The sequence below is a fragment of the Mytilus galloprovincialis genome, chromosome 5 (assembly GCF_965363235.1).
Source record: "Mytilus galloprovincialis chromosome 5, xbMytGall1.hap1.1, whole genome shotgun sequence".
Lineage (NCBI taxonomy): Eukaryota > Metazoa > Mollusca > Bivalvia > Mytilida > Mytilidae > Mytilus > Mytilus galloprovincialis.
In genome coordinates, this window is record NC_134842.1 from 67,189,396 (window position 1) to 67,261,484 (window position 72,089).

The 72,089-nt window shown below is 31.3% G+C and overlaps 1 protein-coding gene and 1 long non-coding RNA gene across 2 annotated transcripts; one reads left to right on the forward strand and one right to left on the reverse strand.

Annotated features, from left to right (window-relative positions):
• The first annotated feature begins 8,977 nt into the window (after window positions 1–8,977).
• Window positions 8,978–56,585, forward strand: LOC143076280 (uncharacterized). Its single transcript, XM_076252012.1, has 8 exons — window positions 8,978–9,099; window positions 15,503–15,605; window positions 17,507–17,644; window positions 19,225–19,551; window positions 35,810–36,121; window positions 36,904–36,939; window positions 43,420–43,464; window positions 49,105–56,585. Exons 2-8 carry the CDS (start codon window positions 15,506–15,508, stop codon window positions 51,855–51,857), a joined length of 3,711 nt encoding a protein of 1,236 aa, XP_076108127.1. The 5' UTR covers window positions 8,978–9,099; window positions 15,503–15,505; the 3' UTR covers window positions 51,858–56,585.
• On the reverse strand, window positions 25,381–28,315 carry LOC143076279 (uncharacterized). Its single transcript, XR_012978595.1, has 2 exons — window positions 27,835–28,315; window positions 25,381–25,588 (listed from the first exon to the last, which is right to left on the reverse strand). It is a non-coding gene; the product is annotated as an uncharacterized LOC143076279 (long non-coding RNA).
• Window positions 56,586–72,089: the final 15,504 nt, after the last annotated feature.

Here is a 72,089-nt window from a genome sequence, read left to right on the forward strand (position 1 = left end):
GTTTGTTTATGTAATTTATACTTGTTTGTCGTTTTTTATTTAGATTAGACCGTTGGTTTTCCCGTTTGAATGGTTTTACACTAGTAATTTTGGGGCCCTTTATAGCTTTTTGTTCGGTGTGAGCCAATGCTCCGTGTTGAAGGCCGTACATTGACCTATAATGGTTTACTTTTATAAATTGTTATTTGGATGGAGAGTTGTCTCATTGGCACTCACACCACATCTTCTTATATCTTTTTACCACGAATTTGAATTACACGGTCATGTCAGTACTAGAATCTATGACAAAAGAGACGATTTCAATTTAGAAATTATCAATTCAACCCCCAACCCATCTTAGTAGCAATATATCAACTACACCTGCATATGGGCTTTACATTTCCCAACTTATTCCGTATTCAAGAGCTTGCATCTCTTACGTAATCTTTGTAAAACGTCACCAGTGTCTCAGCAGAAAGTTGCTGAATCAGGGATATGTCAAAAAACGTCTCGTCATTTTTATAAATAAAAAAAAAGTTCATCAGAAGGTACCAAGTCCATGTTGATAAATATTCCGTATCAACTTCACAAATAATGCACGATGGTCTTGAAGTATAGATTATGGGGACTTACATTGTTTATCTTAATGACGTGTTATATTATTCTTTTATTTGTCTTTGTGAATATTACTTGTACTGTATAGTCTGTTTCTATTGATATCCATTTGACGTGGCTTGGTACTTGTACATTCTGTCATAGTTCTATGATAATTCTCGTATTCTCGTCTTTCATTTTTACTACCTAATGTGCTTTGTCTATATACCTTTTGGTGTTTCTTATATACATATGACGTGGGTCTGAACTTATGAGTTATTGTAAAAAATATTTGTATTCATGTCTTTCATTTTTGCTAATGTGATTCGTCTGTTTGCCTTTTTGTTTTTCTTTGATACATATATGACGTGGCTCTGTACTTAAACATCCCGTCATTGTGTTATTGAACATTGGTAAATCTGTGTTTTCTTGTTTTTGCTAATGAGCTTGGTCTGCATGCCATTCTGTGCTTCTTTGTTACATATTATAACACAATGTTGATTGCTGAACCCCTAATTTTGAAATTTTTACCTATGTCTTGTTTATTTTCTTCACACATCGTTGTCAATATGGTAGAATTTGATGCGACTGTCATACAAGTGAAAGGTTAAGCACCATTTTCTACATGAGAAAATGCCTGTACCAAATCAGGCATATGACAGTTGTTATCCATTCGTTTGATGTGTTTGGGCTTTTGATTTTGACATTGGATTAGGGACTTTCCTTTAGAATTTTCCTCGGAGTTCAGTATTTTTGGGGTTTTACTTTTTATTGGTAAAATCATGGATTGAATATTTGGGTTTTTTATTCAGGAATAAGATTATGACACGTGATACGTTTATTCGTGTCATTAACAAGAAAATTCTCTTTCTCCGTTTCAGAAAAGTTTATCCTTCACCTATTTTGATAAATTAAAAAACATATACACAATTTTTAACTGACATTATAGGAAGAGCTTTTGTATTTTTAAAACATCTCCTGTGATGTAGTTTACTTGTCAATGTGTTTATTTCGAAAGTACAGCTAATATAAAACTTTTAATTCTTTAATAAATATGTCTCATATTTTTTTCAGTTCGATTAATGCGTGACTGTCATCTGTTTAAAAGCTTTGCTTGTTAGACATTTATTTGCCATGTTTTCAAAATATAAATTTGGTAGGTAATCAAATTATGAAATCCGAGAAATTCGTATCTAGAAGAAAACGTGATATCCTGGGACATCTCGTTATTGACAAAGACAATAACAATCAAAACCAAGGAGTAAACAAAGACTCAAAAAACCAAAGGACATTTACATCAACAGTTATCAATAATAAATAAGAAACAACACGAACTCCACTAAAAACCGATACAATATCACTAGTTTAACTACCTGGCATGTGCTTTCTTAGATAAGAGAGGTAAGAATTCACAAATAAAATGATGCAACACAACTACGCTTATAGTTCGTATCAACATATGTGACCGTGACTGAGAAAATGGGTCCAGATGAGATCAATCATCTTTTCATTTTTTTGCATTTTTTCAATGCAACTAATGTGCTTACCATGAATACAAAATTTTATGATGATATCTTAACTGGTTTCGAAAATACAGCACATTCTAATAATGAATGCATTTGGGTACATAAATTTAAAAAAAAAAAAAAAAAAAAAAAATCTGACTCTTTTTTTCTTTGGCACTTTGAATGTATTAAATGAGTCCAACCTCAAAATTGCCATGCTAAGTAAATATGTGGTTTCTATGGAAACAAAAAAAATATATGATTTTTCAGTTTTTTAGCTTTTGTCTTATATTTCACAAAAGTCATACTGTTTTGTTTTGTGTTGTTTCTATGGTATTGTACTATTTCATATCATTACCCCACATCTGTTATTAAATAAATGAAAATGTGTGTTGCCTTCCCAAGGCTAGAGCTAGTAGTGCAGTGGTTGACGTTTGTACACGTATGTCATATATTTTATGCCTCTGTGTCTTATATGTACAGTGCATAGTCGCATTTGTCATTCATTCATATGAATTTTCAGATTGAGTTATTTTGGGAGAAAAACGAGAAAAAAGGTGCAAAATTTGAAGTCAGGTTATACTTCAGGTTTGTGTTTTCTGTATACCTTGAACATACATATACTTCGAATAAAGTGTATTTTCTATCTGATATCAGAATTATATGGATCATTATGTAAAAAAAACCAATGAATAATAATTGCAACTAACCCATTAATGCAATTTCAAATTTAATATGATAAGAACTGATTGTCTCTATGAATACTTATAAAAACAACATTAAGAGGATTTTAAGACGGGTACTTTGTTGAACTTATGAAAGTTAATGATTTGACATTTTTAAGTTTAGAGGTGATTCATGTTTTTTTGTTCATTTTAAAAGAACTTTAAATGTATTGTTAATGCTGTAAAGTGATATTATGTTTTTGTATAAAATCGCGACATCAGTATCATATACTCGACCTTGATAAATGTAAATTACAGGTGTTTAATGTTTAATGACGCACTTAATAATTGTTTTGGTCACAATTTAGAACGTTAGCACGGGTGACATATTTTCACATTTAATTTGAAATATAAATTCGGTGTTCTATTAATATAAGTTGCATCTTTGTTAAAAAATTCTCAGATTAAGAATGGTCATGGTATAACAAAATCACACGTATTTTCAATTCATGCTCTGTATCAGCATTGTATAACCCTTCCAAATCAAAATAAAAAAAACAAAACAAAACAAAAATAAACAAAAAATAAACAAAAATAGTCTTTATCTTTAAACGGAATGCTCAAATCATCAAAAAGAAAACAAGTTTATTTAGCTAACCATTAATCCTGATTCAACCCACCATGTTTTTCTTTAAATGTCCTGTCGTTTGCACTCTTTTTTGTTGCACTTCAGTGTTTCTGTTGTTTCTTTATTTTTTCTCTTGCAGTTGATGTGTTTCCCTCGGTTTTAGATTGTCATCCGAATTTGTTTTCTCTCAATCGATTTATGATTTTTGATCAGTAGTATAGTACTGTTGCCTTTATCTAACAATAAATATTCCTTTACACCTTGTGTAAAAATATACAACTATGTAAAAATTATTCCCTTCTCAGTGACACTATGAAGACAATTTTAATCAAACGTAAAAGGTGCTTTGCTGTATCACTGCATGCGCTGCTTATCCATGTCATCCTAGATAACTTTTCGAAATAAAATACCCAACATATTTGAAACAGTTGCCTAAATGTTTTCTTGGAACGTAGCATAATATATTTATTATTAATTCAAAAATCATAAATCAAATACCTTATGCTTTAATAAAAAAAACATGTTTCTAGGATAATGTACACCAAGCATGTTAACGACCACCATAGGAGAGCTAAAAGTGCGAGACTTAACTCACTTTGATAGTTGTCTCACCGTGGATCGTACCTCATCTCTTTGTGTACATACTGGAATCATTAAATTTAAAGACTGAGATAGTTTGTTTTTTTGTTGTTGGGGACAATGCATTTACAGAGCAAGAATTGCAAATAAGTGTGATTTATTTTTACCCATTACCAGTCTGAATATGAGAATGTTATTTAGGCTAACTGTTTTATTTAACAAAGATGTCATTTAACAGAACACGGGATTTCTATTTTAAGTTAAATGTGAAAATGTGTCAGCTATGCTAATGTTCTGAATTCTGATCGAAATATTTATCAAATTCGTCATTTCATACAACACATCTGCAAACTATTTACCAAGGACGAATATATTATACTGGTGGCGTGATTATATACAAAAACATAATATCACTTTACAGCATTAACAATACAATATATTTATAGTTTCTCTAAATGGACAAAAACATTAATCACCATCAACCTTAAACATGTCAAATCATTAACTTTGATAAGTTTAGCAAAATACAAAACTGCAAATCGTCTTCAGGTAGCTTAGATGTCTTCGTCCATCTTAAATTTTGAAATAAAAGATACCAATCGGTCCAAATCTTATAAAGTAATTAATATTAAATACTTTTTATTCTTATTAAGAACATAAAAAATATTCCTTTTTTCGACTTTGTCAGTATTAGGAGAAAACTCAGATAAAGTAACTTTCATTATATAATGTGTTGTGTGAATTTAACTATTGTATTATATAGCGAGAAAAAGAGTCCGGTGACCCCATTTTGTTCATTTTCTTAACTGAAAGCATGTTAAAGGAGATATATTTTCATAGTTTATCAAACTTATATGGTGTAGTTTTCTTTTTATCAATAAAGGTAGGTTTTCTAGGTATATTCTATACAAAATCAAAGTAATTTTGCACAACCTTGATTTTGATAAAAAAAAAAACGGTGATCCATACTATTTGATAACTCGTTTGTATGTATGTTGGCATTTGTTTTTGTAGAAGTTCAGTGTTTCTGTTGTTTCTGCTGTTCCGTTATTTCTCTTATTATTGATGTATTCCCATCAGTATTTGGTTTGTTATCCAGATTTGTTTCAGTTAAATCGGTTTATGACCATTGAACAGCGGTATACTACTGCCTTTATACAATACATTTTGACACAAATTATTAAAAAGATCTACGGAATTTAATTTATATCCCCCGTTTTATCTTAATGTTGTATGTTTCCTGATTTTAAGTAGTTATAGAGACATTATGTTCTTATAACATGTATTTTACATTTGTAAGTGTTTTGATTTTGGTTGGTTGCGTTTATTATCTTTTGAGAAAAGAGAGGTATACGATTTGTCGTTCAATATGCAAGACAGTTTAATTGAGTTTTCCTCTTGTTTGAAAACGTTTTATGATATATTATTCTCTATTAGCTATTACCTTATGGAACTCTTTTTTTTTTCTTTTTTTCTTTTGTTCTTTTGTTCTTTTTTTCTTTACTTCCATACTAGTATGTGACAATATCTTACTGGTTAATTGCTTAACTCGCAAACACGTTATTTGAATCATGAAGAAGAAAAAAAACCGAGATAGAGATAGGTCTTGAAAATACATGTAAATAGTTAACGCTTAACATAACATACACCGACTCCGTCATCATCGCTCAGATTTTCACTTTGGGAACTTTCTATTTGGGCAAAATACAATTCGTCGACAATATGTAGCTCTTCAATAAACTCATCGTCTTGTTTGTCTGTTATTCCCAATGGAATACTTGAGCAAACCGATACAAATCTAGCTTGAATCATGACGATGACATTTCACTTCCAAATTCGATTTCGGAAAGGGAAGTAATTATTTGGGATAAGGCTAAAATACGGAATCAGGTTAAAAATAGATATTGCGGACTTTAATTTAAATAGATAATAACGATAATCGCACACGTAGTAAGCATATATCACGATATAATAAGTAAAGCTACATTGTTTTTAGTCAGCAATAAATTAATTCGCAGGTGCTCGTCGACGTTAACTGTAATTTGCAACGTCATAGCCAAAATTACGTTAAATACCGTATCTGGGCCCATTTTGTCAGACGTCGTCACATATGTGTTTTGAGTATTATGTGTTACCTCGCTATGAATACACAGATATACATGTATCAAACATGGTTTCCTCGGTTCTTTTTCTATCGGATCATAATATCTGTTAATATATTTATTTCTGTATCCATACATACAGTGATTACAATTTAGGCTTGGCTGAGAATAACTTCAGAATTCAGAACCTCTCCTGTTCTCAAAAATTCTATTTGTGATTCGTCTTTCCAATTATCTAAGTAATGGCATGTACAACTGAAGAACAAACATATAAAATAAGTCCTCAGTCAAAATAAATGTTCCTATTACGTAGCCATTGGAACCACGACAAATATAATGCAATGTGTAAGAAATATAAATGAACCAACTGAAACAATAGAATTATAAAAAAAATGGACGAGGCATGTTCCTTGTTGTCAGTAAAGAAATAATGTATTCACCATGTCAGGGACGTTTACCCTACACTTCTTTGTGTCTTTTCGTTAAAGAAACTTGGTTATTTTCAAATATAATCGTTCTGCTTATCAGGTTCATCATTTTAAAAAAGTAAAACAAGTAAGTATCTTTATGGTAGATAAAACGTATACAAAAACATTTGTGTCGTGTTGCCTTTAATTTGAGAAGCGCCTGCCAAGCACCTCTTAAAAGTACAATATCTAAATTCATGTTCACTGATAAGATTCTAAATCTCATATGTTATTGAAACATACAAAACGTTTCTTCAAATTACAAAATGTCATAAAAAGAATTTACAATACATCAACTCTGTATCAACATTGCGTGTTTATTTTAGAAAAGACGTCATTTAAATAACCTAATAGATGATCCTTGAAGAATTTCGTAGATCATATGACATGATGTAAACATAGATATGAATATTTGTGTGTGTCTGTATGATTTCTTGGTATAGATTAAAAAAATATGTAAATCAATGTTTAATATATATTTGAAATGTTTTTGTTGACACAATCCCATAGGTTGTATTGTTAATATTGTTCTCAATGTTGCCATTGTAGTCTACTTAGGTCGTGTCTAGCCCATCCCAGTGAAGGATTGAATTAAAGTTCACATAAAAATAACATCACATGAGTACAGGTTTAACATGCAAACGAAAAATACCTCATAGTTGTTTTTGATCGTATTTCGTAACGCGTTGAGCATATAAAACATAATATCGATATTTTATACACACATTATGGTCATGTATTGATTATTTATCAATGTCTCGATTCAGTAAACTTCGGCAACAAACACGAACGTTAACAAATTTAAGATAACCAATGAACAAATTTGCACAAAAGGAAGACTTTTTATCGATAATACGTAATAGGTACGTATTAGATGTAAACACATTATACGTATGTTCATTGCACAGCCCCGGTCACAACAGATCGTACGACTTTTTGTCGTGGAAGATATATGAAAACGTTGTGGCACTGTCGTGCAAAATGTAAAAAATATATTTCGAGTGGTCACATCAGCTACGACATGTTCACGATTTGTCCACGACAGAGAAAAAAGAATTGTTATTGTACTGTCGCAGGTAAGTCGCAAGTTGTTCGTACGACAATCGTTAGTTGTTTGAGGGTAATGTCCAGGTTTTTATGGAATGGAATGCGCGTGTTACTGTCGTGCCAATGTCGTACGACTGTACATGTCGTGCCACTATCTTGACATATGCCAGGTTCCATCCGCGTGAATAAAGGCAACAGTAGTATACCGCTGTTAAAAACTCGTAAATCGATGGACAAAAAACAAAATTGGGATAACAAACTAAAACTGTGGGAAACGCATTAAATATAACAGGAGAACAACGACACAACATTAAAATGTAACACACACAGAAACGGACTTAGCATTAGACAAAATCCGATGAGAATAACAAATATAACATAAAAACCAAATACATGAATTTGGGATAGAAAAGTACCGTGACACGTCTTATAGTAATGTTAATTCACACTCAAATATAAGAGAAAACAAACGACACAACGTTAAAATGTAACACACACTGAAACGCACTAAAATATAACAATGGTTATCTTCCTGACTGGTGGGTTGAACCTGAAACAGGAATCCAACGAAATCACCGGTAAAATTCCTGCTCCAACTTTTGCATCAGTGTATACTATACTGCCAAAACATCAGGCGCCGTTCGATCTATGGTATAACCCCCAACGTCGGACGTTTCGCTGGTTCCTTTACTGTTCACTGCGTGCATCGTACGAAATTTGGTAATCGTGAGATAAACGTGCGAAAGTATCACCAGTGTCTTGCAACAGTCGTAGGATTGTTGTACGACATACCTTCAACAGTCGTACCATTGTTATATTAAAATGATTTATGTTGGTACCACGATAATGTGTTTATCGCACGACAGCCACCAGACAGTGACACGACAAAAAAATCATAGAGCAAAAAAAAAGATGCATGTCCAATTTTCATCCCATGACATAGGACAGCGCCACGATGCTCAAATTATCTTGCGACTGTCGAACCAAGATCACAACTCACCCGCGATTTGACCAATTTTAACGTCGTGGCGCTGCATAGATGTGTCGTTTGTACGTTGTGTAGGTTTATATATATATTATCAATATACATGCTTGAATTTTGAGGTAAACAACAATTTCTTATGTAAGCAAATAGTTTTTGAAATGTCCAGGATCAGGAGAAAGCTAAAGAGTACTACCTCTTTAGTAAATAAATCTTAACAAAAAACTTTAAAAAAAAAACATTGATATAATGTCCATAGATAACCTTTAAAAGCGTTGTTAAAAGGAAGTCTATAATTATGAAATATCTTCACGACCGATAGAGATCGTAATACGTTAAATGCAACAGAGCGATTAACGTAACAATATTTCTTTGCTTTATTATATTCAGGCCTTTAAATTACTTGTAAACATCCTATTTAGCACAACCGAACAATTCGGTTGTAAAGTTAATTTTATGTAACCCTTTCGAAATATTGAATGTGTGAAATGATTATTGAGATGGGATAAACAAATACATTTTGTTATTGATACTTTATACTGAATAAGCAGGTAAGTATTTTAATATAAGGTGTTATCAATATGACGTGTAAAACTCAAATTTTGTATAAAACATTATTTGTATTTCAGTAGTTACAAAGTAAATGTGTGGTTAAAACACGGAAGGTTGCAATCTATATTTTACTTTAACTGTGTAAAATATTTTTGTCAGACGATTTAGATTCTTGGAGAATTACAGACCATTCCTTATTTAAAAATAAATGACGACATATTGCATGCTCGATCGTCAAGTTAAAAAGTGTATTTTTAATGTTAAATGCTAAATGTTTTATTTCTAATTGATATTTCAGTTGTAATGGTTTAAATGAAAGCTTGTCGGATTTATGATTTAAAACATTAATAATAAACCAGATTTACATCTATTTTGATCAGGTTAAAATGTATTCATGGTATTTAAGTCCCATTTTGGGTTTATTTGTGTGCGTAAAGTGTCAGAAAAACACATTTCAAATGATGTTTTTCCGATTTTCGGATCGCCTACATATCTGCAAAAGGGACTTTTTAAGAACGTTTATAATTACTCTAACGAAAAATCGTAGCTTCTTTGTCATTGTATGTAACATATTATCTACAAACTCAATCATGTCCATCCTGTTACCGCTACTTAAATTATCTGTTAAATTGTTCTCCCTATGTATATCGAATTAGTCAATGTTGATTTCAAAAGTGCAAAGTAATCTTTACATTTAAAATGCCACGTTTCTTGAACGACAGTGTAGAGAAAAGAAATTTCAAGACATTTAGTGAAAAAAAATAGAGGTTCCTTTTATCATGTCTATGCTGTTACCAACAATTTTGATTAATTACACCAACAATATACTTGTAAAAAGTGCAATAACGTATTAGGAACCAAATTCACTCAGAAATCCATAATCACTTCACCAAAGGGAGTAGTCATTTCACAACAGAATTCAAAAATGAAGAAATTTGTCTATCCTGTTACTAGGGTTGCTATGGTTACAGTAACAGAATAGAAAATTTTAGACAGAAACGTCGTAAAATTTTTATCTTAAAATATAGTTGCAAAACGAATGAAATATTTCGTTGTTTGAACTCATCTTAAGGTTATAACGTCTTAATCTTCCTAATTTATCATTTGCATGTGCAATACTGATATCGGTAACAGTATAGACAAAACGGTAACAGGATAGACTTTTATATAGTGAAATATCATAAACGTACGTTCCTGTTACCAATGAAATAAAGAGAAAAGTAAACTAACTTATGAGGGATTTACTTGATGTAGGGTTTATTTGACAGAGAGAAAAAAATGCCGAACAATATGAATTGCTATCTTAGACTTTCATTACTGGTGGTAATTTTTACAACCATTGAAAACCAATTTTTAGAGACGTTTTTCAGTACAACCTGGAAAATTGGCAAATAATCTATTATTTTACAGAATGAATATATATAGGAGTTTACTCTCTTGGAAACCATCTAATTGGCTACGTAAAACAAGCTTAAAATTTAAACTAAACTTGATAACCTAAATTTTCTTTTGAAAATGGTAACAGGAGAGACAAAATATTGTACCACCTATCAAAAAATGTTTTAATAATATTCTTGTATGACATTATTAAGATTGCATCTTTTCATATGTTGTTCTTTAAGTACTGTTTGTTTTGATTTGCCTATATAGAGGGTTGTTTGAATAAGTAACTTTTAATAATTTTTTCAATTACAAAATCGACATTTTTTTTATTTTTTAAATGAACCATCTATCAATACAGGTAAATATTAGAAACACACTAATGACATGACTTAACGTCATTCAATGCCATATGCATTTAAAGAATTTAAATGACACCCTATTTTCGTGGAAATCTAAAAATCTTTACTTGTAAGTGTAATTGGTATGTCGTTTGTTCATGTGTTACATATTTGTTTTTCGTTCATTTTTACATAAATAAGGCCGTTAGTTTTCTCGTTTGAATTGTTTTACATTGTAATTTCGGGGCCTTTTATAGCTGACAACGCGGTATGGCCTTTGCTTATTGTTGAAGGCCGTATGGTCACATGTAATTGTTTATTTCTGTGTCACAGATGTTGCCTTACATCATTTGTTCAAGAGGAGATTCTGAAAATCACTAATCCGTCTCTCTGGTTTAAACATAAAAAAAGACTTAATACTGGATACACAATCTTCAGAAATATTCTTATTAAAAAAATATATATAGCCGGGTCGTCAAAATATTTGATAAAACATATTTCTTTAGTTATGTCCACAATTCTTTCTACAGTAAAATATTGCCTTCAGAAATACTTTGATAAGATATGATTAACCAGTAATTTGAATACTTGTCTTTCAATTTTACAGTAATGGCAAACCTTTTTATGTGGCTATATTTTACATTTCTATTTCCCTAGATTAACTGATTATATTACTTATTAGTCTTTGAATTGTCTTTGTAAAGAAATGGGAATCGTAGATACAAATTCCTAATTTTAAGGTAATAATATATCCATACAGCGAGTGCTGTTTTTTTAGCGACCACATGTGTGTTGTAGGATTGATATGATAATATACCGTCGGTATTCCAATGAGTACTGTTTGTGCAACTCTTTTAGCCGACTTGTTTTTGTATCAAATGCCACCAAGTCATCAAAAGTCATATGAAACGAGTGACTGGTGAAAAATAATTGTTATCCAATTCTTGAACCAATGCATGTATATGTCATAAAGTTAGTCTTATGTGCACAATTTTATCATTTATTAGGCATCCATATCATATAATCGTCTAAAAAAAATATTTCGGTCTTTTATTATGTGAAAATATTGCAGGTAATTAATAGTCGTGTTTTGAAACCGTAGTCTACCAATTGTAACCTTAGTTGGTAAACAATCCGAAAAGAAGCATGGATCTGAGCACGTGTATAACATGTACAATAAGATAATAACTTATTTCAATGATAGATCTATGCGTATTACGATCACTAGATTTTTATGATAAAGGTCACGCTGAGTTCATTGCATACGGCAAACATATCGCGAAGTGTTAGCTGCATGCATCTTCTAAATTTGGACAAATAATATTATTTTCTTGAGAAAAAAGTATATGTGCATAAGTTTTATAAAGAAAACTAGCCGTTTATTTATAAAAAAAAACCAAACATATGCATCATTTTTTAATTTGAAGTTTCAGATGACTTTAAGGTTTGTTTATTGCCTACACAATGCGTCGCAACATTTTTTTAAGGTAATAGTAAAATGAAAACTAAAGTGTCATTTCTCTTAACATAATATTATTATAGTAAGATAACACAATTCTTAAAGGGAAAATTCGCGATTTTTTACATGTAGTTTAAATATGTTCATGATGATATAAAATACATATTCACAAAGTTTTATCGCTATATGTGCAGTTATACAGAAGAAAATCAATAGTTAATAAAATAAATATTGACTACTTCCTGTAGGTCGTGACGTTTGTTTCTTCTGGTATTGCATGACGGGATTTAGAATACAATCACTTAAAGTCTTGGTCTTATATCATACTTTAACGTAATCGTAAGCGCGTCGATGACTAATGTTATATCCAACTACCATCCGATGATACGAAATTAAACGAAAAAACATTCAACTGTTTACACTCATGAGCTATATTTTCTGTACTTTACCGTTTATTATTCGATTTATTTTTGTAGACAGCAAAACAAATGATTTGCATTACTTTTTTTGTTTTAATATATTAAGACATTTAAAGACTGTTAAGACAATATATAGGTGTACGCTTATTGACCTTTTACTATCTACAATATGACTATGTTTATACGATGTGTGTATTATTTTCTGGCAATATTTGTGGAAGGCTTGTAAAAAGGTAAAATGTTATTTGCAGATCGGTAGTTAGCCGGGCCTCTAGGTCACACCGTAGCAGGTGTGACTGTCTATTCAGATCGATCAGTGGATAAGACAGGAGGTCGCGTTTAGTAAACAAATTTAAAATACATTTCCAAGGTGTTGATAATTACAAATGAATCGCCGTGGAATTATTTAATTATATTTGGTGCTATTATGTATTTGAATTCAATTAGTTAATAAACTAAAAAATGAACAAATTTTGGTTAAGGTCAGGAAACTAAATTGAGTGGTCAGAATGAAATTATATACACTCTTATCATTTATTTATGTCTCATAAAAAAGCATTTTAATTGTCCTTAATAGGCAAAGAATGTACGGGAACACTTAAATTTAGATATTTAAAAGCCATGACCAAATGAAAGGTGTACCTTTTATACTTCTAGTGTGTGGCATTATATCTTAGTTTGGTCGGAAGGGTTACTTTTATAAATAATATAGATTATCTGATATCATTTGGATAATGGAAGGAGCTATACTATAAAAACACATTAATTTATTACCAATATACTCGAGATCAAAGGTTGTTGATTTTGCCGATCAAATAATCTTTTACTTACACATTTTTTTCTCTTTTGATTAGGGCGTGCTTGCTTTATATGACAGGTTTTTTTCAGTTCTCTTATCTTGTTAGACGAAAGCAATCCTGCACAGTATATTCTGCATTTGTATAGTCCGAAGATTACCAATTGATATTCTATTTGATTTTCACATGTTAAATGATTGAACAATTATAAAAAACATTTATTTCGAAATTGTACTGATTAGAAATAACGACTAAATCTTATAGTAAACTGAAGAATAGGTGCTGAAATATAAATAGTAAAATTGAAATTAGATAACATGGGGAAAAGGCCTAGACCTATACCCATTTCTTATAACCACTCTTAAATTGTTACAAGTCATGGAGAGTTACTGTCCGACCTTAAATTCATATGTACTTCTATTTCCGAATTGTCACAGCTTCGATTTTGTACAATCTGAACAATAATCTGGAAGTAGTTCTGAAAATAATACTGGTGGATATTTTTAATTAAATTTTGAGAAAAAAAGAAGCTAAAAGATAAGTGCAACTGCGGAAAATTTTATAAAACTTACCAGTGCACACCTGGTTAACTCGCGATCACGCACATGATTCGTGTACCGCGTTCATTGTGTATTACACAAGCCTGCCAGGAAGTCGACCGTTAGAATACCCGAATGTGTAAATTTACCCAGGTAATTATGAAGCCATGATGATTACCTGAGACACATTTTTTAACATTGGTCAAGTAAGGTAAAAACCCAAAATAAACTAGAAAGGAGTTAATAATTCTTCCACAAAAAGTATCTCCAAACTTGTTTTCACTTAACTGAGACTACTATAACATTATTATAGCAGAATCGGTAACTATATAATACTTGCTACTATATCTCAGAGCATAAATGTAAACTTAACGAGGAGTTAAAACCGATGTACGATCTTCTTTTATTAACAGCTCTTAAACCTGACGTAAGCATTGTACGCAAATATGTAATCCACTAAATAATTTATGATGTCTTGTTAAATATTTTTTGAAATATTCCTATCAATTTTAGTAAACATAAGTTGATTTTAAGATCTTAGAAACTATGAAAGCTTCTTCTTTTACTTGGTCAGGTAAAACATCCATCAAATTGACAAGTTATATTAACACTGATTAATGGACATGTCATGCTGGGTACTAGGACTTTGTGGTAATTAGATTTCCGTGGTCATTAATTTTCAAGATGGCTACTTGCCGAGATTTGATAATCGGTTTTCAAAATCGATTAACTCACATATCTTATAGACGAATAAACCTTCAATATTTTTGGAATATGCTTATTTTATAAGAATGAACAAAATATCATTTTTTTTATTTTATTTTTGCGAATTTTCCCTTTAATAAGTAACACTACATCTCAGACCGTGACATAATACGAAAACCTGTGCAATCTGATGATTAGCTTCGAATTTAAACAAAAACATATGTATTATTTGTCACTATTGAAGTATTATCCTCGTCGATTTTAAATGTCGTTTTATGACACGAATGTTCACGATACAAATATTTCATTGAATAAACCACAAAAGAACAATTGTACTGTCTGATCAAAAATCAGCTTTACATTTATCATTCAGACAATAAACGAGATTTTAAACATTTAAACATAATACGAATCTAAATAACACAAATACAGAATAAAAAAATTTCAGTATGCTTAATGATCCTTAATATTTCAATTACACCAACTTTCTAAATTAGCTCCTTATACATGCGTTGTCGGTTTTTTTTTGATTTATGAGTTTGACTGTCCCTGTGGTATCTTTCGTCCCTTTTTTACAATTGTAGAAAAAAATAATGTTAAAAACGTTCTTGCAATTTTACTTTAACATAATTTTATAGTGTGTATCTTTTTAATAGCAAACGCAAGCAATTCACAGAAGTTAACGAGACTTGTTAAATTTTGTTTGAAAGCATGATACATGAATATAATTATTTTGCATATGTTTAATATTGTGTTCTTCAGGGTATGGCAACAAATCAACCTAAGAATTTGTTAGAACGGCAGCTGCATTGTGTTCTAGAAAGATCAAGCCTTCTTCAGTATTATGAGAGATTCATCAAACATGGTATGCATATTAATTAAAAAACGTTTTGTCCTTTATAATAAATTTCGTTAAGTTACACATGAACATAATAGTTATACAATATAGTTATCAAAGGTACCAGGATTATAATTTAATACGCCAGACGCGAGTTTCGTCTACATAAGACTCATCCGCGACGCTCAGATTAAAAAGGTTATAAAGCCATACAAGTACAAAGTAAAAGAGCATTGTTGACCCGAAATTCCTAACAGTACCATAGTATTTTTCAATTTTAAGGGAAAATTGAATACATAGGCAAGGACATATACTGATTTAATAGACAATCATTAAAATATTAATTTAAAAACCATATACTAATTTTAAAAAGTTTTGATATGTGATCAGGATACAATCAATGTCATAGATATATTATTGTCTCTGTCGTATACCATTGTTATCCTGGTTTATATAATGATTAAATTGGTAAAAGTCTTTATAGTAACAGCCTTTTATGTGTATTGAATACTCTCCCTTTTCTTTTTCTTTGCAAATCTGTATTTTTCCCTATCGGATGCGATCGATTTCCTTTGTCCTAAACTGATTTTTGCACTGACGACAAAAACGTTTCTTTGGTAACATCGGTGGTAATTTTATTGTGTATTCCACAAGTTAGCTCACCATTGTGGATACTTATACTTTCTGAATATGTACAATTAAGGGTTTTTATTTCAATCCTAAGTTGAAACTATGTATTAAAACACAAGCTGTATATTCTTGTCAATGAGATAAATACTTCATATGTATTGCGTCTCGAAAGTTGCAACACGAAGATGAAATATATGTATCTTTATTTTCTGTGAACTTTGTATTTTTAAGCAACACACTGATAAAAAAAAAGAAGAAACAGTGTGCAGTGTACATTAAGTAGGAGGAAAATAAAAATTTCTATTCTTATAAGCATTAAGTTTTATATTATATATTTATAGGTTCGATCATATCTTAAAAGTTTTTATTCTTTTCTTTTTCTTTATTTTAAAGATATTGTTGCATGAAGCATCACATCTGGTGTAGTAAGAGTTAAAACCGAAAATTTTGTTTAAATAAATCAAAAATGTTACCAGTGAAAAACTTTAAAAGCAAATAGTTACATGTATTTAACTTTTAACAGAATAAAAACTTGCTTAAGGTAGCACAATACAAAGATTTTTTTACTTCCAATCACCAACCTTTGAAATGCTGTAACTTTCTTATGAATGCATAGAAAATAATAAAAGAGGTATATATAGATAGATAAAAGTTTAATCTTTTAAATGAATGCAATATTTTTATTATGCAATCATTATATAATCAATTATTATGTAATTAGTGGCAAAATCTGGATAAGGTCACTTGAATGAATTTAGCTCCATCATCTCTTTAACTATACAGAAAATTTTAACGAAATCTTAATCAACACATCATGGGCTTCAAAAGGGTGTCTCAGATTGTCTCTATTGTATTCCATTCTCTCATAAATCTCTAATTAGTGTAAACATCCTAACCACATAAAAGAAGATAATGTTTAATTAGGTGTAAAATTTGTTCTATACATTCTATCTGAAATCTGAGACACCCTTTTGTAGATAATGGCCATAGGAACAACATATAATAAAATCAACCCTCTAGGGATACCTATGCAGAAGCTAATTTCATTTGAAAGTGGAAATTTGGTGAAAAATATTTTAGACACAGTTAACATTATAATTGGTTACATAATTGTTGCATAATACTAACAATTGCATTTATTTGAAAGAGTAATCTGTTAGCTATCCAAAACTACCACTTTTATAAATTTTCAAGCATTATTAAGAAAGGTACAGCATTTTAAAACTTGGGAGTTGGAGTTATAAAATCTTTGTATTGTGCTACCTTAATCGACCATTATATATTAAAATTTGTTTCAGGAGAGTGCGATGTACTGACGTTATCTAAAGCAGGAGATGGAAAATTTAAAGACGTTATGAAGACAGTTGGAATGGCAAAGAACTCGAGTCATGTTCACCAGTTTAAAGACACTCTTCTTGAATGGGCAAAAGATCCAGGTGAATCATAAGTTTATTTCCTTGCAATATTATGTAGCGAAATAAGGGCGGTGGTGCTTATTTACAGAATAAAAATTTAGGTGTTGGAAATAAATTATTTATCCTGTTTTGTACCGATGTGTGCAGAAGTTATCCTTATTATCCCTCTGTTTCAGACTTTCTTTCCAATGTTTTATAACTTTTAGTGAATAAAACATACTTGGACGGAAATTAAATCAAACATATCTGAAATATTTCTGAAAAACAAACTCACACAAATATAGAAATATCTCTACTACTAATAAATTCCCTTGTTAAATGTATATAAGCATGTACTACGGCTGACCTCGTATTATGCGATATTGCTATCAATAAGCAGATGACTCTAACTAAATTTATAACTCCGTGTTTGAATATAAAACCACAATTTTAACTTTGACAGAGTGGTGCCCTTTATATATATTCCTTAATGAAATTTGAAAGTTCACATAAACAGTAAAGACACATGAATATAACACTCTGAATAAAAGAAGTGATTTGTTTCTTTCTATGATTATTATTTTCAATTGTGCTTGTTTAGAATTGTTCAGAAGTTTCTTACATTTTAACTTTCTTTACTTGATTTGCCTCTTATACATAACGAACAGTACTAAGAGACTAACCTTTTGCGTAATAAAATCATTTCAAAAGGAGACAAACCTACATTTTTGGAAAGTTGTATAACATTATATAATAAATATTAAATGACGATATGATTAGAATAACCTCAACTGACAATAGCCCATAACATAACATAAACTGAAGCTGCTATAATTGTCTTTTTTGTCTTGTGTCGGTCTCGGTCGAGTTGTCGTGGTCAACTAGGCAACACTTTGTTAATTCGTAACTACTGGAAAACAATTTTCTTATATCGAATGTCTGAATATTTTATTTACTCAAAGTAACATGGATTGGTAAACAGTAAACCATACTTATGAAGTCCGCTCCGAATAACAATAATTTACCGGTCTCAGATTGGATGTCACATTCATATGTTATGCAATTATAGATATCGTCATTATCTTATGTACTTTGTGTTTATATTTATATAGAGAGAGGACGTCCCTCAGGTTGTTATAACTTGTGTCCAACTCCTTTTGCAAATAAAATATGTTTAAACTAAACGGCACTTATAAGCGCCACTTTTGGGCTATTTTGTGGCGGTCATTGATTTATAGATGAAGGAAGCCACAGTGCCAGGAGAAAACCGCCAACCTTAGTTAGGAAAACTGACATACCTAGTCAAACAAGATAGGAGCCAAACGCGCACGCACGAGCGGGGTTCGAACTCACAATCTTAGTGTTGACGGGCTAGTTATTACAGTAGTAGAACTATTTAGACCTCTTGGCCACCGATCACTATAACAAGGTCAGGTAGGAAGTTAGATAAACAGAACATATGCAATAGCTCTTTAAGAAAACTGTACATAAACATCCTTAAATTTAGTAATTACATACTTTCTTAGTTGCGAAAAGGTATATTAAAAATAAGATCTAATTAACATCAGAAGATATTGTGGGTGTCTTTCTGTATAATTAGACATTAGATTTAATTATTTCAGATCACAAACTTCATGGACTTTTTCGTTACTATGACGATTTGTTAGAAAACACAGTTCTTGACAAGATGGTTCTAGATAACTTGATTTCCAGGTGTATATTAATGATAGAGGACAGAGAGGAAATAATCAAACCAACAACACAGCGTGAACGTAACAAAGTTTTACTTGATATTTTGACTGAACGACCATATCCTACCTTCCATTTGTTCAAGGATGTTTTAAAGGAATCTGAACCAAACAATGAAAGTGTTCAAATGCTTGTCAGTAGAATGCAGACTACTGAAAGCAGAGAAGAAGATACCTTTTGTCATTACGGACCCGAGATTTGTAAGTAGTTTCAACTAACATGTAGTTAAGAAAGATGTCAAATTAGCCATCAACACTAACTTGTTATAAGTGTTTACACACTCAAATATATATATACTCACAAACAATGCCTTAGTTGAAGTAAACCTTTCCTTAATCTCTAACTATATTTCAAGACAAAAACTAGACAGGGATTACGTGATGGAGAGAAACAATCGTTGCTTACTTTCTAATTTAAATTACTGTCAGAAGAGGATATTACAAATTAATTATTTGAAGAAACAAAGAAAGATAAAACGATTTTACTGTTGCCTTATTTACACCGGTACCAATGCAAATTTGAATTAACTGAAAATGACAAACTGTCAATAGTAAGAGATAATTATTAGCATGTTATTTAAAAGCGATCAACCGACTTGAGATATTTCTTCCATGACGGACCTGGATAATAGGTTTAAACTTTAATGAGAGAAAAAAGGGATGGTTTATTCAGTGTTATTGTTTCAAATAAATATGTAGGCCAATGGGTCAATTTCTTATTAAGATAGCACTAGTAAATAATTGCTGTAATTTTAAGACCGGTTTTTTTTAGTCTCTTGAAGAAACTAGAAAACAAGATGCACTTGATATCGTATTAATTATCGATGTAAATAAAGCTTTCGGACAAAGATATCTTTCTGTTTGACATTGTTAACTTCACAAAAAACTAATACCAAGCATTACATTTTGACGATAGTAGCAAATCAACTGTTTGGGTAAAGTCTTTATCATATTAACATGAAAAATATGGTATAAAAGGACACTTGTTATGCTTGTCGAAAAGTTACTTGTCTAGACAACCACAGATAGTTGTCATAAAAGATTTATTATCAAGTATGGAAAATTAAACCTAGTGTGCCAGAGCGGTGTGGTTTAATGACATTTGTTCATTTTAATATATATAAATGATATATCTGATAGTATGTCCGAATTCAGAAGGCTTTTTACAAATGGTACTTGTATATACTGCAACTGCTGAATTCGCTTAAGAAAATGTAAAACATGCAGATATTACGATATTCAGTTTGTGAAATATACAAAGTGATATTTATCTTTGTTTTGGTGGTGCTACATGAACAACAACTAATGACACCTCGCTAACATTAAGGTGTCATATATAGTTTTAGACAGATGATTTTTTTTATTTAAGAATTGATCTCCTGTGTATTCAACAATCATGAAAAAATGAAAAAAATACTAGTTTTTTTTTGTTTCAATGCATTATTTGAACATTGTCACGGATAGTGAACTCAGTCATAGCTTTTTAATATCATACGGAATTATATTATCATTTTGGAGTGCCTCATGATTGTTGTCAACATTGCAGATTCTTCTGAAACATACATCATGTACATGTAAAATAATTATTAGTTGTTATTAGCTTTAAACTAGCTTTCAGTAACTGCAAGTACTCGGAGATATATGTCTTGGGGATTTGTGTGCTTTCTATCAAGCGGATGATTTTAGCCCTTTCAACTGTTTTTTATAGTTTGTTCTAATATCGTACTGTTACATTATAGTCGCAGGTAAGGGGAGGTTTCGTACCAGTAATATTTGTAATTCCGCCAAATTATGTAACCGTCCGTCCCAAATCAGAAGCCTGAAACTCAGTTTTTTTGTTGTTGCTGTATATCATATTTGTTTTTCCTTTATTGTTTTATATATATATATACGTTTTCTCTTTGAATTGTTGAACATTTGTCATGCGGTCTTTAAAATCGTAATTTATGGTGTAGGTTTTAATTATTTTAGGTAGTAGGGTGGTCTTCTTCTATGTCATTTGGTCTAAAGTGATGAGTTGTCTCATTGCAATGAATGTTATTGTTATATTTAGTAATAAATGTTGATGAACTGATCGTGAAAACTACAAAGCTGCTTAGTTTTTAAACAAAACTTAATTTTACAGTAAAATGGAAATATTTGGGGAAAAAGTATTCTTCCAATACTTGAGTATTCATTAGAAGTTTTGGATAAAAAAAGTGCAGTGACTATTTTGCCGACGCCTGCAAAATACAAAATATGCTATTCTGTTTGCTCTGATTAAATTTGTTTAATTTTAGCAGGCAAAATAACATATTTGTATAGCAATGGCTTTTTTACCGGCGCCAGCAATATTGTGAATTTATTATTTTGCTGGTTCTTTGTAAAAAGTAAATTCTGATATTTACTTTTGAAAAGTACTACGGAAAGGTCGATTGCCAACTTTAAAGTATCAAATTATTACTCATAGTAAAATAAGGTAACAACAATAACAAATATATATTGTCATACATACTTTAAACAATAAGTTTATGACAAATTATATAAACATTCACATAATACATTTCACAATCAAAACCATACGAAAACATATCCCATAAAACATAAAAAGAAAAAACAATTGATCTATATAATACAATATTTATCTGTACTATTAAACGAGAATACCTCATTTTGTGTGTCGATTCTCTTCCTTCCGCAACAAATTAATCATCATGCCTCTGTGTCCTATAGGTACCATACATCGTCGCATTGCCTGGTATCTATGATGAGTTTATTTGTCATCCATTCTTATGATTATTCAGTTTGGGTTATTTTTGGAAAAAACGGGGGGGGGGGGGAAAGGCATCCGGATATTGTTTCCGTCATTGGACGGAATTTCAAGTTAGACTAGACTTCCGGCTTGCGTTTTTCTGTATACTATGAACAGAGACATATAATACTGTCTCTACTTTGAATAAAGTGTATTTGCTATTAGTAAACTGAGAATTGATAATAAAAAGCAAATACACTTAATTTATAGTAATGAAAGTTCATACTGAAATTAATCAATTCAATTCAAATATGTATTGCCATATATAAACTTTAAACATTAAGTTTGTGACATACAAAATAAGTAAACAATATAACTATAATTCACATATATATATATATATATACACAATCATTCATTTACAGTAAATAGTCCAGTGTCCCCTGTCTTTAGTTCAACTTTTTCTCTTTTTCTTTCATTTTTGTTACTTCCAAAAATTTCTTACATGCTGCATTTATCTCAGAAATATATTGCAAAATATGTGTTAGCTTTTCAACTGCTTCATCAACACCATCTTGAGTTTTATTAATATCAAGTATTTCCAGACTTATAGTTTCTTCTCTGATATAATCAGTGAATACAGCATTAATCACCAAGTTCTTTGATTGTTCTGTCCATTTATAGGTACTAATACTCTTCCATGTATTGTTATCTAATTTTAACTCAGTGTTCTCATTAATTGAACTTTTTAAAAATAAATCAATTTTAGCATGATCTGAGAGATATGTAAAGACATTTGTTTTAAAATATTGAAATGAGAACAGGAGACTTTCACTCACTAAAGCATAAACAACAGTGCTAAAACCATTTTTAGACATATAAGTATCATTACCTGACGAGTCTCATAATAACCTTCCATTTGCTATACGTAGCCCCGAGGACAAGCAGAGATCCAAAAGTTTTTACCATGCCGTGGGAAAGCCAGTGACATTGAAGAGCTACTTCCGGTGGTCACGCGGGAAAGGGGAGATAATCTAACAATTTTGAGGTGGCGCTGTAACCAGCGTGTAAACAAAAACATAGCCTGTGCTTCAGACAATAAATTTATTAAAACAACTAAACATCCATCAGTATTTGAGGTTAATTTTTCATTAGAATAGATTTTGTCACACGACTGCCAAAATAGGTATTAAAATAAGTGCTGCGTTACTGAAATATGATAAATCAAAAGACGTCCTCCGTAGATTTCCAAAAAAACGCGGGTAATCCCCCTGTTTGCTAGGAACTGACACAAATGCATCCTAAAGCTTTTCATTGGTCGAGATATAAATAAATGTGACCCAGAAACATATGGGCACATGACTATGTATAGGATTCCCCGTCACTCTGAGTCTTGTTTACATAATAAATACTTCAACCGGAGGTCAAAATTCAACACTTTTCTAACGTTTTTGGAGTTATTTCGGCGCAAAATTAAGCAAATTATGTCATATTTTACAGTTTTTAACCACGAAACTGATTGAGACAATGAAGGGTGATGATGTTTCCAGGATTTTAAATATATTTTACTTAAAAATGATGATGGGTTGAAGGATTTACACCGTCATTTGTTGATGTTTTTCATGTTGCTCAGACTGCTCAAACTCCTCGCAGTATTACATTTTCTGTAGTTATTTAATTATGCTGCAGTGTGTAACAGATGTATATAGTACATTGAAACTAGGTTAATCTATGAACGAATTTGTCCATATAAATGACTTCAGTTGTCTGGAAGAACCCCCCTTTTTTCCCCCCAACTTTTCAAAAATTTCAGCTGAAGGGGTAAGTCAAAAGTTAATGTCTGGATAAAAATCCTACGCATGTGCAAAGTGTAAGCACTCAGTTAGTATTTGTTTTAAGCCATTTTTGTAGGGTAATGGTTAGTCATTCTTTGATTCAGTAAATATTAATCTGAAATCAACTTGTCAATTAAAAAAAGTACCAATCAACAAATATTAATCTGATGCATCTATAATTTTCACCGCCTGATCACTATCCCTATGTCGAGCTTTCTGCAACAAAAGTTGCAGGCTCGACAAAAAAACTAAGCAAGTTGGAAGTTGACACTCACACATGTTTATAACTTGATGTCTGTCCTGTCCTTATCATGCATATCAAGCAACATGGTGTACACTAACCATTCATGTTTGAGTGTGTCTGGGCCGTGGGGCATGTTTAACTCTTGAGAACTTGAGATTAACATTCAATAGGAATGCACAATGCCTAGTACATCCAATTCTTAATACATGTCAGAGCTATATGACCATTTAAAGCATTAACAAAATGCTGTATCACTTCTAAGGTCTACTTTGAAATTTGCATATGAAAGTCTCACTCTGATTTTGGGGATCCTGTTTTGTTGCATTGATATTAATGCTTGACCCACATTTTTATTTTACACCAATCTACAAGAAAACAAAGCTTGGACACAGGATCTATAGTCTAATCAGAATCATACCATTCCTATATCTGTGTGCTGATTTTTATGCAATATAATACTTTTTCACACATTTTTCTCCATTCTTAAAAAGCACACAATTGCAATAATTTGCAAAATCATGTGATAACATATAGGAAAAGAGCACCAGGACATCTCATTCCTAATACTACACAAGGAGCAGGATCTACTTACTCTTCCAGAACACCTGATATCAATTGTATGTTGTGGGTTCAAGTTGCTCAGTTTTCTTTTTTCTAATTTGAATATTAGTTTAGACTTTTCATCAAAAAAGTATGAAAAAAAGAGAGACTACTGAAAATGATTTATTTAGGTGCAGGGGTTACCACACTTCAAAAAAACAGTGAAAAGTCGTCATGATAGGCCATTTGAGAGACCTCAAGGATACCTCACTATGTCTAGGAGAACTGAACGATTTTAAAACCTTTCTATTTCAGTCCTTCACACCTATAATCAATCATTAAAGACCATCAAGTTTACTTTTTATATCTTTGATTTTTTTTATGTCTCAAATACTACAGTACATACATGTATATGCCTGATATCAGTGACGGATCCAGAACTTTTTCTAGGGGGCTGCTGACTGACTTAAGAGGGGCCCGCTCCAGTGATTCCCTATTTAATCAACCACAAAAGGGACCCCTATGAATATGCTAGCTTTGCATCTATGAATCTCAGGTTTTTCAATGACAATAAGTTTTATTGTATTGCAACAGCATTATTGTCTCATGTACATTTACCCCACGTTATCAATATAAAATGGTTGAGTGTTTCACATTGTATATTTAAAAATATAAAAATGTTTAGAAATAAACGTTTATTAAATGATAAATAAATACAGTCATAAAAATAATGTTAAAATGAAACATACGTATAAAATATTTTAAATAATTTAAGAGTATTATTGTTAAAAAGTCCAAGTTAAAAGTAAAATCAAGTCAAATAGTCCTCTGTCCCATACATGTAAATCCTCAAAATAGAAATCCTGCTCTTCTTATTCCTATTGTTATCTGAAAGTATATAATATATGCAGATGATATTATCAAATGAAAATAATTTCGAACTTTTCTACAGTTGTTATATGAAATTATAATATATTTTAATTGTCTACAAATTTCTATGTGGTCCAAGAATGAGAAGGTTCACATTTAAATTAGAATTGAATGCTTTTTATTTGAATTTTAACATTTTAATGGAAAACTAATCAGATGTGAATAATTGCCAATGAGACAACTATCCCAAAATACTCATTTGGAGTGGATATATGGGCATTTTTTTGCTACATGAAAGCCTTTAAACATGAGAAAATCTCATAATGTATATACTATGATTGTTTTCAGATGTGTGTTATCATTTCATTTAAATTGAAATCTTTCTTATTTTAATCTTAAATAATCAAAAGGAGGTTTATATGATTCAACAAAAATAAAGAAATTATTTTAGACTTTTGATGTAAATAATTGATATATTTTTACTGACTTTATATTATATGTCAAAGAAGGAGGTGGGGATGTTGCAGGGGTCCTGATCCCAAAATCCCGGGCTAAAAACATGATCTTCTGAGGTCCGAAATTTTAAAATAAAATCACGAAAGAAAATCCTGAGCTTAAAAACACCCAATCCAAACGTCCCGAAAAAGTCCTGCCCTCCATCAAGAAAAGTTAATAATCATATACAGCAACACAAATTTTCTATTTATTTATTCATTTACTTCAATATCTTAAATCCATCAACATAATAACATATCAATCTTTTTAATAGGTATATTAAATAATGTGTAAATAAAGTATTACTTAATATGCAACATTAAATTATCTTACATGTATCTGTTATTTAAAAGGTAACTTTTCATTCAATCATTCATATCTTAAATTCTTCATACCAGTAATAGATATTAAATGTATCCACCACCAATAAAACCTGGCCACAACACCTAGCCAATACTGAATGTGGCAATAAAATTCAACAATAAATCACATGATTTGTTTTTTTTTTTGCATGGAAGGAGGGACAGAATTTATACTGTCTTACTGGTTAATATTTCATATACCTGAAATCTTTAAAAGATATTTTACATAGATATAGGAAGATGTGGTGTTAGTGCCAATGAGACAACTCTCCATCCAAATAACAAATTATAAAAGTAAACCAATATAGGTCAATGTACGGCCTTCAACACGGAGCCTTGGCTCACACCGAACAACAAGCTAAAAAGGGCCCTAAAACTACTACTGTAAAACCATTTAAATGGGAAATGCCTATATGCACTATTCAGCAAAAATAATAGTTCTGTTGTTCAGATAAACAAGGGTCTGGATGAGGTGTTTTCCATTACTTTATTATTTATTCTTTACGCTCATTTGTCTCTATTTTTTTTTATACTTTTTGTCCATGATTTCTCTTTTCTCAATATATAAATTAGCACATCAATAGTTCAAATAATATTATGACGTCTGGCTAGGATGTTTTATAATTTTTTTCTGGGATGCGTAGGAAGGCGTCCTAGATAAAAAAAATAAAATAGCCTTGTCAGACGTCATATTATTTTGACTAGCATGTCATTTGCTCTATTCCTTATTACAGTCAATTTTCTCTATTCTTTGTTCCTTTAGTCATAGTTCTCCAATTTTTTTTTATACTTTTAGCCATAGTTCCCAGTGGCATATCCAGGGATAGGGTTCCGGGATTGGAATCTCCCCTTTTTATGGACAATCAATGCATTTGAAAGGGGACATTTAGTCGGAACCCCCCTTTATCCTGGGTAGGGAACCCCTTTTCAAAATGGCTGTATCCACCCCTGGTTCCCTATTTTGTGAACCCTCACCCTGTACTATCTGTAAGAAATGATGGATAGAGGTTTAGGATAAAATTAAACTATACTTATGTAGTTGTTATATTTTTCCTATAATTTTATTTTGTTTGTTTTTGTTTTTGTCACACACTTTTTTGGGTTCAAAAATAATAATATAAAACCATTTAATTAACCTTTATACTATTCGAGACAACCAAACAAATCAGCACAAATGCTTAACACAACCGTAATAATTTAATTAAAATTATAAAGCTAACATTGACATGCCAAAATTCAAGTTTTAATCAAAATTATTGAAGTCTCGGGCTGAAAAAGGGGCGTTTATTTCGTGTGGTCTGGGGGAATTTAATGGATTTCAGCATCCTAAAAGAGGCAAACATATAGCCATAACCCGATCTGATCAATGAATTATGTTATGGATAACGTTGATATCTTTCTACTAACCATTAAAAGTAATAATAGTAGGATTTCGTAAGCTCAGAAACCTTAATCTGTTGAAAAATGGCGTCGATTTATATGCTTCCTTTTCGCAGCCTCAGTTACAATTTTACAAGGAGTGATGGGTATTTATGCAAATATTTAGGGACTCCTATCATCATAGATACTATTTTTGGTCATTTTATATTTAAATAGCCAATAGGATGCGAATGTGTCAGTTATTTTCAGAAGCGGAAAACACCCGCCATATTTTTATCTTCAAAAATAACAACGTGTCTTGCCAGTTTCAGATGTTTGTTTCTTGTAAAATAAAATCTCCTAAGAAGAAAACATAGCATAGTCACCTGTAAAACTTACCTATATAACTAATTAATGATGAAATGACACAAGTTTAATTGTCTTTAATAGTAAATTTCTTGAAAAATCACACGTACACGATGTAAACAAATTACCGAGATGGCGCGATACTGTCGCCGTCTATGTAAAAATCGCGATAGTCGCCCTTGATTTTTTGGCCGTTACGTCATATGGAAGGAGGCGCAGAACTGATCTGTGGCTTTCCCACTGATGTGTATTAAAAAAAAATCTTGGTTAATTCTCTTGTTTTCTATATCAATGACATAGTCGTAAATCTGAACCATCAAAATTATTTATCTGTAAAGAATCAATTTTGACATAATCTAATGATTCTCTTGTTCTGGAGTTTAAATCTGCTATAACCAATAGCTGACCTCTACTAGATAGAGTGCTTAACTCATGACCAAGCATAATAAAGTAATTTTCAAAATGTGTAGATGAAACTGGAGGAATATAAGAAGCACATAGACAAAGGACGTCTGATAAACCAAAAAAATATTTGTCCACCTTCAACTAAAGTTTTTTTTCTGATAGTGAAGCATCCTTTAAATAACTAATTACCTTCATGTCTTCTTTTCTGATGTAAATTATTCTACCTACACTATATCGTCTTGACCCTTTTTTTCTTTTATTACGACATTTTGAAATTAAGTTAAATCCATTTACTTTGAATTCCTAACATTCTACTTTCCAGGTTTCTAATAAAATATTAATATCAAGGCCATGAACATTCCATGATGAAATAGAAAGCTGTTCTTTCCTAGATACCATAGAATTAATATATACAAAAATAATTCATACTCAAGTGTGTATCTTATGATTGCTTCTAATAACTTTTAAAGCTATTTTGTTTTTGTATTGAATCAGTCCAATTCGTATTTGGCAGATATCATACAAGATATTTTTTATTAAGCTAATATTATTCCAAATTAATTAACAATACTGAACTGTATTTTTTCCTTAAAACAATTAGATTAAACATTTCTTTTCAACATTGAAAATTTGCAATCCCTGATTTCAAAGATATTTTATAAAGGGTAATATTGAAATCCACCCAATTTAAAATATATACTATAATATCTTAATAACAAAAACAGAAATTAAGTATACAATGAAATGAGCTACATCTTCCCATAGGTATATGATGTACAATGTCTTTTTTCTCTAGGTATTTTTAAATGTTTTCCGTTTTCTATAATTATGTTATGGTCGCCTTATTCTCATTTTTGTTATGTTACTTCTCTTTTCAAAATATTTACATTTTAAGTAATTTTCCATTTCTAAATTTTGCTTCAAACTTTTATATATGTTCCGGACCATATGAGTATTTGGACCATACGCGTATGGTCATGACCATGTGCGTATACTTATATTGTCCGACCATACGCGTATGGTCCGACCGTACGCGTATGGTCGGACCATATAAGTATAATACTCGTTTGGTTATTAACGGGCCGGACCATATGAGTATTTGGACCATATAGGTATTTTTTAAATAACATTATAAAAGTTTCAATAATACAAAAACTTTATATAGAAAACAATGATGGTTACATGACAATGTATTATTTTATATTTCAAATACTACGTAAAAATTAAATATTGATGCCATAGTTAGTTTTCATCGCTAATTACATTCTTGCATGTAGGCTTGGGTGACATTTACTTCCACATGGTATCATAGATTTTTTTGCATTTGCAAGTCTTGGTTGTGCATGATCCTTTTCATATACACCTTTTAATTGCGAGTGAAAAGTTAGCCTTTTTGTAGCTGCTTACAGTGATACCAAGGTCTTGGGCCATTCCGATATTTCTACGGTGTTTTTTAGAAGCTCCAGATCTCAAATATCGTAACATGATTTTAATACACCATATTCACAAGACAACTTATATAAACTTTGTTATTTTCCAGTGATTCTTGTGTGACAGTTCATTAAGAAATTTTTGGAATTTATTTTTTTAAGTCGACATATTGCCGTTCACTTGTAATAACAAATCGGTAATGACCATCGGTAATGACCATCGGTATAAAATTTGTTTATTATAGTTTTGACAAGGAAGTCAAATTAACTATAAGTGAAACTTCTCATATTTATTTAGCTAATATTTTTATTATAATATAATAATAAAATTACCTATATGATAGCTAGCGTCTTTTTAATGAACAGTCATACCATATAAAGAGTTAAGAAGTATTAAAACTGTAACTAGGTGTTAATAACCCAGACCATACGCGTATGGTCGGACCATATGAGTATATACCCATATGGTCATGACCATACGCGTACGGTCCAAATACTTATATGGTCCGGAACATATACACTCAACGTCTTCTCGTCGGTTATAAAGTACCGTCTCTAAATCAATTAAGTTTTGAATCAGGATAACACAGTCACAATAGTAAAATTCTTTCATGTTAAATGACAATGTCATTAACACTGTTCAAATATCACCGCACGTCAAACTGTGTACAACAGAAAAGTTGATTAAACATAAGTGACAATTTTTCACGCCCTCGTGAATGAGCATAAGTCCTATTAAATACCTACATATTTTCAGATAAGCTTCCATTTATATTATTTTACACACACACACAAGTAACTCAGTGTATTTTCTAAACAAAACACAACAATAATAGTTCACTTACGGTTGATAAATTGTGGAATGACTGAATAGAAATGGAACAATTATGCCCAGCGCGCGTTTCAGAACGGGTTCTAATTGGACATTTAGAGATACCAAAGAATTCTAGAGGTCAATATGTCTTCTAAAAATCAGTTTGATTTTAGATTTATGTCCGCAAGCTATGACAAAATTTCGATACGTGAGGAGACTTTCTTGCTTTAAGACAGTAAATATTTTCTTTATTATGAGCTAGAACTATTTTCGATCTCTGCGTCTTTTTTTCCTCATACTGTCCGTTGACATTTAAAAAAAAAAAAGAAAGAAACAAAATCTTGTTTTTTTAATCTACAAAGCAGGCATATAATTTATCTTTATTTTTGTGTAAGTATGTTATATATACATATATATTAGAATTAACACAAATTAAATTCCAGGGTTCTGTGATTTTATTCTAAAGCCAAATTGAATATTACTGATAGTATTTTCCATCAGTTTTATCAATCTTTCATTTAATACAGCATTAAACAACTTCAATATACAACCTATCATTGATATTCCCCCTGTAACTATTAGGATTACTTTTTTTCTCCTGATTTATGCACAAAATAGATATGAGTATTTCCATATTGATAGGTGATAACTGTATTCAAAGTTAAGTTAAACAGTTTAACAATACTTGTGATAGACACATTTTTACTAAATTTTACTATTTCATTAATTATGGTATCTGGCCAAGGAGCTTTTTCTTTTTTTTAGCTTACTAGTATTTCTTTTTTATTTCAGAGTATTTAATTTGAACATCTGTTTCTCTCTAAGATGTTATGTTCTTTTCATTTTTAACAACTTGGTTTTCTATTCCCTCTTTCCATTTTATATTTACAATTGTTTTCTCTTACTTTTAAAGTGATTTTCACTTGTTTATTCTTGTACATCTTTTTACCATCAAAGGTCATCAAGGTCTTTCACAATAGATGATCCTATGAACCATGCATCTACATTTTGTATGCTTGTGTTTTTAGAATTTTCAATGCTTTTTCCTAACTCTTTTTCTATCATACTTTGTGTACCTTTACATTTGTGTTACAGATTGTGTAAAAGTTTGTGTACATTTTGGTTGAAAAAGATCTTTCATTTAAGATCACGTCTGGTTTACCGGTTGTATTCTTTCTTATTTCTCGAAATTTGTGTAAACACCTATCTTCAAATCCATAAAATGTCTATTTATTTCTTCGAGGATTTTTTTCTTCATTTCATTTCTTTTTTTTGAATTTTCCAATTGTTTCAGTCCACTGTTTTCTATAGGTATGTTCTTCTGCATATCCTTTATTTCTTCTTTTATCTCTTGCTTTTTCTGTTCTGTTTATTTTTACACATAACAGTTAGAATATTGACTTTTTCATAAAAATCTTGATTTATTTGCCACAAAGTCCTCTTTTTCTATCAAATGCAATGAAACAGTAAAAAATAATGCTTTGCATCAAGTTTCCCGTTGGAACATGTACTAAATAACCTATCTCTATTATTTATTATATCTTTAGTTTTGATACAATTGAGGTTTGAAAAATTCATACAAAAATGGCTACAGAAGGGTACTTAAAACCTTAAATTCTGAACTAACCCTCCATTCACTATGGGTCTAAATTAGAATTCAATTTAACCGCTACCATGTGCATTTATACTGGCAACATTTCCAAGTTATGTCTATGAGATGAAATATAGAGATTATATCTGGGAAGCAATACGTAAACAAAACCAAATACATATGAATTCCATATATATAAGAGAGGCATTATTAAGGTTTATGTACCCTTCTGTAGCCATTTTTGTACGAATTTTTCAAACCTCAATTGTATCAAAACTAAAGATATAATAAATAATAGAGATAGGTTATTTAGTTCATGTTCCAAGGGCAAACTTGATGCAAAGCATTATTTTTTACTGTTTCATTGCATTTGATAGAAAAAGAGGACTTTGTGGCAAATAAATCAAGATTTTTATAGAAAATCCACAGCCTTTAATACAGAGATTTTTGTTATAAAATTTGAAACATAAATTACTCACTTGATTTTCTATGATGTGCTAGTGTTTATTTTTTACAAAAAGTTCTAAGTAACTTGTAAATTCCAAAACACCTCGTGCTGAGTCACTAAAGTCGAGCGCACCCTCAAAAGTGTACTTGATTTTGGCCATATTTATACTTGTCTTAACCAATAACTACATTTATAAACTTGTTTTAAGGAAATCAATGCTAGCACTGCATGCAATAATCCTATATCTATCAGTCATCAAATTGCCAAATATGAAAGTACAAAGATAAAGGCTGTGGTTTTTCTATAAAAATCTTGATTTATTTGCCACAAAGTCCTCTTTTTCTATTAAATGCAATGGAACAGTAAAAAATAATGCTTTGCATCAAGTTTCCCCTTGGAATATGTACAAAATGGCCTATCTCTATTATTCATTATATCTGTAGTTTTGATACAATTGAAGTTTGAAAAGTTCGTACAAAAATGGCTACAGAAGGGTACATAAACCTTAACGAAACAGCTGTTTTTACACAGTGCAAACTATTAGTAATAGATCAACTATATTTACTGTATGGAATGATTGTAATGTGTACATGTCTGTATTGAAGGGTTTTCACAAACCTGACCTCATTTTAATATTTTGCGGTTAGTGCGAAAATGTAGTTGAGTTTTTTTTCAGCTACATGTACCATAGACAAAATTATTAACCATATTTGGTGCATGGAATGTTGTCCGACAGAGTTCATTGGATTTATTTTAGTCTTATATAAAGGATTTTGTATCCAGCCATGCTAGATTTGTGATCTACAGATTTTTATTCTTAGTATTCTAAGTTGAAGACATATCCTGAAATTAAGAATGTGTGTTTCTGACTATCAGAAACTGTGCACACAATTTTACCATCTATTGCCAACTTTGACATGTTATTCTCACTAAAAATAAGAAAATATTGGCAACATAACCACTTTAATTTAGATAAACTCTTGCAAAAATTCCTTTCTAAATAAAATATTATAATTTCTATTTATAAATTAATGTGGAAAAATAATATATTATTAATTTTATTCTTGTTTGATTATAAGTTATTGTTTCACAAATGATTTCGGATATGTTCCTTACGGCGTAACTACAATCCCCTTCCCTTTCATGAATGTTACCTAGTGAATTAAACTATTTACCTGATTTGTTATCACATAAGCAACACGACGGGTACCACATGTTGAGCAGGATCTGCTTACCCTTCCGGAGCACCTGAGATCACCCCTAGTTTTTGGTGGGGTTCGTATTGTTTATTCTTTAGTTTTCTATGTTGTGTCATGTGTACTATTGTTTGTCTGTTTGTCTTTTTCATTTTTAGCCATGGCGTTGTCGGTTTATTTTCGATTTATGAGTTTGACTGTCCCTTTGGTATCTTTCGTCCCTCTTTTATTGAATAGAATCTGGTTGAAAATGAGTATTGATATAAAAGTTGAATCCCACACTTTTTATGCCCCATTGATGGGAATTTATTGGTTTATTCCTCATTATATTGCTATTAAGCAGTTTCTGGTATTTGTACATGTATTTGAACCGAATTTTTCTCTCAATGAAGAATGAACACCAATATAAATAAAACTGTAGTTATTAAAGTTTTGTTGCTCAAATGTGCATTTTAAATGCCTTTTTCTTGAAAAAATTATGTCAACATTCAATAAAAAAAAATATAGTACACCTTCATTTGAAGATTTCTATTTCCAATAATTTCAAAATCGTGTAATTGAAAAAAAGAACATATAAAACACAAAACAAAAGTCAATACCCTTTAATGAAACTGAAATTTCAAAACCAATTGTATGAATATTCAGAAATTCTTCATCTTTTGAAATTCAATGCAATTTTTTATAAGTTTCATAAAAATGATATTGAATTCTTCATCTTCAGTGTCATATATATTTTTAAATTTAAAATCATTTATTCATCCTTAAATGAATCAGAAACATTGAAATGTTTAAACATAGAAATATTCATAAAAGCAATTTAACAAGTGAATTTAGTGCAACAAGCTTGTTTCATCAGACAATAAAAAAAAAACAATTATCAATCTGGACTAAAGTGAGATATATCAAGTTTTTTTTTGTTCATCAACGCCTGAGAATATAATTTAAAATTTTGCACACTACTCCTCCGGTCTTTCCGTCAGTGACCTCGATTAATTTCATTGTCAGAGGCTCCTTAAAAGTTTTTTTTTTTAATTTCATGAGCAGAAAGGCTGACTTTTAAAAGGAAAAGTAACACTGGTATTTTTGGGGGGTTTAATTATGAAAAGAATGACATGTTCTACATTTTAATCCTTGTCCTGTCTGCTTTTTGTTGAGTTCCTTGTTTTTTCTCTGTTAAAAGTGTAAAAACACTAGTTCAAAGATTAAGAGCTTAAATCACTTATCAAAAGTTGTGATGTTTGTTAATCATGTAGTACCTGTGGAATAGCATCTACTTGCTCTCTATGAGCATCCGAGATCTTCAAAAGTTTTTTGTGGGGTTTGTGTTGTTGCTCATTCTATAGTTGTCTATGTAGGTTTTTTTATCTTTCGTCATATTTACCTTATTGACATGTCGTTTTCAGTCTCTTAAGCTCCTAGAGTATCATATGTCTCCTTAAATCTTCTACCTCTTTTGATTGAATTATTATCTTTAAAAGCTAGTTAATTATGGCATGTTGTTCATACTGTTTAATTCTTTATTTGATATTAAATAATTCTACTTAAATGTTCACTGGTTTATGACATATTATGATCCTCTCGTACAGTTATTTATGATGTGTATTGAAAGATAATTAAAATTCCCCAAAACAAATAATCTTATCACCAACATAGTATTAAATGTTTACAAATCAGCCGATTACAGTTGCAAAAAAAAAAAAAATATTTGCGAGATAAGTTTCAATAATAATTATGGCTTTAACGTATTTTTCACTAACTGTTCTTATATTTTAGCTTTACACAACTACAAACTTCAACTACAACAGAACTACACGATATTTGTCCATGGTGTTGAGTGCAAAACAGATATAGCTGATTACCTCTACCAGGAGAATGTTTTAAATGATGAAGAAAAAGAGGAAATTTGTAACTCGTTACTTACTAAACAGGAGAGTAATAGACTTTTATACCACAAATTGTTTCGCAAAGGTGAAGATTCATGCAAGCACCTTCTTGCAGCTCTTAGACATGGGCAATATGAGGATGTTGCTTCAAAAATTGAGGAGACAGAATTTTCAGATCAAGAAATACAATTGTATCAAAGAGGTAAATATAGTAAAGTCTGAAATAAATATTGTACTTTGTATTTTAAAGTATATGCAACTAGCAATTTTTATATAAATAACTTGCATTTGGAGTGTATGAATTTATAACGCGTAAACGGTACCGGATACCTTTATTTTTAGGGATATCAGTTTTCATTGATAAAGAGAAAAAGACATGCATGTGATATGTGATTCGTTGATCGCTGTTTCAAAAATGAAAAATAAAAAAGTAGTATACCAGGAAATCAAAATGAATCGTAATGCGTAACCATGAATTTTAAAATTGCTATCAAAATTGATAAGAACAACAGTCTTGATCTTATTACAAAGGTTCAATTACATTTAAGTCTGATGCCATAATACTAGCAAAACAAAATTACTGCAGATACATTTATGCATTCTTTTTATCACCTGATCAGTTGTGTTCAATGTTGTACAATTCAATTTTGTTAGATGAGAGATAACTCTATTGCTTTTTAAACTTGTCCTATGTAAAGTTTGGGTTTTACTGTAGGGAATTGAGTTTACCCTATTATGCTAAGTGGAGATAGTTAACAAGTTTTACTTTGCCACAGCTTTAAACAAATATGTTTATTGCCATCCAATCATAACCATTGATCAAAAAGGATTTCATTAGAAATATTGATTGAAAATCCTTGATTTATGATACAAGATATTTTTTTGTTTGCTTTACCTTTATGACACAATATTGCTGGATTTAAGTTATAGAACAAATTTAGACTATGTATCATCAAGACATCTAGGCATTGTGTCTTGTTTTAGGAATGAAGAAACTAAAAGACAGACTGGAGGAAAAAGGTAACCATATGTCATATTTTATTCGAGCCTTAAAGTTGCTGTAAATATTTTAAATTGAAGTTCATTGTCTAAAGACATGTAGCTTTTATACGCTTCAAAGTGATGATTTACATGTTACATTTTTTTTTAAATTTTATCGCTTATATAGCTCTGCGGGAGACGTAGACTTATTTGGCATCCATGAATCTATCAGTCTGGTCTTGAAAGTCCTTATGTATACAAGTTAAGCCAGATCAAATGTATATCAGAGATAGAGCAACGCCTAGGATAAGTTAAAGATGTGTGCTAATCAATTCTAAGAGTTGCTCCTGAGAAATATTAATTATATAGGAAATTGCATTGTTAGTGCTCTCAAGTGCACAAATCTTGCTATTTTTTTTTTTTTTTATCAATTTCATATCAAAGGTTTATATCAGCAATGACTTGTATAGTTTCTGAAGTCAGTACTGATTATTTTTAAAGAATTAGTTCTCCTAGTAAACAAAAAATTTATAGAAAATAGTTTTTTTATCATTCTCAAGCAATATTTCTTTTGCCATATTCATATCAAATGTATATCAAAAGTTTATATCTGCACTGTCTGTGACAGGGTTCAAAAATCAGTGTTGTTTTTTGCAGGTGTTGTTGCCCTTAAATTAGAATACTATAGAATTTGAATTGTTAGCGCTCTCATATGATAATAGCAGCCAGATAATTCTGATTTATAAAACGGGTTTATATCACTGATGAGTCTTTTGTAGACAAAACGCGTGTCTGGCGTTTATAAAAAAAATATTAAATCCTGGTATCTATGATGAGTTTAATTATCAGCAATATATCGAACAACTTTGAATATCAGTATTGATCAAATTATTTTAAAAGAGTTATTTTTCTTGGAAAAATTATTAAATGGCGAACTGCTTTGTATAATTAAGCGTTCGCATGCATACATTCCTTTATATTTATAGAAATATGCAAGATATATATATTTAAATTGTAAGAAAAACATCTTTTTAATTTATTATTACCCTCTGACAGAACAAATATGTGGAACTCGTGATCGGCGGCATTTGAACTCTGTTGTTTTATTCCTATATTCAAATAAGTTTTCTGACCCTCAGCTTATTACAATATTTGGTCAGTGATAACTACCATAAAAGTCGAAAGACTGCAATAAATTATTCAGTCATGATTAATAAAGTAGGTGATACATATTTAAGTCATTCTTGAATTAGGTTGTTTATTTTTGGTGTAAGGAAAAACTTATCAATAATAGTTAATATACGATTCCATTAAAACAACTCTTGTCAAAAGACCAAAATCACGTAGAAGTTCGGTCACTGTATGGACTTCAACAGCGAGCATAACCCTTGTCATATAGCAAGCTACAGAAGGCCCCAAACTGAGAAATACAATTATAGAATGTCGACTATAAAGCTTGCAATTTTTGTTCAGAATGACACATTAAGGTAGCACTACAGTCAGAATTTTCTGACCCCAGCCAACAGTCTTTAAAGATTAATTTCTCCAAAACTACTCAATGGATTTTTAAAATCTTAAACTCATTTCAAAGCTGAAATATTACTCCTTCTTATTCTATAGATTGATTCATTTGTGGTATCATTAATCTCAAAATAAAGCTAATTTTTTGACAAAAAAGTGGTCTTCCAACTTTCATGAAAATGGCACATTCTGCTCAAATGGTAGTAAAAGTTTGTTTTTATCAATTTAATCAACCATACGCATGTCTCAGATTTTTTATTTATGCCTCCAGTAAAAAAATATATTGATTGAACTGCTGGGTGCCAAATCTCATTTCACCTTTCATATTTGGACACCTATAAATTCATTCAGAAGCAAATTATCCAAAAACTTGGGCACGGTATTGTAGAAACATGGTCCTGAGGAATGACCTAAAAACTGAATTTCACCTTTTAGAACCACAAAAAATGCAAAATTCCACTGATAAACCCCAGGAGTGATCGGACACCATTATGTTATCAATATAACCACACACTTAGTGTCTGTGATGCTCTAATACTGCAAAATTTGTTTCATAAAAAAGAATGGCCAACGTAGACACAACAGGAATAAAACCTACTTTGTAAAGGATCACTCTGATTCAAACAAACAATTCTCTGAATCGGACATTATCAAGATGCTTGATTTCTTGATTGCCAACAGGGAACGTGTTTGTCTACAGACTGTCGGCATTCCATTGGGAACCAATTGTGCTCCTCTTTTGTTAGACTTGTTTCTTTATTATTATGAGGCTGACTTCATACAGGAACTTCTTAGGAAGAAAGATAAGAAGTGAGCAATATAATTTAACTTAAAGTTTACTCTTCGCTATATAGATGATGTTCGCTCACTAAATAATTCAAAATTTGATGACTATGTTGAATGCATCTTACCAATTAAACTAAAGATAAAGGATACAACAGATACAGTTAAGTCGGCTTCATATTTTGACTTACATCTAGAAATTGACAACGAGGGTCGGTTGAAAATAAAACTTTACGACAAAAGAGCTTTCCAATCGTGAACTTTCCATTTTTATACTTAAAAAAGGGTGATTTTATGAAACTTTGGTGAATATATTAATGTAACATCCCTTTTGATTTGTATATATATTTCTAGTTGATCATATAAATTCATTTAAAGCATAAAAGACAAGTTAAAAGAGCAACGGGAGTATCATGCGTTAAAGCGCAGCCCTTTATTCTAATAGGAGTTATCTCCCCATATTCCATTTTTCTTGTTATCTTTTAATCTCTGAAACTGTAAAAGATTTTAATCGAACTATTTTCACCAAATTATTCGTCAACTCTTAAAAACATTTTGATCAAATTAATAGAAGTGATTCGATTACATAATATGGGAGGTATTTCCCTTTGAAAATTAAGCATAAGTGATATGTTAAATAAACAAATACATTATAAATAATAGAGGCCAAAAGTCTTTTGATATGCAATACTTGGTCTATGTTGAGGAAATTGAGGTCAAGGTCATGTTCTAGATTTAGAATTTTGCTTGTTATCTTTATTCAAAAAGAAATCATAGCAGTTAATGTAATGATGTGTTTGTCAAATAGTTGTTTATGATAGGGCGCATCTTCAACCCATTTAAGTCGAAGTGTTTTGGTCAACCTTTATCAGAGTTTTCTCCCCTTATGTATTTGAAATCAAGGGACTGTCATGGATTCTTTCAAATTGAGATCACCGACGTATGACCTTGAAATCGAGGTCAAGGTCAAAGAACAATTTGACGTTCTAGATTTTGACCTTTGCTGAAAATTCTTACTGGTTCATTTTAAAACCATTAAGTCTTCTGCATTTGGATGACCGTATTTGAACCAAAAGTAGCCTTATTGCGATTCATCATATGAAAAAGTACCTAGAATTCTTAGTATTTTAATATCAGTTTGACATTATAAATTACATAAACCAGGAGTGATATTTTCCAACATCATTTTTTAAATTTCATTTTTCATTATCGAGGTGGAAAAACCTTCAATTGTTCTCTGAAGAATTGGTTTTTATTTTTTTTTTTCTTCCGCCGTATTTTTTTCCTTTGCTGTTTTGATGTTTCGCAAGATGTCGCTTAGATATTTGTAATATGATATCGTACAGTTTGTATGCTTGGAACCTAACATTGCATTACCGAATACTTTACCATGTAAGAGTTATCCACCCGAACACTGTTTATCTTGTTCATCGGGATGTTCGTTTAATATTTACCGAAGCCGTATAAAGATTCCATATGAGAGTTATTTCCCCTTTTGTATTTGATATAAATGAAATGTATTTGTAACTGAAAAAAAAGTGATAGAGGCCTAGGGTCTTTTGCTTTGAGGTTCTTGGTCCGAAAAAATGAAAATGAGGTCAAGGTCATCACTTTTTTTCAGAAATCTTATAAGATATTGACAAAATATTTGCACACAATTGTTAGTTACGACATGTAGTAACATTTAAATTTTTGTTAAAAGGGTACGTAGTCATTTATTGGGAGTTTCCCCCTTTTTATATCTAATATTAGTCGTATGGTAGTATAACTCATTAACTATATATAGTCGAGGCCTAGAGTCTTTTGATTTGAGACCCTTGTTTCGTGATCTTAAAATTGGGATCAAGGTCAAAGTTTTATTTGACGTTTTAGATTTTGACCTTTGCTTTAACTTCTAATTTATGCATAATAAACCTATAGGACTTTGTGCATTAGGTTGCAAGTCATATGACCTTTAAGAAATCAACTGTTAATTATCTTTTGTAAACCGGAAGTAACCATTTTTGTTCTTATTTATTGCAAAAATACATAGAACCAGATATTTTTGAAATCAGTGTCAAGTAAACTATCGAATGAGACCTACATTGACATTTTTCAAACTGGAAATAACAACTTATCTCCCTTATTTCAATCAAAAATGTGTAGAAACCATATATTTTTAAATTCTCCGTACAATATATTTTCAATTATCACTAAAAATTACATTTCTAACCGAGTTTAATTATTTTTAACATCAAAATATATCGTACCGAGTGGAAAGACCTTCAACTGTTCTTTGAACATTTGGTTTTTAATTTGATTCTCAATTCCATTTGTAAGGAGTAGATTCTTTGTTTATTTTTTATACATAAATTAGGCCGTTAGATTTCTCGTTTTAATTGTTTTAAATTGTCATTTTGTGGCCTTTTATATCTGACTTTGCGGTATGGGCTTAGCTCATAGTTGAAGGCCGCACGGTGACCTATAGTTGTTTATTTCTGTGTCATTTTGGTCTCTTGTGGAGAGTTGTCATATTGGCAATCATACCACATCTTGTTTTTTAAATTGACAAAAAAAAAAATTTTTTCTGAATATTTTCCATCCAAAAACTGCTACATAATACGACTGCTTTTGGTTAAGATGCTAGTTGTCAAATATAGTCTAGATAATAAAAAAGAGAAAGTATATTCGTACGTAAAGCTGATTTAACCAAAGCACATCGCGTGACTGTTCCAAGTCTAGCCATCCTAACCACATGGTGTTTTTATCGTTTTCAATCTTTGTGAATCTTTTTTTAAGGTGGAAGAATTGAGTTTGACCTTGACTTTTTTCATGGCCCGAGAACACAGTTTATTTGTTGTGCCTTTCTTAAAAACAATAAAGTTTTTTACAGTGTATTGTACTACTTTTGGGACAACACTATCAAAGTTATAGAATAGTCTACCAGCTCTAATTCAAAATATTTTTGATGTTAAGAGGGTCTATAATTTAGTTTAACAGCTTCAGACATACTATTTTTTTACCTTTCTTAACTAGGCCAAATTACTACTTTACATAAAAAAATCATTATCCCAATTTCTTTTTTTACAAGTAATTGCATCCTCTTCTTAACATTTCATGCATAAAATATAAAGAATAAATTTGGCAAGTATGTGAAAAAAGTTTGCAAGTCATACACTGTTTTCACTAGGAACTATAAGTGTAGACAATGAAAATCAAAAAGAACGATAACTGTGTCCTCGGACCTCATAGCTCATTTGTCAACGTCATTTGTCAGCTTTTTTGTGGTTTGATTTTATCTTTCTGATACTTTAAGTAATAAGTCAACTATATTAAGAGTATGTAATGATTGTGAGGGATATATTTCTGTCTTGGAGGTTTCACTTGAACTTGCCCTCAAGTCAATAGTTATAGGGTCGGTCTTAAGTTTTATGTTAAAGAGGGACGAAAGATACCAGAGGGACAATCAAACTCATAGATCGAAATCAAACCGACAACGCAATGGCTAAAAACAAAAAGAGAAACAGACAAATAATAGGATAGAAGACACAACATAGAAGACTAAAGCCTAAGCAACACGAACCCCACCAAAAACTGGGGGTGATCTCGGGTGCTCCGGAAGGGTAAGCAGATCCTGCTCCACATGTGCATAAACCATTGTAAGGTGTACATGTCTGTTTAGTTAGATACATATAACCTTGACATCATTTTCATCGTAGGGCAGTTTCTCAGGTATATACACGCAATAGGTATATGGAATAATTATATAGTAAACATGTCAACCTGACAGGATATGTCTGACCTTACCTTCATTAGTAAAGTTGTCTAGGTTAACAGATACAATAAGCAATATATTAATACAGCTAAACTATAATTGGTGAAAGGAATAACTGTTATGACAATTGACAATGTCGGTCTGACAGGGCTCATCTGAACTTGTACTTATTAACATGGATCGTTAATAATGTTAATGTTATGAAATAGTTGCAGCATTATTTTTTCTTGAAGACTTGAACGTTATTTCAATCGTGACTAGTAAAACAGTTGAAAATGTCAGCATGCACACTCTTGTTTAATTTAATATCAATATTGCATAGTATTTGCTGACAAGATGAGCGATTTATCGTCCATTGAACATCTACTTCAATATGGAAACAACATAACAACGTGTTTGATTAAATGCCATGTACAATTTACATTTGAATTCAAGTAAAGAAATTTGCTTTTTTATTTTAGATATTCCGAGGATTCAAGATGAAGTTATTCCTAAACATATACTTGGTAAGTTTATTAAAAAAAACATTTGAACAATAATTTCTTTTCTGATTGTGACCTGTTGTCTACTACTCGCATGTAGATATCTTTCTTGTATCACTCTGCAAAGAGTCAGTGTAATACGTCGATGCATTAATTTGATTGGCTTGTCCAGCATCACAAAAGCAAAACTCATCATAGATAATATGATCGAAATTGTGTACACCAATAGCGCAATTCGTCTACATGTACGCTATAATTAAGAAAGTTAAACAGGTCAAACAAAGAACACCGTTGGAGAACATTGATGACCCCAAATTCCTAAAAGTTTTGCCAAAAAAACAGCTAAATAATCTTTTCCTGGGGTAAAAAAAAATCTTACGGATCTCCAAAATTTCAATGATTATAAAAAGTTTATTTTTCATTTTTATAATCATAACCCTTTAATGACAATTCGTGTCAAAACATGAGTTCTGACTTTTGAGCTTGTGATGTTGATACATTACAATTTTTCATAGATGACTTTCAAAGATCAAAATGCTGAACATTTCCTCAATGGTATCTATAATACTAAAATTACGAAGTCCAATTTGTAACGGTCATCACGTAAAAACAACAAATCAAAGAATTCAACTTTATATACAACTAATATAGTACAAAGGTGTAGATTAAAAATTACACCACTCCAGGCCCTTTTGTTTTCCACGTAATTAATATTGCCAATAATTAGGAATTTTCGGGGCGAGTCCGATACCGATACCAATAGTATAATCACCTGTTACCTATTACCTTATCTGTACGTTCCGCATCTGAGAGGCGCGCCACCAAACGGTGTATTCAGGATTAATATGCTATATACACGGGTCACAATCACAGGGTTGACACTACTAAATTGTCAAATTGTTGCCTATTGTAGTATTTTAATCCATAAGACTTTCTAAGACAACAGTACGAATACTAAAAATCTGGACTAAAAATAAGTTTCAATTTTTTAGCGGGCATGACGTAAAACAGCGAATCAAAGAATTCAACTTTATTTATAACTAATATGGGGACGAAGTCCCCTATTACAGTAGAAAATTCAATAAAAAAAAAAAAACATTCCCGAATTTTTCATTGTACTAATGAACTCAAATCGTTCAATTTGTTTTTGTCGCGTTTTTTAATTTCCGGATCTGCGCAGAACACATAACTCTACTTCCTTCTTCCGGTCTTGTTGTCGTGAGACTTTGATAAGTCTAGTAAAATATAGGAACTCAAGGAACACAATACTAATATTTCATTTTTAAACATTCTTTGTCTTTGGTATGAATAAACGTTACCTGATGCATTGCGTTTCTTTGTTTACATTGAACATGACTTCATAACTTAAATAACGTCACAAGTAAAATCCCTGACAACAGAACCAAAATCGGAAACGTTACGGTATTTCCGTTTCTTTTTTTTAACAAATATTTTTAAAAGTTAAAAAAAAAAAAATTTAAACAAACTTCGTCCCCATTCATAGGTAATGCCTGCCTCATATTAAAGGACAATGCTGTTGATTAAAAAATACTCCATTCCAGGACCTTTTGTTTTCCAAATAATTAATATTACCAATAATTGATAAGTTCCACTTCGACGGGTTCAAACAAAAAGATTTGAAAGCAGAGAAAATTGTGTATCTTATAATCGGCATGACTTTATCAGATGACAGTACTAATACTAAAATAAGGCTTGCGCATAGTTATATACTTTAATTCAGTCACGGACCCGCGATATGACGGGTGTGTTCTAGAAGATATGATATTTCTTCAATGAGATTTTAAACACTTTTATTTTCACCTGATTTTTTTTTTATTTTATGTCCCACCCGACTTTAAAAAATATGTTGGGTGCCCTAAAGTGTTACCTTATCCATCATTCCATCATTCGGTGAATCCACAACAAATAGTAACATATGCATGATATATATGAACTTTTATTGTTAACGTCTTCACAAATTGAGGTGATTTTTAGTATGTGAGTCTACAATGATGAGTAGCAGATCAAGTCTCGTATTGTTCTGCTTCTGTTGAACATGTTGAAATTGTGTGCTTTGAACCTTCGAATTTCATGAAAATAACAGTAACAATGTTTTCAGACTTCACATTGAGTCTACTTTGATGAACTTCAGGGCTAGTTTATGTTTTGTTTGCTTCGCTGATAATTTGCCAAAATTACAGGCTTTGGACCTTAAAAATGTCCACTCCTAAAAAAAAGGCTTCAACAACAGAAATACAACAGAAAAACATTTACCTGTGTAGGATATGACGCAAATTTTTTCAAAAGTGATGATTTTCTAAAAATTGTTTAATATTTCAACATGGTATCTTACTTTAACATTGTTTAAACCTGTTTATTTACTTTTGACCTTCATTATGTATCCCTTATAATTTTAATTACCTATGTATTTGCATTCAGGTATCGCAGATCAAATTTATTCGTTCATTGTGTGTTAATTTGCGGTTTTTTTATTGAGTTAAGCCTTCCAATTGATGTTTTATAGTGTGTTTTTCTATGTTGTGATGTTATACTCTTGTTTTAGAAAAGGGAGAAATGTTTGGTACCATTAAAACGTTTAATCCCACTGCAAATGTTTGCACCTGTCCTAAGTCAGGAATCTGATGTACAGCAATTGTCGTCTGTTTATGTAGTTCAAACGTGTTTCTCGTTTCTCGTTTTTATATAGATTAGACCGTTGGTTTTCCCGTTTGAATGGTTTTACACTTGTTATGTTTTAGGCCCTTTATAGCTTGCTGTTCGGTGTGAGCCAAGGCTCCGTGATGAAGGCCTTACCTTAACCTATAATGGTTTACTTATATATAGTGTTATTTGGATGGAGAGTTGTTTCATTGGCACTCATACCACATCTGCCTATATCTATTCAAGCTTCTTTTTTTTTGGCAATCGTGGTCATTCTTGTTGTTTTGACACATCTAAAAAGCAATTAAAATGTCTGATATTAAAGTTTAACGCCAGAACATGACGTATGACGTCATACTGATATGTACAAGATTAAAACAGATCAGCAAGTCAAAAACTTTTATTTTTAACACAAAGAATGTTAACTGTAAGATAAATAATAGATATTACAAGTTTTGAGAACTAAATATTGCTTGATATCAACTCGTGTTACTTAGCTTGAGATAGGATCACTCGATTTGATATCAAGCAGAATCCAATTATCAAAGACAGAAACAGAAATAAGCAACTATTGGTCTCCGTATGGCCTTCAACAATCAGCAAAACCGATACCACATAGTCTGCTATAAACAGCCCCGAAATAACCAAATTAATGAAAAACAATTCAAACGAAAAAACTAACGGCCTAGTTTATGTACAAAATAATGAATGAAGAACAAATATGTAAGCAAAAACAAACGACAATCACTGAATTACAGGCTCTTGGCTTGGGACAGGCATATACAGAATATGCCGGGGTTAAATATGTTTGTTGGCGCCCAAACTTTCCTCTTACCTGGGACAGTTGTGGTACAATACATCATAAGAACAAACTATTATAATCAGTTGAAAAAGGCTCAACTCATCAAATGAATACAAATAAAAATATATCTTACAAAACCACAGAGTGGACATAGACGGATACTAACTCATCCAAACAACAACAAAAGAGACACAAAGTACAGATCTGTATTTTTTTCTCAATCATTTTGAAATGCAAATAGTGAAATAATAATTTGCTTTTATCAACCAGTATGGTTCAATTTTGTTAAAATAAGCTAAAAAAACATTGATTATGAATTATTCACTTGCAAGTGAATAATTCGACCTCATTGAATCCGTATTCATTTGAACTTCAATTTAACCCCTTATCTTGAGATGGATAAGACATGAATTGTATATGTAAAGTTATTTAAAATGAAAAGAATGTCAACATTGAAAGTGAAACTAAGGTAAATCATTTGATCATGTTGATTGAAATTCGATCCATAAAGATCATTCTTATGCAGGTAAAAACGATGATAAACATTTATTGTTCATCTATAATATGAAATAAAATAGACGTAGAATATGTAATCCAACAACATGAGTTTGCTAAACTATTTATAGCTATATTTATGTTTACATCGCTTATATGGTCATCGGAAGACTTTACAGGTCAACTCGATAATTAAAATATACACGAATCGAAGCTACGATAGCCACTTAAAAAATTCTCTTTGAAATTGTTTTATTTCTGTACATTCCAGAAATGTATGCTCTATAGTTTATATTTCTTAACAACTTGCAAATTAATTAGTTAAGGAATGTTTATATTTTTCAAGAAGATAATTATTTGAGACTATTATGTGTAACATTTTATATTGGAAGTTTGCTTTCTATAGTACATTTAAAAGCCAGTGAATAGATATTTTTCAATGTTTTGTAACTAATTTCTGTAGTAAAACTTTCTTCTTGTTATGAAATAAAAGAAACCTTTCCCTGATCAATAAAAAGTGAATAAACATCTTTAGCAAATAATTTACTGATAGGCATTTTCTCATGAACAAAAACGAATCCAAATGAGTTACTGTTAGGTGACATGCAGGTTGTCTATTAGTATTTTTTTTATAATAGCTTACATCAACCCCATTGGAAGTTTGGTGGATAATAATAATACCACATGTCCTAATATTTATATTAGCACTTTTTAATTTCTAGGATGAAAATAATAACCTGTTGTTTACTGGTTGTCGTTGATTGATGTGGTTCATAAGTTTTTCTATTTTTTTATATAGATTAGACCGTTGTTTTAATAAAATTAACGGTACCAATTTTCTTGCACCAGATGCGCATTTCGACAATACATGTCTTTTCAGTGATGCTCGTGGCCAAAATATTTGAAATCCAAAGCTTAAATAAAAGATGAAGAGCTATAATCCAAAAGGTCCAAAAAGTAAAGCTGTTTTAATTGTTTTACACTAGTAATTTTGAGGCCCTTCATAGCTTGCTGTTCGGAGTGAGCCAGAACTCCATATGGAAGGCCGTACTTTGGCATATGATTGTTTACTTTTTACAAATATTGACTTGGATAGATAGTTGTCTCATAGGCAATCATATACCGAAGTCCGATTGAAATCAAAACGGAAATTCCATAATCAAATGACAAAATTAAAAGCTCAAACACAGCAAACGAATGGATAACAAGTGTCATATTCCGGATTTGGTACAGACAATTTCTTTTGTAGAAAATTTTGGATTAAACCTGGTTTTATAGCTAGCTAAACCTCTCACTTATTTGACAGTCGCATTAAATTAAGAGTCTGTAAGAACATACAATAACATTATGTTGACAAACAATGTGTCAACAAAACAAATAGACGTAGAAGGTAAAAATGCCAAAAATAGGATACAACATTGTGTAATAATCTTAATCACTAAAAAACAATCAAATTATTCTAAAATTCCCAATAGCACAATAACAAAATGACCAGAGTGAACATTTCATTGTTGAAAAGAATATAACCCACTTCGAAAGTAAACATATTCACTTTTCGCTGTGTACCTACAACTGTCAAGTTCAAGGGATTATTTTTCTTAACATGAAGCCGGATGTGGCTTACCATGTTTTGATGGTTATACACCTTAAAAATAAAACTTTGAAACGATAGTAAATGTATCTACACAATTTTTTTTTTTTTGCAGAGCAGTTCGAAAGACGATTGGAACAGTGGAAGGAGGATGATCAACAGTTTGTTAGTACAGAAGCCGAAAAACATGTAATGCAAAAAGTTTTGACACAAAGTTCCATTACCCTGGTAGGAAACTCAGGCACTGGAAAAAGTTTCCTATCAAAACATATTGCCCTAAAAATGATTGAAGACGGCTATACTGTTATTCCATGTAGCAAACCTGAAGATATTGAAAAATGGTTTAAACATGGAAGAAAAACAGTATTTGTCTTTGATGACGTTTGTGGCCGGTATACTCTTAATCAACAAATTTACACTGAATGGAAACAAAGACTTGATCACACTACATCACTTCTTAAAGACAAATGTTGTAAAATATTGTCTACATGTAGGTTGGAGGTTTACAAAGATGAACAATTTGGCAATCTGTCTATTTTCAAAATGTGTAGTATCAATTTAAGTTCACAAGAGTTGAAACTTACAGATGCTGAAAAAATTGCTTTAGCTGAAATGTACTTTAATGAAAATATTGATGAAGTAAAGGAATTGTCAGACAAATATGACTTTTTCCCACTTTTGTGTAGCTTATATCATAAACAGAAACTGAAAAATGTAAACATTAAATCTTTTTTTAGCAATCCTTTTGATGTTTTTAAAGATCAAGTTGTTGAAATGTATGGGGAAAGTGATGAAGGTAAGTTGCAGTATTGTAGCTTAGTCCTCTGTGTGATGTTTAACAACACATTAACAGAAGAAAACTTGTCCACAAAAGATAAAAAGATGAGAGAAGTTATAGAAGATTTACTAGAGGAATGTGAACTAAATAGAGGAACATCCACCAAACGGTTAAAGAAAGCCCTTGAAAAACTTGAAGGGACCTATGTGGTCAAGGAAGATAGTACGTACAAAATAATCCATGATAAGTTATTTGATTTCCTTGCAAAGTACTTAGGGGAAAAGATGTTACAGGTTTTTATTGATCATGCTAAAACTGATTTCACTGCAGAGAGATTTCTATGCAAGATAACAGAAAACATGGGCACAGAAATCGAGTTTGTGATAAGAATACCTGAAAAATATGTAAATAGTTATATAGATAGGTTACTAAAAGATTGGGAGAACGGTTATGTAAATAAAGTATGTCAAAACAGAAACATGAATTCTACTACATTTACAGAAAATATGGTAACACGATTAAACCAACTTGACCCATCAAAGCAGGCAGAACTAGTTTGTACTCAAGATGTTCGCGATAAAGATATAGCACTCGGTGGAAGTTGCTATATGGGCTCTGTTGACCTTGTCAAATGGTTGATAAGCAAGAATAGTGACATTAGTTATTGTGATGACGCTGGTTGGTTCCCTTTATTATGGGCTAGTCAGGAAGGACATGTTGATGTTGTAAAAGAACTATTACATCATTCAGCTGACGTTAATCAGTATAACAACGACGATGCATCATCTCTTTATTTAGCAAGTGAGAATGGACATACTAATGTTGTTAATGAACTGTTACAACATTCTGCTAATGTAAATCAGTGTACCAATGAAGATGCATCACCTCTGTATATAGCAAGTCAGAATGGACATGTAAATGTTGTAAAAGAACTGTTAAAACATTCAGCTGATGTGAATAAGTGTACCAATGATGACGAGTCACCTCTGTATATAGCAAGTCAGAATGGACATGTTGGTGTTGTAAAAGAATTGTTACAACATGCAGCTGATGTGAATAAGCGTACCAATGATGAATCACCTCTGTTTATAGCAAGTCAGAATGGACATATTAATGTTGCAAAAGAACTGTTACAACATTCAGCTGATGTAAATCAGTTAACCGATGATGGTGTATCACCTCTATCTATAGCAAGTCAGAATGGAAATATTGATGTTGTAAATGAACTGTTACAACATGCAGCTGATGTGAATCTGTGTAACAATGCTGTGGTATCACCTCTTTATTTAGCAAGTGAGAGTGGACATATTAATGTTGCTAAAACACTGTTAAAACATTCAGCTGATGTAAATCAATGTACCGATGACGATGCATCACCTCTGTATATAGCAAGTCAGAATGGACATGTTGATGTTGTAAAAGAAATGATACAACATTCAGCTGATGTGAATAAGTGTACCAATGATGATGAATCACCTCTATTTATAGCAAGTCAAAATGGACATGTTGATGTTGCAAAAGAACTGTTACAACATTCAGCTGATGTGAATAAGTGTACCAATGATGATGAATCACCTCTTTATATAGCAAGTCAGAATGGACATGTTGATGTTGTAAAAGAATTGTTACAACATGCAGCTGATGTGAATAAGTGTACCAATAATGAATCCCCTCTGTTTATAGCAAGTCAGAATGGACATATTAATGTTGCAAAAGAACTGTTACAACATTCAGCTGATGTGAATAAGTGTACCAATGATGATGAATCACCTTTATTTATAGCAAGTAAAAATGGACATGTTGATGTTGCAAAAGAACTGTTACAACATTCAGCTGATGTGAATAAGTGTACCAATGTTGATGAATCACCTATATTTATAGCAAGTCAGAATGGACATGTTAATGTTGTGAAAGAACTGTTAAAACATTCAGCTGATGTGAATAAGTCTACCAATGATGATGAATCACCTCTACTTATAGCAAGTAAGAATGGACATGTTGATGTTGTAACAGAACTGTTACAACATTCAGCTGATGTCAATCACTGTGACTTTAATGGTAGGCGTCCTCTTAGTATAGCACTGGACTAAGGACACATAGAAATCCAAGCATTGTTAAAAGAAAAAGGAGCAGCTCAACATTAAATACAAAACGATCAATTCCTGGGAAGGATATTTTCTTGATATTTTCTTATTGTGTGCATTCTACATTTGAAAATGCCTGTACCAAGTCATGAATACGACAGTTCTTGTTCATTCGTGTTTGATGTGTTTGTCCTTTGATTTTGCCATGTGATTATGGACTTTCCGATTTGATTTTCCTCTGAGTTTAGTATTTTTGTGATTTTTAATTTTTTCGTACAAATTTATACATTATAATTCATGTATTCAAAACCCTCTTAAAAGCTTAAATTAATTAACCATGTTTATAGTTTGAAGTATTGGCATTAGTCAAATACTTCTTTTTACCTTTAGCTGTTTTATTTTTATTTTTCCTGTAATATGTTGTTAATTGGCTGACTTGTAGATATATTGACAAATCTCTTTAATTCATACATATAATATATGCTAACAAAAACAGCCGCAGTAACTTATTACGGTACAAACAGAAGGTACAAACCGAAGAGGAGCAGCAAAGTAGTTCTGTTTGTTTTAACATGAAATCCCGCATTTACTAACCTTTCACGTTTGATCCGTGCCAATAAGCAAATTATTGCCAAGCACCCAAACAAATCTTTTCAGAACCTCTTGTCTTAGCTTTTGCGGAGACCAGAAAGTCTGAAAGACTTCTTTCTGAGAGCTGACGTCACCAATAATAAAAGTTGTTCGACTGCAGGATAGTGTGTGGTAACTGACGATGTCTGACTTGCCAACAAATACTAATTACTCAAACATTTACTTGCCACTCCACTGGATATGTGTGCAGCTGATGTGAATCAGTGTAAAAATGCTGTTGCATCACCTCTTTATTTAGGAAGTGAGAATGAACATATTAATGTTGCTAAAATACTATAAAAACATTCAGCTGATATAAATTAATGTACCGATGAAGATGCATCACCTCTGTATATAGCAAGTTATAATGGACATATTGATGTTGTAAAAGAAATAATTCCACATTCAGCTGATGTGCCTTAGTAAACCAATAATGATGAATCACCTCTATTTATAGCAAGTCAGAATGGATATGTTGATGTTGCAAAAGAATTGTAACAACATTCAGCTGATGTGAATAAGTGTACCAATGATGTTGCATCACCTCTTTATTTAGCAAGTGAAAATGGACATATTAATGTTGCTAAACACTGTTAAAACATTCAGCTGATGTATATTAATGTACCGATGAAGATGCATCACCTCTGTATATAGCAAGTCAGAATGGACATGTTGATGTTGTAAAAGAAATGATACAACATTCAGCTGATGTGAATAAGTGTACCAATGATGATGAATCACCTCTACTTTTAGCAAGTAAGAATGGACATGTTCAGCTAATGTCACTCAATGTGACTTTAATGGTAGGCGTCCTCTTAGTGTAGCACTGGACCAAGGACACATAGAAATACAAGAATTGTTAAAAGAAAAAGGAGCAGCGCAGCATTAATTACAAAACGATCAATTCCTGTGAAGGATATTTTCATGATATTTTTTTCATTGTGTGTATTCTACATTTGAAAACGCCTGTATCAAGTCAGGAATATGACAGTTCTTGTATTTGATGTGTTTGTCCTTTGATTTTACCTTGTGATTATGGACTTTCCGATTTGATTTTCTTCTGAGTTCAGTATTTTTGTGATTGTACTATTTTTGTACAAATTTGTACATTATAGTTCATGTATTCAAAACCCTTTTAAAAGCTAAAATTAATTAACCATGTTTATAGTTTGAAGTATTGGCAATAGTCAAATACTTCTATTTACCTTTAGCTGTTTGTTTTTTTTTTTTTTTTTATCTTTCCAGTCATTTGTTGTTAATTAGCTGACTTGTAGATATATTGACAAATCTCTTTTTTACATATATTTAATATATGCTGACAAAAACAGCCGCAGTACTTACGGTACAAACAGAAGAGGAGCTGCAAAGTAGTTCCGTTTGTTTTAACATGAAATCTCACATTCACGTTTGATCCGTGCCAATAAGCAAATCATTGCCAAGCACCCCAACAAATCTTTTCAGAACCTCTTGTCTTAGCTTTTGCGGAGACCAGCAAGTCTGAAAGACTTATTTGTAAGAGCTGACGCCACCAATGATAAAAGCTGTTTAACTGCAGGATGGTGCAAGTCGTATGGTAACTGACGATGTTTGACTTGCCAACAAATACTAAATATTCAAACATTTACTTGCCACTCCACTGGATCTGTGTACACTATATTTTGCAATGTAACTTGCAAACCCATAATGTTGTATATAATCTTCAGTGTCGATGTGGCATGCAGTATATTGACGAGATAGCCAGAGATCACATGGGCACGCCCAAATTGATTTTAAAAACCTTACCATCAGAATCATAGACCACAATAATGTTTTCCAATGGACCGACAGACTGATGCGCGCATTCGTAAATTAATGTGTTGTTCGATCACTCGTTGAATATTTTTATCTATTTGAAATCTTCGATTAGTTATTCTATAAGTATATTTATGAATTTCCATTTAAATAATTGTGTATATATCAATGCATACTAAATGATAAAATATTTACTAATGAAGAAAAACAAACTTCTGATTTATTCATGTGTGTTCTGTTATGAAAACAGACATTTATATTTATTGAAAGGTTTATCTAACAATTTACGAATTTTGTTGATAACAAGTATCATATCACTTATTTTATTTAGTTTCATCATGTTTTTGTATTTTTATTTTCTGAAATTATTGAATAAAAGCTATCATTACAATTTATTTTCTCTGTTTGAATGAATGTGAGAATATTTCTGTACTCTTACAGTCTAGCTGTAAGACTATTAACTTGTTCTACATTAAAATATTATTGGATAATTGATATGTGTTGTATAAAGAATGTTGTAGAATATGTGTAATTATATTAATTAATATGATTTTTTTAACGTTTTTAGTTCGTCTCATATACGTCGAGGAAGCACTGTTAGAGTATCCTCCTCATTAATGTCAACTCCTTATCAGTAACATATACCGTATATCTAATCTGTATACATGGTATATTCGGAAATTGTTTTTCGATTTGATGTCAAAATGTGCAGGTTAAAACTAATTTAAGAAGGGACTTCCATTTTGAATTTTGATCAGATACATCTTTAAACATGAACATCCAAATAATGTTTGAATTTACGTTATCAATTGTAGCATCTGAGTTCATTTATAAATGACTCTAAGTTATATGATCTTTCAAACTAAAGAGGATGCGTAATTTGTCACTTTGACTGAAGAAAAGGTTGTGTCCTACCTATATTTCATGAGCAGGATCACAGTGTAAATATGTTTGCAAATGTATAATGCTAAATTGTATTTCTTTATATATTCATGTATAATCTAGTATTTAACTGTTACATATATATATGCTTTGCCAAAATAATATGTAATTAATGATCCGTGTTTTCTTTAACAAACTACATGTAGTGATGATTTTTAATATGTCGTTTTGTTTATTGAGAATGTCTTACTGAGATGTATATGCTATTTAACAATATAAAGTACCATACCATTAATTTGTATTTTCTGTAAAACTTACCTGACTTTTTTGTGCCAAAAAACAACTTCTCTCGAAAAATAGTAATTTTGTAACACATGTAGAGGATGAAATGAATTTTCTTTTAACAGAATTAAATCTTTATGTATCAAAATTTAAAATATACTCTGATTGTCATTATGATTTTCTTTTAAAATGAATTAAATAATAAATTGTACAATTCCAAATATATCAATAGGCACATTAAATCAAGACCGATCACTAATGTCTATGTATAGCCTGATATTAAGTTTCTTTGTGAATATCTTTATCTGTAATAAATTTAGTTAAAATGGTTTTATACATAATGAAGTTATGAACTTACACATGTATTATAGATCAACAGACTTATTTTTGTTATTAATATTGTTACTTCGGTACTGACATGATTAAACAAACTTTTCTAAATTTATCCGTTGATAAATTTTGAAATTATTAAGAAACTAAGGTTTCAACACCATCAGGCAAAGTTAACTTTAACTGAATTTGGCTATTTATTTTTGGTATTTTTTGTCATATAGCTCTTCAACGGGTAAGCACTTATACATCTTCGGATTTCAAATGTTTGGCTTTGAGCGTTCTTGTTGAAGGTAAATCCGGAAAAGCGCTTCGGACGCATGAAATTATTAAACGTGTTGCTTTCCATTTTCTACAAATACGTGAGCGTTTTATGTATATACTATAACCAACACATGATAAAAAAAAATGTATTCATTATCTCACAATCAAAGATATTGCCATTATATCATTTTAAATTTACGTGTTTATATAAAGTTTTAATATCATACTTTTCTTCAATTGAGAATTGCTTACAAGTAGCTTAAAATATCTGAAATTTGATTTATTTTTCGTAAAATTCTGAATAGTTATCAAAATTAAACCGAAAAAGTACATTAAGTGCAATTGTCCACACTTGTGAAGAAATTTACTCTTGTTTTTGGAGTCTTTTTAAAAGAATAAATTAGCATATGAAAATATTCCAGAATTGCATACATTGGAACGAAATTGAAGCCTTGTGTAGACAGTACTTTTCGTATTCATTTACAGTAGATACTATATAATATTTGTTTGAGTGTTTTATATTAACCTATACTTTCTAATAAATTCATATTCGTATGAGTGGCTTTTATTCATTTTTCATATAATTTGAAAACAAAGAGAGAGGTTTATTGTCGTTTTCTGGTGTTTATAGTCCGGTATTTTATATTTACTTCCCTGGTATTTGTATAACATGTATCTGAGTCATGTTTAACAAAATAAGCACATAATTATCATTTATTGCATGACAAAATCTGTAACAAATGAAACCTACAATCAACTGTTTTCTCTATTGGAGAAAACGGCCATTACACATACAACAGGAATAATAGTTCAATTCATATAATTTGGCCCTGTAGCGTTTTTTAATAAGCATTACCCCTGTAATATTACAAATACTTCTATACCGTACATGTGATAAAAATTCAATTCCTTTTTGCAATCATCTGCCCTAGGTTCAAAGGTAAAAGCCAAAATAATTTGATAATTTCCATTATGCATCTGCATATTTTGTTTGACTTGGCTAAGTGAACCTTATAAAAAAGAAGATGTGGTATGATTGCCAATGAGACAACTATCCACAAAAGACTTAGTTCATCGGAAAACAGCTGTCACGAACATCAACGACTATCATAAGAGTCAAAGTTAAAGCTCACGATCAAGGCATCATTCACACATTTGACACTATTTTACTATCGTAGAGATCATAGATCAAAATAAAGATTAGTAGTATGCTTCTGTTTAACAACGTTTTGTAAATGTCAGTTCTGCAGATCAATAGTTACCTGACCTGATATATATATGAAATCCATCCCATAATGCATTCGTACACACAGGTTCGCCATGCATGCATATCTTAGTCCTAACAAAAGTAATTCGCTGGACACAATGCCATCAAAATTTGACTTTTATATGTTTTAAAGGTAAAATTTAAGGTCAGAGAGACCCGACATTAAAAAATAGTTCATCCCCAGTAAATGATACAACTGCCTAACCAAATTTGTGTAATCTAGTTTTATGGTACACAAATTATGAGCCGGATACCAATTAGACAAGAATTTACTTTAATATGGATCAAATGTAAAAAAAAAACATGGTCAAAGTGACCTAACGCAATCAGGATTCTACTTCGTCAATATTATCTCCCCACTACGCCAATTCATTTTCACAATCGTCGAAATGGAAGCCATTGTAGGGATGACGCGCTGCCAATTTTGCTCTAGAAAACCGATGAATTTATCCACATAGCACCATCACGATCCTTATATCGTCGCTGGGCTTCCAAAATATTGTAAATTACAAATTTTTCAAACAAACAATATAGATCTCACAAACAGGCTTTGAAAATTATGACAAAGTGCATGCTTCCAAAATGTCGTATGTGAACTTGAACACTTTTGTAAAAAGCAGTGAAATAAAAGCTTTGACATTTCCGGATTATGTGAGAACTTAAATTATTTTCACAGAAATAAAGAAATATACAATTATTTTATTCCCAGAGCCATTATACAACGATTTTCAAGTTTTCATACAACATTTTGGAAGCAAACTTTACAAACAACTGACATTGGCAATTTTGTAATATGTCTTATTTCAAACGTTTTGATTGGGGTAACTGTACGCTATTTTGTAATACCAAAGATTTCCTCCCGCCAAAACCATTGGTGTCAAAAAGTATTTTTAGCCAATAAAGTCATATACAACATTTTGGAAGCCCAGTGACGATATATTTTAAAAGACAAATATATCTACTTGCTAATGAGCATCAGTTAATGATCGTGTCTGCATTGATTAAACTTAAAACTATTGTCTGATCGGTTGTCAGGTGGAATTTTCGAAAATTCATAAACATTTAAAAAAAATCTAATTCAATTATTTGTGGAAGGGCAGACTTGATTTTTTTAGTGGTTGAAGACTATAAACCCTAGTTATCACACACACAAATTTTTTTTTTTTCGAAGATATATGCATTTTCATCATCCAACTTGAAAGGCTGTCGTCAAGTACTTTTAGTAAAAAAAAATAGCTGTTTTTGTGATTCATTAGATAGGTATTTCACTTGACCCATAGGCTGTGTTCAGGTTAACTCTAGTGTAGAGTTGATCTAAAAATAACCTCATTATAATATGCGCACGATCTATTTCGCCAAAACACTTTACTCTAGAGTCTCAACAAACATGGATGATCCTGTTCTCATAACAATTTTGTGTGAAACGTTTTTAAATGAAAATGACCATTGTACACTCCCGATTCAACTATTATCACACAATAATGTTATGGGAGCCCTTTTTCAGTTACTGCACGGGAAACGCTGGGATGTACCTCGTATTGAAGGCTATTCGGAACGAGTTATTCCAAGGTTCATTAGTGAGGACTACAGGGTACATTTTAGAATCAGCAAGGACATGTTTGAAACCATTCATGAGGCAATTCAACCGAAATTAATATTTGAACACAGAGGAGGAAATGAACAAATATCGCCTCGAAAACAGCTCTTACTTTTTATGTGTTACATGGCCAACAATGAAACATTCAGAGAGCTTGGACAGTACTTCGGAGTCGGGAAATCTACTGCACATGTTTGTATTGCAAGGGTTTTGGAAGCCTTTTGTGAAATCTTTTTAGTAGGAATAAGATGTATTTTGTTTTTTCATCGTGTCCATTGATTTTTTTTCCATTTTTTTCCTTCCGTGATAAGTAAATATTTATATATGATTTACAATATATTCAAACTTGTGTTATTACATGTGCCTGCTCAGCGTGTACATTTTATTATACATGATCTATTTATGAACAAAATAGGAATTAATGAAATGAAGAAACCTCATATATATAATACAAGTTTGAGATACAATGTACCCCTAGATTTTTATATTGATAAAACAAAAGTATCAGTATTAAATTAATTAACCTTATCAGAGACATATAATACAAAAATGACCACAAATTTTATACAGATCTACGTATACACATCCATACCAATCTGATTTGCTAGGCAACTATAAATGCATAGACCATAGTGAAATTCAAATTCATATTCAAAGTTTTATTTAAAGTTAATCATGTCAATATTATTATTCAGCAAAGATTCATAATACACAAGCTCTAATGAGCTACATGTATATTACACACAAATTGCATATCAACACAATTAATTCATACACTACAGCGTATTATCGTTGTTTAACATATTCATTTATCATGATCATGTGTTTATCTGTATATGGTTCTATATGTATACTTGTGATATGTGTTGAATAATTTTACTTATTCAATGCCTTGTAAGCTTAATTTAATGTAGGTAATCACTAAATTCTTTGCTATTGTCTTGTATATTTTCAGATAATACAGTGGCCTAGTCTCCAGAGGCAAGATGAATTATCAAGAGAAATTCAACTTCTACATATGCTTCCAAACATCATTGGGTCAATAGATGGAACTCACATAAGGCTTAGTTCTTGTCCTTCTAATGACAATGACTATTACAATAGAAAGGGGTTCCCATCAATGCAGCTGCAGGTATGATAGTCATCTGAATTAATGCAATATCATATTCAAGACAAGACAAGACAATTTATTCTTTAAAACCACTGTATACACATTGGTACAAAGAAACACTTATTGCCGATTTTTAAATTTTATCATCTCTTGACACAAAATTAAAACATACAAAATATAAAAGTTGCAGCAAAGGAGCTGTGTTCTGTGTCAATACTGAATAAGTTACAGATTTGAAATCTAAGGAAAAGAAAGGTTGGACAGTGTAACACACAAACTCAAAGATACATTAACTAAAAGATTATAAAAAAAAGTACAGTTAGCCAACCAAAAATAGAACAAGACAGCATATATATATTCCATCTTTAGTACTGTGATTTTTTATGTTATAAAGTCAACCTGTATCTTTGATATATAAAAATGATAGAATATGAAGCGAGATGACGTATCAAATATTCTTGCTTTGTACGATTTCAAGACAAAATATTCAACTCAAACACGCCCTAACATAAAAAGGTGCACTCGATTTTTCACTTTTCGATACAATTTTTACCCATTTTTTAAATTTGTTTCTTGCGTCACATAATAGAAGGGCAGACACGAAAATTACTGAACCAATGGATTGATATGTTTTCCGTCTTGGTAATTTTTTTTTTAATCGGAGGTTATGCATTTTCTACATCTAACTTGATAGATACCCATGTCGTCGACTTGATATCTAATTGTTCTGCTTAACTATGTGATAGATAAATTGAAAGCTTATGCAAATGGTGTTTTTAAAATAAAACACTTCGTAATTGAGAAGAAAATTGTCATTTTATTTGTTTCTATTTACTTTTAAAAAAATTGTTACTATAGGAAACATTACAGTTTATCGCCTTCTCTTACAAAGGGCTTCGATTCTTTTGTTCTATTTCAACTGGGTTTCCGCCTGAACGTTGGTATATGATATCCCTAGCCCATGATGCATACGAATTTCATGTTTGATATAGACAATAAGACAGACATCTGTAGCTTTGTTTTGCTGTACAAACATTGTATATTCTACCATGAGATGAACATTTCAGTGCAACTTTTGTCAAATGTTTCCTAATGCCTGGTCAAAGATGAATTTCTAAGTTTGCGAAATATAAGGATGCTTGTCTTGCAGTTATAGAGAAAGATAGATAGAAAAGCTTCGAATTTCTGTAATGATTTATGATCTATATTTGGTATAGTTGTGAGTTGTTGGCTGTAGTTTCCCCTGGCATAATCTGTTTTTCTTTGCTTGTCCAAGGACCTCTTTAATACATGATTACATTTGTAACAAGTGATTTTCAATTTCTTTGACCAATCATTTGATCATAATATATTGTCAACAACAAGTGTTCTTTGTATGCTTTTCAAAAATCTTTTCCTCTAAAATTTCTAAATATATTTTTGAACAAAATGTTTTTTAGTTAATAAATCATATTCGAAATTTGATTCTCAAAACACGCGACCTCCCATTTCCATATGCATTTGTCATTCATCAGATTTCTTGTTTAGGTCAGTTTCTCAGATACTATAATAGGTATAAATAACATGACAATTATATTTGACTTGTATACTGATTGCAGTGTCATGAATGTACACATGTCTGTCTGTCTGTGTGACCATGATTTTCATAGTTCAGCGACACACACGGGGATTCGTGATAATGTTGGTTTCTGAGTCGGAAACTGGCAAAATGTATTCTTTGTATAGAACAATTGTTATGTACATAAAGTTTCCCGAACATTAGCTTTATTTTCATTAAGAACTTAACCGACACTTCATAAAGTTTACGGAATTAGATAAGAAAATTGTTCGTATACGATAATTGTAAAATATATATTTTCCGTTAAACTTATGTTCATAGTTCATTTCTAAATGATATAATTGGATAACTCAAAAAGTATAAGAAATAAGCCTTATATGCAGGAGTTACTAAAATGATTATTGTGAAACATTCTTGTTTTGTAAATAAAAGAAATGCATCCAAAATAATCCATTCGATATTTCTGGTGAATTGTTTAACGTATTTTTTTTTGATAGCGTTGAATTTTGTTAAGATGTACAAAACCTCCACCCCCCCCCCCCCCCACCCCCCCCCCCACCCCACACACACCGTTGTCTTTTGCATTTTGTCCAAAACATATTGAAGTGTTAGAATAATATCCCCCTTCATTTATTTCACACCGGATTGGTTTTCAATAAATCTACCAATCTATGATAAGGTTACGGATTTACAGTACCATATCATGATTTTACTTTAAAGTATAAAGGTATTTTTTTTTTAATACAAATCAATTCAAATAGGGTTTATTAAGGATATGGCGTTACTAAATTATAATCCTGGTACCTTTGATAACTATATATCATTCAATGCAAATTTATACAAAACAGAAAACTATGTCCTGATACAACAGATTCATCCTTATAGGGTAGGAGTCGAATCCCAGCAGAGACGTCGGTTAGACATTGTAACATATAAGGTTTCACGAATCGATGTGAACAATTCTTTGTCAGGAATACGACATGTGTTGTCCATTCGTTTTTGATGCGTTTTGTCATTTGACTTTGCCATGTGATTAGGGACTTTCCGATTTTGTTTTCCCCGTAGTTCAGTATGTTTGTGATTTAACTTCTCGCTACTTAAACAATACAAATACCTTAATATAAAAATTGTCTTGATCGAAAAAGTTTGCCGTCTAGTGTTATTGATGGACTGTTGTCTCTCTTTTGTTTGTTATTTTATTCTTGTCTTACATTGGCTTCTTTCATTCGGCAATCCTCGGTAGAATCCGCTACTCTCCTTCTATCCGTTAGATGAGGGTACGGAATCGGCCGAGTTGAGACGAATGTGGCTTCTTTTTTCTTTTCTACTAAGTTTTGCTAACCACTTTAGTACCTTTTTGACTAATTTAGAAATGTAAGATATTCGCATAAGTTGTGATAATCAAAATTTGTCTTGATGTATTGATTGATTGTTGTTTCCATCGGCAAATATTTCATAAAAATGTGATTACAAAGTACAAATTAAACTAAAAGATAGACATGCAAATTGGTTTTACAAAGGCAAATTATGACTAACGGCACGGGACAATGTTGGCATGTTGGAAAGGGGCACATATTTGTGCGTTAATTGGTCAACTACAGACTACGATCAAATTGTTAAACGGGTTTTTATTTCACTTGCGGAGACCTTGACACTTTCCTTATACTAATCATCAGATTCATCGGCCTTATTAAGAAACGGCAAATATTTTGTTTAGCTGAACAATACGTTGCCGTGCATGCATATCTAATCATTTAAACCCAGCAAAAGGACGACGTTTTGAGGATCAAAAACAACTGTGACCTATTTCTATGTACTGAGATACTCTTTAAATAAAGTATTGAAAAATTCAGAAAGAACTTATATACTTGAAGCTACCAAACGTCAATAAGTAATATAAAGAGAATTCAAAACAAAAAGTCCTATAACATGGCAAAACCAAAAGCTCGAGGAATATGAACGATAGTTTTACAAATAAACAGCAAGAAAAGATAATACAAAAAGTTTGGCGTCAAAAAAGTACTTTGTAAATCAAACACCATGAAAAGAAATGAAGGAAACGCATTCAAAAAGTTAAAAGTAAAATAATAAAAATACCGGACTCCATTCGAAATTCAAAACGTAAGTCCTGTATAAAATGGAAAGAAAATCTAAAAGTCACACTTCTCAAACGAATGAAAAACAACCGTCTTATTTCCTCAATAGGTACAGGCATTTCCTTGTGTAGACAATTGTCGATTTACCCTGGTTTCATAGCTAGGTAAACATCTCACTGATATAATAGTAGCATGAAGAGCATATAATTCCGTTATAGTGACAACAATGTGTGATCAAAACAAACAGACATAATATGTAAAAAAAAAATTGAAGTTCAGCAGTCAACATTGTAATATAATCTCAATCACAAACACTACTTTGTATGCCCCATTTATGGGCATTATGTTTTCTGGTATGTGCGTCCGTCCGTCTGTTCGTCAGTTTGTCAGTTCGTCCGTCCGTTAGTTCGTCTGTTCGTCCGTCTGTCCCGATTCAGGTAAAAATTTTTGGTCGATGTAGTTTTTGATGAAGCCCCCCTTTTTTGGGGATAAAATTTGGTTGCTTATATAGGGAATCACTGAAACGTGACTGGAGCCCTCTTAGGCAGTCAGTGGGCCCTCACATATGAAAATTTCTGGATCCGCCAGTGGAACTTCATATGTTCCCTATGATATGAACAAAACGTCATATAGACAAAGCACATTAGCAAAAATACAAAAGACAAAAATTTATCATATGCGCGGAGTTATCATACACAAGAATGAAGGACATTTATTTTTTTTACATTAATCACGTGCTATGTCATTGATAAATCTTATAAATAGTTATCATTGATGTAAACGGGAATCACTTATACCCTGTTATAATTTTTAAGATATCTTTTTTTTTTTCCTTAAATGTGATAAAAAAAAAAGATCCATAGCAAGTGAACTTTTAGAAGGATTTCCAAATATGATTCTTCAAAAAAAAATATTGTAATTCAGCGTTTACTGTTTTCAATGGCCTTTGAAATTAACATTCATATCTATTTATTTTTCCTCTATGTCTCTATTGTGGTTATTGTACCTTTGACTATGGGTTGATGTTTTAAAAAAGTCATAAAAATTCCATTTTTCGTCGCAGTTAATTTTTCCATAGCAGATAAGATTAAAAAATGATGAAACAATCTAATTATCAAGAAAAATAATATTTTAAATCAATGTTTTCTGTTGTCAACTGCATTTTGAAATGCAAACTCCAAACGTTCGGCAAATGTCGTAGATGTATGAACAGTATAAAAATGGATAGTAATAGACTGAAGGTCGACTTTATAATAGTTTCTGCTTTGTCCACGTTCTTTATTTAGAAATAAAAATTGGTAACTGTTATTGAAAGTTCTATTAAATTTTAAGAGATTTGATACTGAAAAATGTTTCAAAATGACGTATTGTGTTTATAAATTTGATATACCGTGGCCATGATATATTTCGATAAAAAAAAATGAAAAATAGAATAACACAGATAAATTCAAAACAGAGGTTTAATATGTCAATTTACCAAAATTATGAAGACTTGATTTAAATACACATACGAGATATCATGTGTCATTGTAAAATTATATCTCGGTGAGCAATTTAAAACTATCAGAGTTTTAAAAAAAATCTTAAACAACTTGGGTTATCTCTTTTTCTTCTTTAGGTTTCTAGCGATCCTTCAATTATTGAAGAATATTCGCCGGGCGTCGACTATAATATTTATAATTTACACTAATTTAGCAACAAAAAATCAAAAATAACAAAATCAAAAAATCAACATAACGTAGATGTACATTTGAAAAAACAAATTGTGATAAAACTATATACATTTGATTACAGAATAGTTAGGGATAGAATATGGGGATGAGAGCAGATTCTGAGATCATACTCTTGAATTCCTCTACTGTACTGCATGATACTATTTGTTGTGGCAGATGATTCCAATTTATAACAGTTCGTGGATTGGAAGTGTCCAATATTCTTGAACGTCATGTCTATGGCAAGCCAAAGTGGACAAAAAGAGCTATTTTCTAATATTAGAAAATCATTTTTTAATATTAAAAAATCATTTTCTAATATTAAAAAATCATTTTCTAATATTAAAAAATGATTTTTTAATAACAAAAAATGATTTTCTAATATTAAAAAAGAAAAACACTATTTATTAATATTAAAAAATGATTTTCTAATATTAAAAAATGATTTCTTAATATTAAAAAATGATTTCTTAATATTAAAAAATGAATTTCTAATATTAAAAAATCATTTATTAATATTAGAAATTCCTTTTTTAATATTAGAAAATCGAAAGTAATTTCTTATATTAGAAATTCATTTTCTAATATTAATAAATAATTTTTTAATATTAGAAATTCATTTTTTAATATTAAGAAATCATTTTTTAATATTAGAAAATCATTTTTTAATATTAGAAAATCATTTTTTAATATTAAGAAATCATTTTTTAATATTAAAAATTAAAATCTTCATCATCAAAAAGTTTTGACTTGTTTGTTTTATATTCAATAACCCCTCACTGTTTACAAACGGAATTAAGACAATAATTATGTCCGAATGAACTGAAACAGATTTTGCTAAATGATACAAATGACAATAAATTTAAATGCCAAATATCATTGACCTAACATTAGCTGTTCATCTTAAACCGATCTAGTGAACTACTAGGGGACTTTTTAGTGCCGACATTAAAACCCATTTTAGCGCAGGATTAATTCCTTCGTCTGTTTTATTAGCCCATTTTAGCCAAAACTTACCTGGTTGAATAATACTCGCCTCACTATCAACATGAACAGTAATTTTTACTGGTTTAATGTTTAAGCTGTTTATATGTTCATCATGGAAACACAATAAGAGATGTGTCGAATTATCTGACCGAATACTATGTAACTGAAGATTCTATGTTCCCACTTAAGCTTTGGGCAGAAATTCCGTGTAATTCTTAGCAAACAATTAAGGGACAGAAACGTTCCATGCCTATCATAATATAAAGCAATTTTATAGTTGTCACCCAGCTATTCGTTTTCTTTCGTATCAAATTGCAAACAACAACATATATAAAGATACGAATTATAATAGACGAATTTGCACCACAATCTAGACAAGATAAAGAGAAAGAACCGTTCCTAATGCAATTGTATGTACAGTATTGAACAGGGGGTATATTCAGAGCCCATTAAACGTACGTTCTCTAAGTTTTTGGTCGAGGTAGTTTTTGATGAAGTTGAAGTCCAATCGACTTGAAACTTAATAAACATGTTCCCTGTGATATGATCTTTCTAATTTTAATGCCAAATTAAGATTGTATCCCATTTTCACGGTCCAATGAACATAGAAAATGATAGTGCGGATGGGGCATCCGTGTACTGGGGACACATTCGGATTTATATATTTTGTTAAAATGGGTTAAAAATGTTTCTCTAAAATGGGCATTGACAATTTTAATTTTCGATCGCTTGAATGGATTTAAAATCTGGCCCTAAAATGGGTTTTACTTTGGCGCTTAAATGTCCATTTTTTCCGCTAAAATGTCCTCCGCCGAATAGTTCCCCCTAAACTGAACTAATTACAAGATCTTACAAGCTAATACATGTAAAATAAGCAAAAGTTTCAAATTCAGTAGACATGACTGAGGGGGTAGGGCCAAATAATCAGGCTCCATTTTTAAAGGACATTTTAAACCTAAAAAATTGTATGTAATGGATCATGTATTAAAGTCTTCGAACTATTGGCTGAAAGGTAAGGAAACAACAAATTTATTTTAGTGGAAAATTATACAGTTACGCTGGTAGGAATCTGATCCCAACTAGTTTTGAAGGCAGATTCAGTTCACTGGCCGTTACGGAAGATGACCTAAAATGACAGGGCTTTGAGAGAGCATAGAGCAACTTTTTATCCAATTGTTTAACAGAAAGGGGTCGCCCCGATATTTTGGCACCCATTAGTCCGACACCCCATTGGTCCGACACCCCAATAGTCCAACTTCAGCAGGGTGTGAATGGAGGTTTACAGAACAAGAGAATAATGGCAAAAGTATAAAGAATAGAAAAATGGACCAAAAAATGAGGTGCTAAAATAGTAAATTTATATTATGGAGGGAGTAATGGACAAAATGTACAAAGAATAGGAAAAATGGATGCAATTATACCCCCTTCCCTCCCGCCCTAATTCAGGCACTCATTTGTAGAATCGTTGACGAGTTATTTGAACTACTCTTTCTTTTGAGTATATTACAGAAACAGATAATACTAAATAGGAAATGTCATCAGCAGGGCAGTCTCTCATCATAAAGAATAATGTTCACGTAATTAGGTTTCGGATACAATCAAATTAAACTGTAAAAAGTTTCATATTTACCATACAGAAAGACTATTTTTTCCATTCATCTATACTATAAATACGAACTTTAAGATCGAAAACTTAAAAACAAAAAAAAAAAAAAAAAAAAAGAGAGCTATCGAATTGAGCTGCGTATCATCATTTTAGTTATTTGACAAAACTTCACAAATGTAATTGAGAATGGAAATGGGGAATGTGTCAAAGAGACAACAACCCAACAAAATGCAGAAAACAGCCAAAGACCCACAATGGGTCATCTTAAAAAAAACTGCACCCGGAGGAGGTCTTCAGTTTGCCCCTAAACGTAAATGTGTACTAGTTCAGTAAAAATGGACGTCATGTTTAACTTCAAAACAATTTACAGATCTAACATTGTTGGGTTGATGTTTAGACGAGTATATATATATATATGAAACTATCGAAGGCCAGAGGCTCCCGACTTGGTGTAGGCCATAAATGCGGTGAAGTTAAACGTGTATATTTAGTAAACATGCCTTTGTTGATCTTACGTGTTTTTTTTTTAATTTCAGTTCATCTATGTTATAACGACAACAGGCAATAAATATCTGATAAACAAATTTAATAATACTTTTAGATATTTGGATGATATTTTGGCTCTCAATAATGACGACTTCAGTATGTATATTAATGAAATTTATCCTGTTGAACTTACTTAAAATAAAGCTAATACTAACAATGACCACTGCCCCTTTCTCGATCTTCATATCTATATCACTAATGGAAAGCTGAATACTAAAATTTATGATAAAAGGGATGATTTTTCATTTCTTATCGTTAATTATCCGTTTTTAGATGGTGACGTTCCCTTGTCACCATCTTACGGTGTTTATATATCTCAACTTATACGATTCGCTCGTGTATGTAACAATGTTTTAGATTTTAACGAGAGAAATTTATGTATTACTGAAAAATTATTATACCAGGGTTTTCGATATCACAAACTAGTCAAAACATTTACTAAATTTTATCATCGGTATAAAGACATCATTCGTAAATATAGCTCAACATGCAGACTTCTAATACGTTAAGGTATTTCACATCCAATTTGTTATGGAAATATTCTTTATAAAGCACAAAGGTGTCAGTATTCACCTCAGAAACTTACAAAACCTTTGAATAGACTTATTAAGAAGGGATATAATTACGATACTGTTGTCAAGTCATTAAAGATTGCATATTTTGGCGTTAATATTGAGTCACTGATAAGGTCTTTGCATCGGAACTAAACATATTTATTCTAAAAACAGTTGTTGGCATGACACGGGTTATATTCTTCTCATATATGTTATGATGGTATGATACTAAACCCCTAACGGGAAGGATTGTGCCTGATGTTCATATGATGAAATCATAATCTTTCAGTCAGTTTAATTGAAGTCTGGAGCTGGCATGTCAGTTAACTGCTAGTAGTCTGTTGTTATTTATGTATTATTGTCATTTTGTTTATGTTCTTTGGTTACATCTTCTGACATCAGACTCGGACTTCTCTTGAACTGAATTTTAATGTGCGTATTGCTATGCGTTTACTTTTCTACATTGGATAGAGGTATAAGGGGAGGGTTGAGATCTCACAAACATGTTTAACCCCGCCGCATTTTTGCGCCTGTCCCAAGTCAGGAGCCTCTGGCCTTTGTTAGTCTTGTATTATTTTAATTTTAGTTTCTTGTGTACAATTTGGAAATTAGTATGGCGTTCATTATCACTGGACTAGTATATATTTGTTTAGGGGCCAGCTGAAGAACGCCTCCGGGTGCGGGAATTTCTCGCTACATTGAAGACCTGTTGGTGACCCTCTGCTGTTGTTTTTAATTTGGTCGGGTTGTTGTCTCTTTGACACATTCCCCATTTCCATTCTCAATTTTAATAAATGCCGGAGATAAATAAACTATTGTAAAAAAACAAAGAGGAAACATAACCATACAGCTGTTACACGTTTACTAATATTCTGAAATGAAAAGGCTATGTTTTGCACTGACCGCAACCCTAGATACAAAAGGTAAAACGGCACGTTGCAACTCCCAAGGTATTTTAAAAATCATCCAATCCCATAGCTGTATTTGAAATTCCGCGAAATGTAATGTCACGTGCGGACAAATAGCCTCACAATGGTCCAATAGGTTAAATAGTTCAACGCTTGCAATTTGAAAAATAGTCAAAATAATGTGTACTTATTTTATATAGAAAATGATAACTTAGTTATAATAAATCCAACTATTTTTACTATTGTACATATCCACCAACCAACTTGATAAACTGCAAAATCAATCTGTTCTTAGTCATTCGATGGAAGGTCCAGTGAGTTTTTGATTTTTAAATACATGTATATACAATTCAAGTGGGAAGAGACATTTGGTAATTTCGGTCTCTGCAGGTTAAGAACTATTGTTACATGGCACCTACTCTTTGAGGGGCCTTCTGTGGCCTCTTGTCTGAGCCTATTGAAAGGCAAAATATTGTCTGTATTCAATATAATAACTTTCATTGTCTAGTGGCAGTCCAAGTTTTGTTGACCTTTTTCATCCCGAATGACAACTGTTACAGAACCTACCTAGTGTATTTATTGTTAAATTTTTCTCGTCCTGAATATGCATGTAATATTTGCCACCGGAAATTGAGTACAATTACAATATTGTAAGTACTTTATGAATTCATGTATGTTATTATTATTTTAAGGACTCTCAGGAAGATCAACTTTAAGTAATTGGATTAACCTATTGAAATAATATTATTTATTTAATATATAGCTCAATTATTCCGTGTCGGACTATTGGTGTGTCGGACTAATGGGGTGTCGGACCAATGAGATGTCGGACAAATGGGGTGTCAGACTAGTAGGGTGTCGGAATAATGGGGCTGCCCCAACAGAAATAAAGTGATAAAACTGCTCAGTCACATACAAATATCGGAGATATGAAAAATAATAAACAGCTGCGCCATGAGCACATGATACGCCCGTCGTCTTGTGTGCAATAATCATAAATAGTTTCTGAGATACAGCATGACATGTGAAAACACACCTTTTTAACAAAAAACTCAATAATATCTCTAAAATAAAAATAGCCAGGGTTAAATAGATGTGGAATCGAAACTGTCGCCAAAAAAAATTTCAAGACCCATTTTATGCAGAAAATGATATTTTTCGGATGATTTTTTCCTGTATGCATGTGTACTCACCTAGAATTAGACACTGGCTAAATGTTTGTTTAATTTCAAAACCCACCAATATATATATTTCGAAAAAGATTTTATTGTTTTCTCGAAATTACCTTCATTTAATTCAGAAATATTTGATGAAAGAGTTTCACACCGAATCTTATATTTGACATCTCAAAAACAGACCCATTACAGCGGCACTTATTCACACCGAATCTTATATTTGACATCTCAAAAACGGACTCATTACAGCGGCACTTATTTATTTATGGAACTTCGAGATATAGGAAGCGGAATTTGATCCAACCCATGGGTTGTTTGATTACTTGTCTTAACGCGTTATACAGGGGTCATGGAAATATCGGGCGTCCGTCCTGTCTTGTTAACGCTGTAATGTGTGTACAATTCTTGCAAGATTTGTGTGAAACTTATATCAGAAATGTCTTGGACACTAACTTAAATAAGTCTTAATTAAATATTTTTAACAAATTATTCCCCGTGCATGAAACATAAAATGATAATGGAAATCCTATTCCGTTTGCTAGATGAAGCTTTTATTTCTCTTGAGCATGTTGAGATATTAAAATAAAGGTAAAGAAAAAAGTGCTTTTTTAGTTATTGCCCTTGTATCTTGGATATATAAAATATGTGCAATGCGGGGACATTGAAACTCTGTTATTTTATTGAAAATAAAATTAAATATATATTTGAACATTGATAGAAATGAGTATTTATCACACTCCATTACAGTAAATACTAGTAGAGTTTTATATCGTCGTCTTTCGTGTCACAGGAAACGATATCGGGATATGATTGTTTAGTTGTTTACTAGTAATCTTGCCATGTCATCGCTTTGCTTGGCTCAATTTTAGACCAAACAATTCTGCAGGTCTGTGCATCATCACCATCTGCACTTGCCGCAGCCGACTGTGCGCTACGACGTAA

Excerpts from the sequence above, each read along its gene's own strand:
- LOC143076280 (XM_076252012.1), top strand. The coding sequence starts at position 15,506 with ATGGCAACAAATCAACCTAAGAATTTGTTAGAACGGCAGCTGCATTGT. Across the intron at positions 15,606-17,506 it reads TGAGAGATTCATCAAACATG|GAGAGTGCGATGTACTGACG; the intron begins GTATGCATATTA and ends AATTTGTTTCAG. Across the intron at positions 36,122-36,903 it reads AATACAATTGTATCAAAGAG|GAATGAAGAAACTAAAAGAC; the intron begins GTAAATATAGTA and ends GTCTTGTTTTAG.